Source organism: Sander vitreus, chromosome 7 (assembly GCF_031162955.1).
Source record: "Sander vitreus isolate 19-12246 chromosome 7, sanVit1, whole genome shotgun sequence".
In the NCBI taxonomy this organism is placed as follows: domain Eukaryota; kingdom Metazoa; phylum Chordata; class Actinopteri; order Perciformes; family Percidae; genus Sander; species Sander vitreus.
In genome coordinates this window covers 9496141-9568229 of record NC_135861.1, presented here as the reverse complement: position 1 = coordinate 9568229, position 72089 = coordinate 9496141, and the positions used below count along the sequence as shown (strand labels likewise).

At 40.9% G+C, this 72089-nt stretch overlaps 1 protein-coding gene across 1 annotated transcript; it reads right to left on the bottom strand.

Annotated features, from left to right (window-relative positions):
* Positions 1-15313: 15313 nt before the first annotated feature.
* Positions 15314-44432, bottom strand: ajap1 (adherens junctions associated protein 1). Its single transcript, XM_078253847.1, has 5 exons — positions 44314-44432; positions 35463-36226; positions 17301-17388; positions 16915-17157; positions 15314-15386 (listed from the first exon to the last, which is right to left on the bottom strand). Exons 1-5 carry the CDS (start codon positions 44430-44432, stop codon positions 15314-15316), a joined length of 1287 nt encoding a protein of 428 aa, XP_078109973.1.
* Between the last annotated feature and the right edge of the window lie 27657 nt (positions 44433-72089).

Genomic DNA, 72089 nt, shown 5'->3' with positions numbered 1-72089 from the left:
AGTTGATCCGGCTAGCCAAATTTTCTTCTGTCTCCCAGGTAGGTGTAATTTAGAGTCATCATTAAGTAACAAAACAATCAGGTCAGTAGGAAGTCGACATCCTATCACATCAGATATTATTGATGTTGTTTTATTCCAAAACTCATGCACCTGTTCACACTCCCAGACCATGTGCAGGAAAGTTCCAGTTTGTTCAGGTTGGCAGAACGTGCAGTAGGGAGTAGGAATGGCTTTAGAGACGTATCTCTTCTGAGGCATCCAATATGTCCTATGGCATATGTTGAAGTGGATCTGCTGGTGATTTGGGTTCTTGGAACAGTGGGAAATGTTGTCCCAAACTGTCTCCCAATTAATTACGTTCCCCTCTGGGCTTAGCTCTCGCTCCCATTTCTTTACTATTGGGAGTTCTCCTACGGATACTTGCATCAGTTTAGCATAAATCCTGGACACTAGTCCTCTCACAGAAGAATCAACAACCCATTTAATGACTGGGTGCATCTCAAGGCTGTTTCCCCATGGTACTCCATAACATTTTAGGGCTGATCTTAAGCGAAGATAAAGAAAGAAGGAGGTCCTAGGGACCTCAAAGCTAGCTCTCAGGTCTTCAAAACTTAACATACCTTCATCATTGAATAGCTGGTCTAGAGTATAAATACCTCTGTCACTCCACTGCAGGGCTGGACTGGCAATCTGGTATACGGGGCATTTTCCCGGTGGACCGACGCACTTTTGGGCTGAATCACCGATATAAATAGGCCTTGGGCTGCCATAAAGAGCTCCTAGCGGCCCATTGGTTAATTTTCTTTATTGGCACTGGCCTGACCCAATCAAATCCAAGAACCCCCTTTCCCACTCCGGCCACAAATTTACGAATCCCACTAGGGCCACGCCTCCCGGCCCTGAGACACGAGCTGTAATAGTTATGCTGGAAGTTTAGCATCCACGTTAAAATGGACGAACGACCACCAAAGCGCAAGGGAGGTACAGAGAAATTAGGGGAGAAAAAGATTAAGAATCTACAGGCGGACTCCTCAAAATGTGCCAAAATTTCGGACATGTTTGGGGCTGTAGTAGCTGCTTCAACGTCAGCATTAAGCCGAGGAGGGGGAGAGGTGGCTGGCTATACAGAGAAGCAGAAACAACATCATGACAGGGAAGAAGCCGAGGAGGAGAGTGACCATGACAGGGCCATGGGAGCGAGTGAGGAAAAGATGGAAGAGAGAGTAGATGACTATGTGGTAAGGAGTAGGCAAATTAACTCTCAGGGAGGGACTCTCAGAAAGGGAGGGAGGCTGTGTGTGTGTGTGTGTGTGTGTGTGTGTGTGTGTGTGTGTGTGTGTGTGCGCCTCATGTCATAACGACAACAAGCAGTTTGGCTGTAACATTAAAGTTAGTGGCTGTCAGGAACTGCCCCTCCTGTCTAAAGTTACAGGTTAACTGAAACAGGTCTAATGCTTTCCTATGTTAAACATGAAAAATGTTAAAAAAAAATCTTAAAACTAAGTCCCAACCATCTATTAAGTTCTGAAATAAACAGCATGAAAAACAAATCAGCCATGTAGGAGTAGTAGACATAGATTATAAAATGCAGTCTAATCAAATGCTCCTTATAAGCTCCCAAGCTCATACATATAGTTTCGACCAGCTATTATGCTCTGAAATAGACTGTGTGGGAAACAAACCATTTCACAGTAGTAAATATAGATTACAAGATAAGTGTTTATCATGTTCTTACAGTCCAATCAAATATTTCTTCCCAGCTTGACTCCCAAACTCACCCACCAGGTTCCAACTAGCTACCAGTTTCTGGAATAGGCCGTGTAAATTGAGCAGTCTGTGTCCGTCATGTTTTCAGCCTCATCAAACATTCCTTTAAAGTCAGGTCGCCAAACTTACATGCAATGTCCTCGGTTAAGCTTGCACAGTGTTCCAGATACGCCAATCCACAGTCGTCGGATCCGCCCGCTCAGCTTCCCGCATCGGACAAGGTCCCACGCCGTCCTCCGGGCCCGATGACAGCTCCCGGTCCAGTCGGGAAGCACCGAGCGCGCGCGCCACGTCCCCCTCCTTCATATCCAAATCCCGACAGAGCCTGTCCGCTTCCTCGGGTGCAGTGAATGTGAGCGTTCTCCCTCTGTGGTTTACTCTCAGTTTTGCCGGATAAATAAGAAAGTTTGGGATGCCTTTAGCATGCAGCTTGCGTTGCACTCCTATAAATTCCTGACGCCGTTGGGCGGTGAAAGCGCTGTAGTCAGGCTTAATCACGAATCGGGCCTTCCTGCTGTGCCTGTCTCGCCCCCTGAATAATTTCCTGACGGTCCTGGTATCTCAGACACCTGAGAGTCAGCGTGCGTGTTGTTGTACCCTTGCTGTAGATTCTGTGTGCCCTGTCAATTTCGATAGTAGCCCTGTTCTGTAACCCTGTTTGGCAACTGTTTTTGCAAAAATCCAACTGGGTCGTTTTTTTCGCTGCCCTCTTTCAGCCCAATAACTCGGACATTATTTCTTCTCAGATTTCCTCTGGTCATCAATGCAGGCTTTCACCGTGTTTCTCATCTGTCTGCTGTCCTTCTGCGCCTCGTCTAGTCGCTGTAATAAATCTCTTACTGTAGTTCCCTGCCTCTCCAGCTCTGTCCTGATGTGTTGAAGCGAGGTGTCAATTTGTGCTAACGCTTCCTTCACTGCAATGCAGACCGCTGATTGAAGCCTGCTTTGTTGCTTTTCCAGGACCCTGGACATAGCCTCTACCATACATATGTCCGCGTTAGCATCCGGAACCTCGCTAGCCATCGCCATATTAGCAGAGTTGGCAGAATTCTTTGCTCGGGTAAACGGCAGCGGGGTCTGTTTTTTTGCTCCTCCAGGCATTCCACTAAATAACCGTGGTGACAAATGAGCCCGGAGCAGCCATGCGATTCTTCGGTCACGTGATCTCAACCCAATACTATAATTCTTGTTTATTACAACTTATTGAATCTTATTTTCGTAGATTTGGCTCTTCAGATCGTCTAACCCCTGGGGTTTCTTGCCCCATCTGCCTGCATTTTAGCAACATTGCAGTGCTCCCATATCTCAGCTATTACTTACAGTAGGTGAATACAATGTTATTATTAACGATAGGAATAATGCACAAAAACATAATTGAAGTTGAAAGAAACTGCAATTAACCTTTCTGACATTACCACGCTGATCAATCAAAATCAAATTTGATACTGGTTAAAGCATATATAGATAAATGGTAACCTCAAACAAATACTAGCTAACATGACTCATTAGCAATTGTGAAAAGTTGTATAAGGAGTATAAAACAGGAGACTGAGGTATAACACGCTTTAGGACAGAATACGTTAGGACATGGACAAATGGGAAATTTCATATTTAGGCTTTAGGAAAAGTCAAGGAATCACCAAAGTTGGTAGGATTCATCCTCTGGGGAACATCAATGATCTGTCTGTACAAAAAACTAATGTCAGTCCTTATAGTAGTTAGTTAAGGTTATGCTTAGGCCTATACTTAGTACTTAGTTTTTATCAAAACGTCAGCATGCTAATAAGCTTACAATTACAAGGATAATGTGCTGATGTTTAGCAGGTAATATTAGCCATGTTTCCCATCTAGGTTTGGCATGTAAGCATGCTAACATTTGCTAATTAGCCCTAAACATAAAACACAGCTCAGGTTGATGGGGATGTCATTAGTTTTGTAGATATTTTTTTCATAAACCAAAGTGTTGGACGAATTAACATTTTGACCAGATGATGGTGCTAGATAAAAAGTCAAGGAATCTCAAATGTCATTACCAGATCATCCTGTGGGGAAAATGAATCACTGTACCAAATTACTGTAATGGCAATCTATTGTCAAGACATTTCAAGCAAAACCATGAATGTCAATGTTATGATGGAGCCTGGGGAAAAGTGAAGGGTTCGCCAAAGTCAGTAGGATTTCTTTACTGGGGACCATGCATGTCTGCACATAAAATAAATTGCAATAAAACAGTAGGTCTTGAGATATTTCAGTCTGGATCAAGATGATGAACCGACAGACCAACGTTGCTATTCCTAGAGTCATGCTTTTTCATGTGTGCTGGTTGTAACTTTGAGCGAATGTAAAACAGGATTATCCACCCAGCCTGCAAAAAACATTGTGAAGCGAATACTAAACACACACAAAGCTTTTATCAATGCTATTATTAATGGTTGACTGCTCTAGATAGAAAAAGCCAGCTGAGAAGACATTTCACACCGGAATCAGGTAGAAAAATAGCTATTGCTGCTATATCATGGTTCTTCCTAGAAACATGTCACTGCTCATTTTGGAGCTTTTATCCAGACAGACCATGGAGCCAGAGTTATTTTTGTCAGTTAAGAAATAAATGGAGCTAATGACTAGATCCAATTGACCATAATAATATTGAAGGTAGCATAGCATGGTATCATATCAGATGTTTTGCGCATCAATTTCTTTTTAAACCTCAACAAAATGTTCCAGTGTCAATGACCCCAGATGTACTCCCAGTTGATCACATTTAGACCCATGAAGAGATAATCCTACATTCACAATAGCCAATTACAAATTAGCAAATGCAGTACTGTCAAACTGGGAGAATATCAACTATAGTGATATTGTTGCATTGCAACATTTGAACAATGCGGACCTTATGCAGAGAAGCACAATAGCGTATACCCTTGATATACAGTGGGGAGAACAAGTATTTGATACACTGCCGATTTTGCAGGTTTTCCTACTTACAAAGCATGTAGAAGTCTGTAATTGTTATCATAGGTACACTTCAGTTTGCCAATGACCATCTGGATGATCCAGAGGAGGAATGGGAGAAGGTCATGTGGTCTGATGAGACAAAAATAGAGCGTTTTGGTCTAAACTCCACTCGCCGTGTTTGGAGGAAGAAGAAGGATGAGTACAACCCCAAGAACACTATCCCATCCGTGAAGCATGGAGGTGGAAACATCATTCTTTGTGGATGCTTTTCTGCAAAGGGGACAGGACAACTGCACCGTATTGAGGGGAGGATGGATGGGGCCATGTATCGCGAGATCTTGGCCAACAACCTCCTTCCCTCAGTAAGAGCATTGAAGACGGGTCGTGGCTGGGTCTTCCAGCATGACAACGACCTGAAACACACAGCCAGGGCAACTAAGGAGTGGCTCCGTAAGAAGCATCTCAAGGTGGCCTAGCCAGTCTCCAGACCTGAACCCAATAGAAAATCTTTGGAGGGAGCTGAAAGTCCGTATTGCCCAGCGACAGCCCTGAAACCTGAAGGATCTGGAGAAGGTCTGTATGGAGGAGTGGGCCAAAATCCCTGCTGCAGTGTGTGCAAACCTGGTCAAGAACTACAGGAAATGTATGATCTCTGTAATTGCAAACAAAGGTTTCTGTACCAAATGTGAAGTTCTGCTTTTCTGATGTATCAAATACTTATGTCATGCAATAAAATGCAAATTAATTACTTAAAAATCATACAATGTGATTTTCTGGATTTTTGTTTTATTCACAGTTGAAGAGTACCTATGATAAAAATTACAGACTTCTACATGCTTTGTAAGTGGGAAAACCTGCAAAATCAGCAGCGTATCAAATACTTGTTCTCCCCACTGTATATGATGATTAATATCCTGGGGATAGTCTTATGTTTTATAAGACACATTCATACACAAATCTGCTTAAACAAACATATACAATTGTAAATATGCATTTTTTTAAGGTTCTGTATCAATTGAACCATGATCATCATAACCATTACTTAAAGGAAACTGCTAGTACTAGACCAAAAACAGAACGAGTCTCATGTGTAAAAGGATCCAATAAAAGCTAGCTATGGGAGTGGGAACTAGGTGAAAGAGGGATAACTCCAGTGCAGTCCATTACAACTTTGGTCTTACTTTTGTAGTTTTAGCCACTATTTCTGTTGGTTATGATAACATTATGCTCAATGAGAGCTAGGAGAGGGCAGCAGCGGTTTTTGTTGTTGTTGCATTTTTATGATATTTCGGTTTTACCTCCAAATAAACTGGCTTGTTTACAACCTTTTCGATTGTTTCTATAGTGATGTTGCCTTGTTTCAAGATCTCAGCAGTTTACTCTGTAAGTGCAATGCTATTTCTGATAGGAATGATGGCTAAAACTATCACAATAAGACCATGTTTGTATTAAACTGGAATTATCCTTAAAGCTACTATTTTAAAATTTTAAAATAAGAATTTCTCGTGAACATGACTTACTGTAATGAGCAAAGTTTTTTTTTAGATAATGATACAATTTTAAGAATTCTATGTTTATTTCTTAGGACCTTTAGACTGAGATAAATAATATATATTATAAATAAATTTACTTGCAATACCAACTTTTTTATCTGATAATATGATTGAATGATATACCATAACTGTAATATTAGGTCTGCTTGCTATTATCTGGCATTCATGCTTTGTTCTTTTCACCTCTTTTTCTCCATGCTGAGAACAATAAGATTGCATCAAAGGAGACGTAAACAATTGCTTTATACCTAGACATAACATTATAGTTAAATTATGAATAATGTTGGATGAAGTTTTATTTATTTTGCCCATGGTGTGTCTTGTTTATATTAAAAACACAATCCTCATTTATTGATTTTGCACTCCCTCGGTGTTGGAAGCACGCGTGCATATGAAGAGGTTTATTCCTCGACGCAGAGGCCCAGGGTTCGAATCTGACCTGCAGGGGTTTCCTGCACGTCTTCCCCTTCTCTCTCCCCTTTCATGTCTAAACAGTGAGTAAAGGTGGAAATGCCCAACAAATATAAAAAATAATATAATATAAAATATATATAACATCAAAAAATAAAAAAATAAAATATGGCCAATGTACGATGGTGCTTTCCTTTGTTCTGGTCTCATTTGATAGCAGTAATAATACTAGTGTATCAATTTTATCAAGATAATTATTGATTAAAACACTAAATAAGCATTGCAACTTTAAAAAAATAGCATGCCATTTGATTTGACAAACGCATACAGAACCCAGCTTGAATTGATATTGAAATTTTTATTTTGTGCTGTTTGCCCTGATCGCTGCCTTCCCTTAGGACTCACTCCAAGAAACTCCCTATAGCACAAGTCCATGTTGTTTTACATTTTATTAATAGCAACATCAGAGTACTAAATGCACAGAGGACGAATCCAATGAGAATCGCATTTACAGTGCTTGCAAATACAGAGCTTAGTAGTACAAGAGTAACCAAATCAAAGTCACCTGGAAATCGAAACGTTTACCAATAACTACAAAAGGAAGAGATGTTGTTCATAAGACACAAAATAAAAGTTATACAACATTTAGCCGTCACAGAGACAGACTGGAGTCTCTTTTGTGGAGGTGTGTTGTGTGTGTACATGTGTTTGTATATACTATAGGTCTTATACAAAAGTTAACAGAGGTACTCATTGATATATTAAACACAAATATAAAAAGTTTTAAGAGTCACAAAGTACAAACTCTTCATTTTTATGGCGACAACACAACTCGAGTCAGGTTCCTTCATGGTAGGTATGGATTGTGATTGTAAGTCAGCTTCGATGAACAGACCACTGTGTGCCCACATGTGAAAAATACCCCCCACACACACACACACACACACTTTTTTTTTTTAGAAAGTCCTATACAACTTCCTCACCCCTAAAAATTGAATCAATTTTTTTATGATAGTTATGTTTTTTTTCTTGGACACCTCCATCCACTGATTTTGATCAACTCAGGGAACAAGCCAACATCTATGCAAATCAAATGCTGCAACGGCAGATTTGGGTCACGCAGCTAGTCTCCATTTAGCAAGGGGATTATGGGAGATTTGAGATGTTGCAAACAAAGTGTTGTTTTTCTTATTTTCAAGTTTTTGACTGTATTGATACGCACTGACTGTGACAGTGACTTAGCTCTTGTGAATAGAAAAGTAAAAACATGACCCGAGAGGAGAGTCGGAGCCCTCCACTTTAGATACAGTAAGCGCACATTACGTGATTTTCTGAAACGATGACAAGAAGCGGTATTGGGAGCTACAGTTTTCTGACGGCTAAAAAATGGATTCAGTTCAGATACATATCAGTCTATAAAGATACACTTTGTCCTTTCCTCTGAGTTTAACTTTTTGTTGCTGGATCAAATATTTCCTTCTTCCTGCTGAGTCTCACCTTGCTTTTTGAGCAACCTGCTATTGACTTTTAGGCTATTTCAAATGAAAATCACGTCACCATCAATGCTGGCTGTGAATGAATGTTTCTATATGCTAAATCAGACACCCAAAGGCCAAGACTGAACAGAGTCGATACATTGATTCCTCTCCTCTCATGAATGCTTCCGACGATATGGATAAAACAAACCTCGGCCTTGGACATGTTCAGCCAACAGCTAATGCAAACACATGTGTCAGTAGCTTCCACTCTGTATGTCTGACATGCAAACAGGAATCACAGTCCCTGCAAATGAGTGTGCGGCACATCCTTCATTTTGACAGGAAAACCCTTGTTGATTGATATCTTGTTTGTGCTGTGGGGAGCATAGGTTTCGTGGGCTGCTGAAGAGACAGAACCAGAGCCGCAAAATATGCATTCGCTGTGAAAAAGGCATGTCAAGTCTTTGGTGTCTATTTAAGACTTTTCTACAAGCCCCCGATTCCCCCTGCCTTTGCCTGCACTGCACTCAGATAATGTTTCCTGAATTAAGTCTGACCAGCGGAGTGGAATCATTTTCCTCCCTCTTAGCTATAATACAGCGCGCTCATCAGCTATCTTGAAATATAAACTGAAAAGGCAAGAACGCAGTAAGGCATTTCCTTACATATCAGTTTGATTTCAGACAGAGGTAAAATGAGGAAAAATTATGTATGCTGATGTCTCCATATATCCTGTTTCAAATTTATATATCACAGCTGCAAGTTATATATCCCCTAGGAATGCAATGTGATTTTTTAGCTGGCAGCCCCTGTGGGTTTAATGAGGGATGCAACCAATGCAAACTAACTTTTCAAGGCTAACTGAAGTAAAGCCTTAGAAACCCTTTTCCACACAGTATGAAACACAGAAAGAAATTCCAAATGTCAATTTTTATCTTAGTTCAATAAAGAATGAGAAATCCGTCTCACACGATCATTATTAGCGTGGTATAAATTTCAACCTTTTTCAGTCGGGTCACATTGATATTTTACAATTATCAGGTACAGTGTTAGTAGTACAGAAACCTGGCAACCACAACTACCTTCTTTGATGAAACAGTTCGCAGCAATTCCAAGAAGCAGCATGATCACAAATGGTCAACAGCCCAAATTTATAAAAGTTCCGGGTGTAATAGGGAACTACTTCATGATAATTAAGCCCAGATCTCTCACAATCTTCAGTATTTAAGATGAAATGATAATTCAGGTTTAGTACAACTTGGGTCTTCTGTTCTTACCTCTCTTTAGACACCATTGCCGTCAGTAATAATGACACTGTACTCAACAAAGTTGAATGTTAAGATCTTGGAACAAAGCGACATAAAAAACAGTCCAACATGGCACAATCAGGTCAGGTTGTAAACAAACCTCCAGGTTAGCCAAACTTATTTGCAAGATAAAATAAAGGCGAACTGTAAAATGATTACACAAATACCATTTTAAACATCCACCACACCTTAGTTTACAGATTTCAAGGATTAACTTTCACTAACTGTACTTGCCATAGTTGTACAGTTTTACTCCGTTGGACTTAATTTTAGAGACGTCGCCGTGTTCCCAGATCCCTGCAATTTACTTGGTGTTTAAAATGTCATCCTAACTGATAGTCTGGTTGTCACTTTGGCTTAAATTCCTAAGTGTCGAAAGCTATGGTGCCGTGAGCAGAGTAGTTAGCTAAATGCTAACGTCAGCATGCTCACAATGACAATGCTAACATGCTGATGTTTAGCAGGTATACTGTTTACCTTGTAAATCATTTGCGTTGCTACTGTAGTCAAGAGATCGCCAAAGTCATTAGGATTTATCCTGTGGGCACTTTAGATATCTTTACCAAATTTTATAGCAATTCATCAGATAGATAAGTCCTATATTACAGTCTGCGCCACAGTGGTGGACTGACTGACCAACAGGTATCATGGCTAGAAATAAGGCCCAAGTTAAAGTAAACCAGAATCATCCTTTAAAAACTTTAATAAATTAAAAAAGTGAATGGCTTCCCACATCATTGTGCCTAACTCTGATCTTTTTTTAACTAGGTCAATTTAGTAGTTGCAGCAAAAACCATCTTTCTTTCTCAATTCTTTCTTGAGACGTCTCCCTGATTGTTTCATATGCTCATAAATGCTAATATTAGTTATAGTTATTTTTTTTGCAGTCAATACAATAAGTATGTAACAAATCATACATTTTCTGGGGCAGTTGTAACAATATGTATATACAAATACAAAATATGACAAATGAATGCAACTTAGTCTAGATCAAGTTTAGTTGGTTTCTTGGCAGCTACTGTTGGATTTACACTGTTTTTTTTTGTATTCATGTGATGAAACACTCAATATAATAATTCATGTAGAAATGATGTTTGAGAACAGAAATTCCTTGGTTTCCCAGCCAACCATGAACACAGCAGAACCCAACATAAGATTGTACCACCTCTTCGAACCACTCAGTACTTTCAGACATTCCACCTGGAAATCTCTCCTCAGTTTCTCAACTATTGCAGCGTCTACTGAAGTATTATACTGGTTAGCTAAAGATATAATACAAGTACTGCTTGAAAGTGCAGGTAGGAAGCTTGGCACAAGGTTAGTTTTGTGTTTTAAAAGAAATACCATAGTTACACATGTAAACAAAGACACTATCCCCGACCTAGCTGAAACCTTCCCAAAAATGGGAGAGGTCCTGAAAAATAGAACACACCTGTACACAAATAGAAGCAAATATATAGAAAATACATTTACACGTGTATAATATACAGTAAGTTTTCGTAACCCTCTGACTATTAAGATAGCACTCTTCATTCAAAAAATATGTTATGTCAAAGAAGCAACTCCGCAGCCTGACACACACACACGTGAGGCTGAATTGGTATGGGTCATTCATGAGAGTGGTTTTCATGTTGTGAATGGGCAAAAGCAGGAGTTTTGCACCACAGTGTTTAACCCAGGCTGTCTTGGCACCTCCTGAATGGCTCACTTTTACAGATACTGATCTCACTGGGACAACCTGTTTCCTTGATTCCTTTAAGGAAGTGAGTACAAGCCTGAAAACAACCTAAGCGGATGACTGGAGATCCACTGTCGACACGCAATAAAACCCACCTTTTAAATCTGTACATATTGCTGTCTGCAACCCAAAAATGTTTACAATTACAGAGTTGTATTTGTGCTTTGTACAAACCCACAGCACATTAAAAGGTAGATTCATAGGCGGCTTTGGAGCACAAAGGTAATCTGTCTTTCTGAGCTGGAGGTTGATAATACAATTTTTGGGGCTAGAATGCTCTCAAGAGAGCCTAAATGTCCTTCCTGACTATGGGAGGTGAGTTCTCTCACTTTGACATAGGAGATAGTTTAAAGCAATTTGGCGGCGGCTGATTGGCTTGTCATAATCCCCTTCCTTCAACAATACACTGACTGAGTGTTTTTGGGTCTTTGAAAGAACAAAATTAAACTCTTCTTTCTCATAAGTCTGTTTCGTATGTTTTCCCTCTGCTTCCTTTGACACAAATTAAAACAATCTATTTGTGCACAACCCCCAACTTCCTGGCTGCGATATCTTAAATTCTGATATGCTAGAAATATTGTATAGAAGTATTGAGTGGATCTGGCTCTGAAGAGAGCTAACTAACCCCTACCACACATTCGGCGAGGGAATTCCTCCCTGCTTGCATTTTAAACACATGGTGCAGATCGTCCTTATCCTAAAGGACAATTCGTTCACTGCGTCTTCTTCATTCTTAGTTGAAAAACTGTGGATCATTTTTATATTCCAGCTTCAACAAATTGGTTTATGTTCTTCTTGACTTTTTGACTATTATAGATGCACCGATACCACTTTTTTTAAGATCAAGTACAAGTACTTACATTTGAGTACTTGCCGATACCGAGTACCGAATTGAGTACTTAATAATCGCTCTGGGGTCCAAGGGTGTTTTCAGACACACAGATGATTTTGGCCTTCTCTGATATTGTTGTCAATTAGAGCAAAGCAGTATTTTCAAAGTACCATGCCTTTTTTTTCTAGTCAAAGCTCAGTGCCTGGGCCTGCACACTTTACTGGGCTAGTGTCAATACAATAAATCATATAATTCCTAATATCAAAATACTGAGTGAAGTTTAGAAAGAATGAAGAACACAAAGTCCGATGACGTCATTCACGTGCATATTAAGTACCCACGTGGATTTACCGATCTAGCGGAGAGGATGGTTTGTTTACGCCAGCAGCTAAGTTCACAAGATTTTGTCCAAATTTAAAGACTTGTGGCAAACTACAACAGTTAAAACATTTAGACTACACACCGAGAGCTTTCGTTTCAGCCTGTTTGTGAAAAAAAAAAAATCGCTATTTACAGAGTAGCACTGTGGTTGTTAAAACAGCGCTGTGTAGAAACTGCATGCAGACAGAGCATATTGAAACATCGCTTTCTTCATGTTTATGCCCGTTAAGCTGATGAGAGACATTGGGCTAACACCGCTACTCCAAATATCAGTGGTGAAGTTTACGGGCAACATGCTGCTGATGTGCTTATTCACAGAGCAGCTTTGGAAATACGGTTTCTGTGATGTGGTGACGGCTGGGAATCTCTCGGCTCCAGTACACTGAGAAGACGTCGAAACCCAGTATTATTAACGACTAACAATGGCTGGTCGTCAAGTGCAATCATGCATTGGGCAAAAGCCTAGTTATTTTTTGACAGTCAATATTCTCCAAACGGCCGGCACTGCTCCTCTTCCGTTGCGTATACCTGCTTGGCAGAGAAGTTATTGTCACATTGCTATGAGGTGGTATCAGGTGTGGTAGTATCGGAGTAATTTTATGACAACAAGTACGAGTACATCGGACACGGCATCGGACCGATACGCCTATACTGGCAACGGTATCGGTGCATCCCTACTGACTATAACTCAGACTTTTTAGGTTTCAGAAATAATTTATTAAAAGTGAATCTTGGGACTTGCGTGGAGATAATAATTTACTATCTCTGGAGGGGTTTTACTTTTGCAAATGACCACATGAATTATTTTGAATTTGAAGCTCAAATTGAATCTACTCCAACCTTTTAGTGCTGTGGCTCAGATCAAAATCATAACCAGTCATTAGAATTTATCCCAAACAGCTGCTGAAACTGAGACCAACATGGCACAAGTGTGCAAGCGAGCTAGACAGACCTGAGGCAGTATGAATGTCCTGTCCATCTCCATGCAGTCTGTTGTGGCTATCCATACCCAATCTAGTCATGATTTTGCTGCTATGGAATTTGTTTTTCCATGAAGCCAAATCAGGTACAAATCTTACACAATAAGCATTTGGCGCAGGCGGTGGTTTGGCTTACACCAGGTGTATTTCAGACGGTTTTCTTTGTTATAATCTCGGCTCGGGTGGGAGTATTTAATTAACAGTGCTGAATCACAAGAGCTTCGGACCTCCACTGTTCGGGCTGTGGCAGACTATACTGTGTAAAAAAATAGACATAATTATTCTGTTTAAAATGGGACCTATAGAAACAATGTTTTAAAATCAACTGTTCACTAAAGCATATACCGTTTCTTTTTTTCCATCTTCTCTCTTCCCAAACTAATACAATAGTGCTTCATATAAATATCTTTTAGACTCTTTTGCAACACATTTCTTAAAACTATTTCAAAACATATTCAAATACATTTGTAGCATTTTTTTATCTTTCACATTTCTTTAAAAAAACAAAAAGAAACAATGTAGTTGAAGTCGATACAGGGTTAATATAGCGCTCTTTGTTTAGTCCATCAGTTGTTGAAACTTCCTTTAATCCAGGTTGTGGCACATAGTGGCATTATTGGCACATTGTTCAGAAATACAGTTCATCCTTCACCCACAGCAGCTCCTTGGGTTCATTTCTTTTCAAATGTCAAATGTTTTCCTTGAGACATCTGTGACGTCCACAGTCTTGTCCCACACATCCTGTAAATATACCTATATATAATCTATATCTAAATGACTGTACGTTTCTGGAACTATGGAGTGTCAGCGTTGTGGCTGCTCTGCTTGTGATCTCTAGAAAAATAAATATCTTCACCAGTGTCCAAAGAGTGATCACACTATTTTACAAAAAAGCTGTTTTGTGTGTTTCTTGTTTCCAACTGGATCCTGTGGAAAATAAAATCACCATTATCCCTCAGTAAGAGCCCAGCACAAAAACAAAACAATCACTGTTACACAGATAGATTTTTACTTCCTAATGTATTATATGTTAGGGCGAATTGGTATCCAACGCTGGCCTGAAAAACATGCAACCCAATGCCTTTCTCAAACCAGATGAAATGGCAATGCTGTATTAAAAAGCTGTACTGTAACATACACTTAACCCTGAGATAAGTGATACATTAGGTTTGCAGTATAATAATAAGGGATCGTTTAAGGCTGCAGCATAGGGGAAATGCTGTGTAGAGCTGAGCTGACTGAGACTGTGTCCAGACAACGGCGAGGCGCTGTCCTCTCACTACGCTACCTGCAGGCAATCTATTCCTTTTAAAATCTGGGTCAATAGCAGACGTTACACCTCCCCCCGGGCTTCCAGCAACACTGTGGGGCCAGAGCATGTGTTTAACTTTCACACATTGAATTTCAAATGCAGGCCATTCTGGCATATATTATCCATGCATAAAAATATGTCACAAGTCACACAAAAGTGTTCCTTCACTGCTGTTCAGAATGTTCCAAATAATATGCATTTCGGTGTTTGGATGAAAGTGGCAACATAAATATTAATGAAAGTATTTCAGATATGAGAAGTGAAATAATTAATTGTGAGCATATAGCTTATTAATACTGATATATACATAATTAGTTTCTTATCTCGACGAAATACGTCTGATACGGCACCAAACTGGATTTCTCCACCCTTTTTTTAATTACTGCGTAGAAGATGGAACGGAGCATAAACATGTCACAAATAACAAACATATGCCAAGTTTCCCTCTATTCCCAAAGTGGAGCAGCATCACCACGGGGATCGAGGTGGCTTTGGCTCAGATGATGATTTGCAAGAGGACAAAATGGCACAGTACCCACCAGAGCTTGAATTTGGGAAGTCTCTTTCACTGACAGGAAGTGAACAAGGCCTTCAGCTCGTCAACAAGAGATCTCAAACCATTTCTCTGACACAAAGGCCACAGGAATCAGTTGTCGTTCAGTGGGGGAAGGCCTGTAGGACAAAGATGACAATGTTATTACTGGATGGAAGGCAGTCTGATTTGTTACATATTTATATTACATCCAATCAGTACTATATTTATCGTCAATAGCTTTTAACTTAAATTATTTCTAAAGTGGCATTATTGCTGAGCAGGTGCGTTGATAGGTTTCCTCAGAACACAAACATTGTTTTCCAAAGACTTCATACGTTCTCTAAGACCTACTGTGCTAATCGATAAACCTTCAGTGCTGCTGTCAACGCTGTACTATTGGTCACAGACAAACACAACAGAGATAATCACGTACTGAGACCTCCACTTCTTGGTGGAGGTAAACATTCAAGATTAATCAGCACTGTTGTTGCTAAAAATGTCCTTAAAAAAATCCTTCCATGACTTTAAATAAACAAATCCAGACACTTTGTGGACTATTTACACCAGATGAATGATCCTCCCCTCACTGCCAGCATAATGAATCTGTCACAGACTTTGCTGGCCACTGCAGCAGATGAGTGTTACTGTTATCCACTCAGACGGTACACACTGTCAAAACTCAACCAAGCTTATTGTCGCACTACATATCAATGAAAGTTTAAGGTATAATGTGCCTAATTTCTATGTAAAACACACTTGCCTTGTCAGTTTATATCACAAAGAGTGACACATCTTCACCCACAGAGAGAAGCAATTTAAACTCAGAGTGAAATGCAAACATAATGACTTACCAGTGTTACACCTTTTGCCACCCTTTTGGTATAAAGCAGCACATTTTAGCTGGGTTGGTAAACATGTGCAGTTTACTGATTTCACATTACATGACTTCTGGGTATTGAAGTTCAGTTTTCAAAGTATATATTTATATACCTGTCTGCCATTTGAAATGCTGTCAGAAGGATCAGTTAGACTGTAACGACTTCACATCACGTTGCCCTACAGCTATAAATTGACTCATTACACAACAATGAAAACCACTGGTAGGTGCATATTTTTGTGTGCAGCTTGAGCGTGCAGAGGCACACCGCTCTGCCAGGTGTCGGGCATTTGGACGAGGAATTAAGCGATGGAAGACAGCATTAAAGGCAACCAATTTATGTGTGGCTTTGCTGAGAAACAAACCTCAGACTGAAGCTAATTGTGGTTGAGGGTGACAGCACAGAAACCCGAGCACTTCATGAAGAAAAAGTAAATTCACTACGATTGTTATTTCGATGTACTCTCTCTTGTCTGTGTGTCATCTTCTTCTTAATGCTATATAATTTCATGTGCAAGTTATTAGAACATTTATCCCCTCGTAAAACCATTATCATTCAGAAATAGACATTGATTTCTTAACCCAATTTGAATTGATTTGGCTTTGCCATTCAGCATGGGGTTTCATAATATTTTAGACTCTAATAACAGTAATGATAATAACTGTGGTGGACAGAGACATCGCTTTAGAAAAGCATAAAAGGGCTGTGGATTTCCATTGCTGGCTGACTGAACAAATGTTCCAGTGTGCATTCACCCTGTGCTATAAACAGCCCTGGGCCGGCGTACCTGTTTCCGTTGTAAGCAGTCTTGTAGACAGGCGTCTGCTGGATCATCTCATCAGTGTAGATGGGCACGGCAGTCCGAACGCACTCATGTGAGCACTGCAGGCTGTCATTGTAGGCAGTGAATATGTCCACCTTGCTGGGCACCCGGGCTGGGGTGAAGTCTGTCAGGTTTTGGCAGCTTTCTTCCTGCTGGTGGATCTTGCGCTGATGGCTATTGTGGCGGCCATTTCCCGACTGCGCACAGCTACAAAAACACGCACCAAAGACAAGAAACAAACATAAAATCATACCTTGTACCCTTCACATCATCTGCAAGGATTTCTGACTAAATGTGAGCTTCTACAGTTGGTGTCTTTATGAGTAAAAAAATAAAGGAATCTTTCCTACCAGTTTTTAAGGACGAGTGTTGTAATCAAGGCTGCGATAACCATAATGAGAGACACAGTGATTGTGATTATCTGGTGGACTGCCAAACCTGCAAAAAGAAAATAAATACAAGAGAATTTGACATCTATGGAGGAAATGGTTTCACTCCCATTGCCCACAGCAAAGAGCCATGCACTTCACTTCTCTTTTGTTTTCTGTACTGTACAAACCCGCTGCACCCTACAGAGTATCAAGGGCAGCTCACTTGAAAAGCAGAGGATGACAACCCAGAACAATTTTGCTCTTCAGTAAGTATTGATGACTCTGTCATCCACTGTTATTCATAATTAAAGAGTAACATACATTATTCCATCACAGTACAGCAAACTGTAATGGATAACCAAGTTGAAGTTTTCTCTAAGTATTTATAAAACATATAATTCTTATTCTTATTTTTCAAACCAAATGAACCCTTCAACAGAAGACCCACATTCAAAGAGCTGGAATGCTTTTTTCTAACCTTTTTACCACCATATCTCCGTAGATTTTGCCCTCAGGCTTTTTATTTAAACATTATGTGAGAGCAAATTGTTTGATATGCTATATCAAATAAAATATTTGATCAAAAGGTTGTCCTGACAGGTAGTCTGAGTGCTTTGAAAAGGGAGAATGCAGGGTAGAGGAATGAGAAAACACACATAATGTACATAAGCATTAAAGCTGGTTTAGAGTAATAGAGGAGGTGTTCATGCTATTCTCAAGAGCTTCAGCCGCAAATGTAGGACACTGTTAGTGTTTATTATAAATTGAATTTAAAATGGTTTTAATACCAAAAAAAAGAAAAACAAATTTGCCCAAAACCAGAATATGGACAATTACACAATCAGAAATATTTTTTTTGTGAATCAAACTTAATATGTGACCAACTTGAAGTGCAAAATTGTTAATAAGAACATAAATGCAACAGCACTGCTTTCACAACTCACATCTTGTCAAACTACACAATTCACAGAATTTATATATTGTTTTACAATTTTGGGTTGGGTAAGGATTACAATTTTCCAATGTGTCAACTTAATTTTAAAGAAAATCAAACTAATACTTCACACTTCAGAAACAGTGTTTTGAAAGTTCTTAAGACATTACATGAAAAATGATATATATTCTTTTCCTTTTCAGGCTACTTAAAGCTGGATTATTCTTTTTTTTCCCGATTTGGGCAAACAGAAAAAACAAAAAAAATAATATGTGACAAGTATTATCACTTTAATGTCAAATGTCATGCTAAATGTGTTAGATTGGAGTTGCCTCACATGTTCAGCAACAGAGAGATATTTTATTTGGAGTATTATCTCTAGGTCTCTGGTTTTGGACTGAACCTAATATTCACTCTCTTTTTGGCTCTGTTGAAAAATATCTGACTTTTTAGCTGCTAAATGCTCCCCTATATGTTCACCCCCTCTAGATATTAACTTTGTCTGTCTGTTGTTTGGTGCTGGGCAGGTAGCACACAGGAGTTTGAAAACCAAAACAATGAGCTAAAAGAGGCTAAAATGCTAGGTAGAACTGTTTCCGACTGATAGAGTGGAGATAATTCTCTGAGTTTCTCACTACCAGAAACCCTTTTAAAATTACACATTGTCATTTGATCCATTATGAATATAAAAATATTGACTAGTGCTGCTTTAAAGAACTACAGATGCCCTGCTACATCCTAGGAAAGCTAATTGATTTCAATATTTCTGTGGTAATGTTATGCTCTGTGCTAAGAGATAATATTTGACAGAGGGAACTCCAGCCAGAACTTATCCACAGGTCACAAGCTTTCTTCTCTTCGAAAGCATACTGACCAACTGTTCATATTTATAATGCACGGGCTGTTTAAGATCTGCACTTGTCTGACCCATTATAGAAAATCATTATTGGACACATTAAAACCCAATTACAGTGCCATCACATGGACAGCGGAGACACTGGTTGAGAAAAGTACAACTTGTGTAAGTATTGGTGACTTCCACTGATTTGAGAAGGATTATAAACCCAGCAACCTCTGCATAATAGTCAAACTAAAGCAATGAACACCACTTCATCATAATTCGTAACACATTTGTGACAGGTACCTGGTTTACAGCCTTGATTCGCTAAGCTGTTCGGACACTGCCAAGCCATAAAATTATGACTATTCTTTAAATGAGCAACTATGCAGCCTTTTGTGTCTTAACCAGCTTGCAGATACATATACCAAAGGTTCTCTGCTTGCTCCCTTTGTTCTGTATGACTAAAGTACAAATGCATTGTTCTTATTTAAATTCTTAAGACTCCTGTGTGTTCTGATCTCTCCCTTTTGCCAGAGGACAGTAATCCACAAACAAAACTGTGCGGTACATGTCTGAAGTGAGGATTAGTGTGAGCCTATTCAACTCTACTGTATGGTTTGTGTGCTGTGTACTTGTGTGGGTGAGTGATAGAGCATAAGAGCGACTAGGACACAATGACACACTGCAGCAGGTGACATGTGGCGGGTGGGGGGGGGGAAGAAAAAAAAAAGAAAAGCCGTCATGATGAAAATGCCCATGTGGGCCTTATACATCTCACCTCTCCATCAGCCAGCTGCCTAACTGCTGATCCAAGCCAATTTGTCTTCGGGAAGGCTCAAAAGGAAGTGCTGCTCGGTCATTTTGGAAAAGCACACAGTCCGTCCTCTGCCTGCCTACTGCCGGACAGCCTCCTCTTGGATAATAAACTTCTGCGGGCAGGGCCGTGCAAAAGGCGGGCCAGGTCAACCTTGGATTAATGATATCTCCGGCTGGCTTAGGAAAGCCTTACTTTCCCAGCGCAATCAGAGTCCTTGCCATGGCAAAGGCACATTATCTGTCAAGTCGTTTGCATTTCCCTCATCTCACCTCTCTATCCTCCCTCGTCTCCCTCTCTGCCTGTCTCCGGCTGACGTCAAAGCTCTTAAGTTGAAAGTGTTTGGTTATAAATTAACATCTGTCCAAGTTCAGGCATTATACAGCTTGCCCCTGACCTTGATCAATAACTGGGGCCTCTACCGAGAATTGTTTCATTTTACATTGATGTCAGAGTGAAAGGGAGCACTTCCAAGTCAGGAAATTCAAATTAAATACTGCACTTGGTGAATTTGTCCCGAAAACCACAACTGATTAAATCACATTATGGCATTGCATTAGGCTGTGCTCTCTCCCTACCTCTAATGGACACTCCTCTGTCCATGCAAGGGAAACTTCTCAGTATAATACAAACAGTCAAAAAGTGCATGCAACCATCGATTGGTAAATGGGTTGTCAGTGAACACAACACACGCATGTTTAGCAGCCCCAGCCAGTCTGTGATGTTATAGCAGAGGAATCCAATTGGCTCAGTTGGTGAGCACGAGCATGATGCGTGTAGTTTGCTGATGGTATGTTACATGTTTTCAGGGTATTTGAGTCCAAATAGTTCATTAAGAGTAACTTCAGGCTGCCATTTGAAGACTAAAATATGTATACTTTCCTAGTACAGCTCTTTAATGAAACAAATGAACCCAAGAACGTGAGGTCCAGCATCCCAAACACCAACATTAACACCATTATACCCTAATTTTCAGGACAGTGCATTTAACGGCGCAGGGGAAATATAGCAGATAATGACATGGGTGACAAATCTGAGTGCATAGGCCAGTTCTATTTTCATCCAGGACTGCCAGTTAGAGAGATGGAAATTTGGCCTTGCTATCTAAAAGCTATCAGTGTGTCCTGGCTGTCCGGTTTAAATGTCACCTTTGGCAGTCACCTTGCTTTAGAGAGACCCGGTTAGGTTTTGTTTGGTCAAATCACTGCCAAACAATGGCCGTGTTCTGACCTGGTTTTATCATCCATCGTGAGTAATCTCATCACAAGTGGACAGCTCTAGGTACGGGTGTTTCCACCTGGCAGTAGAATGTGTCTCCAAATGCGTCCTGAGTGACCACTTGTGATTGGATCTCACTTCCCTGCTCTATATGCTAATAAACACGTAAATTTTTTCCGCTTGCATAGGCCGGTTGTGTGTGTTTATAAATGTCAGTTGTTAATCTCACAAAAATCAAGTGAAAAAAGGAAAAAGCACTGCCCACAGTCTGTCTGTGTGCCGACCATAGACTGTAGCCTATACAAAAGGGTGCCGAAATAAGGAGGTCTACCAACGGCGCCGGGACCTGTGCAAGAGAGAAAGACATTTTTAAAAGTCTCTGTGTTCAGCTCTTAGAATGTTTGTAGCTTCTATCTGCATCTCTGTGGTTTGAAGTTTAGTTTATATTAGAACTGCTTTATTTTACATTTCATATTTGCTTGTGGGATTACTGACGATTAAGACCCAACATTTCCTGATTTTTCCGCTTCATAACGTAAGCATTTAAATACCAAAATAACAGGGGACTTTTATTGTGAATAACTTATAGGAAATGAAACCATTTCACAGCCGCTACATTGACCACTCATGCACCGTCTTACTTTAGACAGCGCTGTGTAGCTCTGGCAATACAAAACTAATAATTAACCGAAGGAGACAACATAGGATCAGGATTGTTTGTAGTAATAGCCTACATCACATTCTGAGATGTTTTATGAAACTAAAAATAACGTTATTGCATACTGGCAGCTGCCTTTTCGAAGCAATCGCACTGCACAGAGCTCCGACAACCAAGACCAGGCAGCAAAGGAACAAGAAGACCGACACATTACCGACAGTATGATAATAACATCCAAAACACACGATTAACTCAGTGGTTTCTGTGACACGAGAAATAACTTTGATTGAGTAGCCTATGTAGTTCCGCTCACAGCTGAGTGGGCGGTCTTTAATGTGGACACAGGACATATTCCCGTTCTCACTGCTATTAGAATGTGGACACATGCGGCTCAAACCACCTCCAAATGTAGTTTTTGAGAGTGAATCTCAGGTGGAAACAGAGTGAGTGAGAGGCTGAAAGGGAGATCGATAGAGAGAGAAAGGGACAGAAAAAAGGGGGGGACAAAGAGGACAGCTAGCTTGTGACCTCTCTGGAGGCAGGAGTTGAGCCCCCATCGATGTTCCCAGCAAGAAATAAATGAGATTTTGTTTGCCTTCATGGCCATGACACTTTGATGAACATATCAAAGAAAAGCATGGTGTTAAAATGAAATCTCTCCTTGCTACCTACTTTTAATAAAAGAACCCCATCTTAGACACAAATACTCAGTGTGGGGTCAGTAGGATTGGTCATCGAGAACCGATTCCAGTAGAATCGTTTCTTTATTGGAATCGCTTGGAATCGTTTAGAGGATTTGGTTTCAAATTCGATCATCGCTTCCCAATTTAGCAAGTTTTGGTTTCCGTAGCGGCCAGGTGCTTGTTGTGTTGCAGCCTTAGAGCACAGTAAGCAGCGCTCTAGTGTGGCTTTATTTTAAATTGAAAAAGCCCTGTAAAACTGCAAACCACCATTGACTCAAAATAAAACTTTCCTCTTATTTGTGAAAATAAGCATGTGACCTGTTTCAACTCCACCCCTCAAAGAATCGGAATCGAGAATCGATAAGAACTGGAATCGAAAGGAAGAATCGGAATTGGAATCAGAATTGTTAAAATCCAAATGATGCCCAACCCTAGGGGTCAGTAATGGAGCCAAGCAGATAATGTCTGGTTTGTAGCACCTTTCAAAACTCCTCATATATGTTTTGCTTTTACCATTGTCACATCACATTCTCTCGGTATGTTTAGCCTGAGTGCATTAAAGCTGTGGTAGGCCCTTTATTGTTGGTTTTGGTTGGCAATAATTCCATAACAATCTTTCAGCATATTCAAGTGGTCTTTTAGAAAACTAGACTTCTGCACAGCCTCTCGCCTCTGTTTTCAGGCTTCAGAAAATCTAGACGTCACGGGAGACAGGTCATTAGAGAGAGAAAGCGTTTCTATTGGCTGTTCTGCGCATGCCACAATGAGGGAAGAGGGAGAACTGCAGGAAGAGGTTTCACTCTACTTCACATTCTAGCATTTATTTTGCATTTTACCCACTGCAGCTTGAAAGTGCATTAATCATAGGTGATACAATGCTTGCCTCAGTACAGTTTAAAATAGTCGCTCATAGTAAAAACCCAAGAGAATCCAAACCAGACTCTGCAGCTCTACAGAGCTTTTCAGCTAATCATTTTGGTTTTAAGACCCTCAACCTTAATGTACGTATGGTTCAGTTTCACTCTCATCAACCATGTTTCCAGACACACTGGGCAGCTGTTTTTAGTGAAACAGCTCAGATAAACCCACTGTGTGCTACCTGGCGACGAGCGTCAAACAGTAGACGAAGTTAGCGACTAGCAACTAAAGAGCCATATATTTCCCTCAGGAACTTGGTGGACACCAAAACAGAGCTAAAATGAGAGTGAATATTGGACTTAGAGTCTGCTAGATGTGTAAAACCATTTTGAACACTTTTGCCATAACAACGTCTTAAGGTGATAAAAGGTGATAAAATGCCATTGTTGTGTTTAAAGCTTGTTCTGCTGCCCCCAAGTGCCAACAAATGTATTAATGCTGCTTTAAGCTCTTATAGCTCTCATCAGAGAAATGTAAACACATAAAGCTGTGTTTATTTAAAGCTTAACACATTTCTTGAGTTGTGAAGTGGTAAATAGTGTTTATGAAATACCTTACACTGTTGCTGTATTTATCTTGAAGCCTGGTCCTAAACAAAGGTGTAATTAGCTATATGGAAGCATCAACATCAAACTGAAAAAAGTATTAGTAGCTGCTTTACTGAAACAAGATGAGGAACACATATTCCTGAAACCTGAAAGGTCAGCAATGGCTGTAGCTCTTATTTCTACACAGAATACTTGAAGGGCCCTGTAAAATCAGTTTGCAATTTTTTTTTTTTTTTAAATGACTAAGAGATGGACAGAGTGATTATCAATATAATGTACTTGTAGACATACTGCATGTTCCATGTTAAAATAATAAATGAGTACATGTTGTTACAGCTAGTCATGCCTCAGTGTGCAACCATCTTTATGGCGGTTTTCGACCTTGCTGAACTCCTGACTTGTCTCTCTGCAATTTACATGGTGGATTAAGTGACAACATCTAAACCACAGGCAGTTTGTCCTCTGAGTAACAATGCCATAACAAGGCGCTACTGGACAAACGATGCGGAAAAGAGAATTTAATCACTATGCATGTATGTATGAGTTATTGTGAGTCTTTAGTTGTGTGTGTGTGTGTGTGTGTGTGTGTGTGTGTGTGTGTGTGCGTGTGTGTGTGTGTACGCTGGACCGTCTGTATGTAGCAGTAAGCCCTATCAGGCATCCATTGCAAAGAGCCATTTAGGGCTAATGGTGCCTACACCCACACAGTGTTGGCTTAAAAGCTCCTGAAAAATGTGGGAAAGACCCCTTATTTGCTCACAGAGCAGCAGCTTACAGAGGTTGAGCCATCTCACTCCTACACACCACAAAGCACATTTGTACAGGCATATTCAATACACGCTGATAAGCTACACGACCCTTCTGAGATCTCTCTTACAACCAGGCACCTGAGCAGAACAGGTTGGGGGAAGACTCCCGTCAAAGGCAGCATGCTGATAGTTAGAAATTGCCAATTAATGTTGGTGTCAAAGTGTCAATCTAGGCTGATTTCCACTGAGTCACCAAGCAATCTAAAACACTTATTGAAGAAGACGGTGCTGAGAGAGGGAGAGAGAAGAGAAGGACAGAGAGAAAGAAGAGGGGAAAGTTGAACAGGGCGAGATCAGAAACAATTACGCCTACATGCCTTTCCTCTCAGTGTCAAAGGCATCACTGCATAAGGCCGGTTACACACTGGAAGCCCGGTGTCCGTTTATATTTTGGCTCCTATGTTAACAGGTTAGAGCGCGTAGAGGTTAGAAAATGCATGCATGCTAGAAATAGGACCGACGCCATTTTTCACGCGACACGCAAGCGTGTTCCAGGATAAATAGAATAGGAAAAGATGTTTATATGTCATTTTGACACTAATACATATTAATAAATGATATGTTGATGTTTGAAAGTATCTAGGTTTTGATATAAATGCAGATATAAATGTAATTAAAAAAAAAAAGATTTTCTAATATTGCACCTGTCAATACAGAACTAAATATTCTGTAGCCTATTTTGCCGTCAATACTGCTGACGTTGTCTTTGTTGTAATCAAATCAGTCTATATTTATGTTTAACATGGTATTTCATTTTATCAATGGGAAACATACATGTGTACAGACAAGGCTAGCAGCAGCAGCGCCGTGTCAGACACGTTTCTGGTGTGTAAAGACATAGAAAACCGCAGGCAGTGTGTAGCCGGCCTAATTCAGTCAGGCTGGATGGCAAATGCTAGAATGGCCAAAAAAACGGGTTGCCGAGTATATTGATAGCATCCCTTACAGGAGGATACACTTGTCTTGTGTGGCCAAATGTATTTTGAACAGTGGATAACATACAGTAGCTCATCCTGTTGAGAACAGAATAAATTAAAATGAGTGCAATTTCCAGGTGGGTGTAATATGAAATTGATACTAAGGCAGCTTCAATCAACCATCCTGAAATCTGTGTACTGTCAGTTCAAAGACAGGAGGTATTTTTCTACCAACAAAGCTTAACTGAATTGTTTCGCAGGTGATTGGAGAGGAAAACATACCATGCACCTGCACTGTTTTGGCTTTGAGTCCAATTCTATCATCCTCTCTCTCTTTCCAGTAAAACAACACCATGTCAGTTTTCAACAAAGCTGAAAATCTCTCAAAAGCTAAAATAAATAAACTCAAATAGGTTTAAAAAAAAAACGGTCATATTAAAATTCTGCCCCATCCCTACTGATTGACGGAAACAATTTCCTCCATCCAAAAAAGTGTCTCAGTCAACATCTGCACTCCTCTTCCTTCAGGCAGATGTGTCAAGCCATGAAGAAAGAGCTGAGCAGCGGGGAAACCGAAAGTGAAACAGCATCTGCTCAGTCTGGCCCCTTCATCTCCTCTTGGCTCAGTTTTCTGTAAATCAGTCAAAGGGGGGTTTGACTCTGCACGCCTGTCACCAGGCATGAGCATTTAAGCCCAGATTTAACGCTCGAGAAAAGGAGATTCATTTTTACCCACTTTATTGAGAGTCAATACAGAAAGTAATGGCAAATTTATTGGATTGCCATGGTAACCGTTGGGAGAAGAGGATTTTCTCTGTCTCTCTGTGTGTCTCTCACTGTTGAGGAGGATGTATTGTACACCTCCACAGATCTACCACAGGTCAAAATCATGTATTTAAATGTTCACTGAGCTTGCTTCTTTAAAAATAGATTCCTGGGACACTTTACATACATTTTACATCTGCTCACTTTGCTCTACAGTGGATGTAAACTTACTTATTTACTCCATTTAACCCTTCATCACCTCACAAACTTGATAATGTGATGTGAATTGTTACCAGATGGATATATTCATTTTAAATACATGCTGGCTTTTTTTTTATTACTTTAAACATCCACTGAATGTGTCTGTTTTACGTGCACAGGACCAAACTGTAAGGGACACGTTGTTTACGCCACACAAGCCTGTAACATTTAACCTTGCGACTACCAGACCTCTAACAAGAGCTATGTTATCAGTTGTGGCTTTACTGACTGCAGTTTTAATCATCTCATATTCATAATGGAGCTGACAGCTCCATCTGTGCAGAGTAGAGGGGGGGTCACAGTTACTAGCAGCACAATCACCGGGAACAATCAGTGAGCATCTGGAGGCACCACAGCTATACCCACCACCACCTCCTCCTCCTTCTCCTCCCACCTCCTGTATGATGGCCAGATAGCTGTGAGAGCAGGATCAACAGGAGGCATCCACTAAGCGCTACAGCATCCAGACAAACTCCTATCCAAAGTGACTGAGATATGCACTAGATTTATTCTGATGCTGAGAATGCACACTGGTGACACATTGTCTCAACACAGGACATTACACATAACATTTAAGTTATTAACCACCAAGGCTGGATTGTCAATTGCTACTTACTACTATGACCAGGGCCTGCTGTGTTATTACCTCCGCCAAGAAGATTGTTTTTCAGTTCAGTTTGATTGTTTGTCAGCAGCATTATGGAAACTACTGGCCAAATTTTAATGGAACTTGGTGGAGTTTCCCCAAAATTTCCACTCCTTGGACAATAAACTGTACTGCATTTTTGCCCACTTTTGTTCCTCTATGTACAGTTGATGGATGGCGCACATCTGCACTTGCTAAACAGCCAATAGGAACGCACTCTCTCTGAAATGACCTGTGATTGGCCAAAGTCCTCCATCACGACTCGATTTTCTAAAGACTGAAAACAAAGCCAAGGAGGAGTTGCAGAAGTGTATTTCTTTTTTCAGACAACATGAATTTCAATATACTGGGAGATTATTTTTGAATTTTTGCCCAATGACATGGCATGGCCTTGGCGGAGGTCTGCGGCCTCCGAGTGCCCTTCTCGTTTAAACATGGTACAGTGCCTGATTACAAAATTACAGCCACCTACAGTAGCTTCAACTAAGAACTTTGTGCTGACAGCTGTATGAAAATAATGGAAAGGGAAATCAAACTAGTTAAATTAGAAAGAAAGTGAGCAAAACGTAGCCTTTAAACTGATTAGAAGCAACATTAACGTCTTTGTCTTGGATAAAGGGTGTGACGTAAACTTGTTGGATTTTCCGCAATAACAAAGAGTTGTCCCTTTTGTTGTCCTGCACTCTCAACGCCAAACAGTGAGTGGGAGTAAGACACATAGTCAATAAGTGCAACACAGACAAGCTGTGGCGAGCTGTCATGTACTCTGTGTCATTGCATAGTTAGTTTCCAACCAAACCAAACTAACTGCCAAAATGTCGCACAAGAAAAACTAATGAAACAAGCAAAGAGCTGATCCATTTGGATATAAAGTCCATGGCTCATTTCTACTCTACACTGAATGATCATTTGCACACATTAGTTTAAATAGACAATGTTTTGATCCATGCTGGACCTTCATCAGGCAATATACGTAGGTAAATAAAATATTTTAAAATTTAAAAATGTATTTGTTCAAAAAACACATTATTTTTCTCATACTGTCTGTCTGAATATACCTGTATTCACCCTCTGTCTGAAACGCTCCATTTTAGCGCCTGTCTCTTTAAGACCCCGAAAAAGCCCAGTCAGCTCTGATTGGTTAGGGTTTCCGGCTCTTCAGCATCTGCGCTCTTGGCGTCCCTGCACCGTCATTGCAGCCAGGGAATGACTGTAACGGAATTGTAACAGAACTTTCTACCTATATATAGGATAGTTGTGACATCACAACCATACGGAAGTCCTGACAGCTCGTTTAAAGGCACAGTTTCTGAATACGGGCTGTCTGCATTTCTCTATGGATTTAGTGTTTTAATACTTCCACAGCTTTTATACAGCATATTTACCTGCTATAATCATACAGAGACATGATATTCCTGAAAGAACAATAATTATAATTTTATAACACTTACTCATACTTATCAGAATGCTTCACAGTCAAGTCACATGGCAGACTTTACTTACTGTCATTATGTTACCAGACAAAATTTATATTTATTTGCACTGGAAAAGCAAATACATGTCCAAATCTAAGGGCATAAAAAGCATCAAATCCCAGCAGTATTGATAAAAATGCCTGACTACAGGTACCAACAAAATTACAACACACGTACTGTATTTGCTATCCTGGCCCTAATTGGCATCACAAACATGGTCCATCCATCCATACATCTTTGTCCGCTTATCTGGGGTCGGGTCGCGGGGGCAGCAGCTCCAGCAGGGGACCCCAAAAGTCCCTTTCCCGAGCCACATTAACCAGCTCCGACTGGGGGATCCCGAGGCGTTCCCAGGCCAGGGTGGAGATATAATCCCTCCACCAAGTCCTGGGTCTTCCCCCGAGGCCTCCTCCCAGCTGGAGAACCCGGACGCAGCTCTCGCTTTGGTCATACAGCGAGGTGTATTATGGTGATATAATAATAAGAATAAAATGAGTGAATGGTGAAATTCCTCTGCACAGTGTTAAAAACAAGTAATCTAATGAGGAGACTCAGAATGATCAGATTCTGTCTGTTAGTCCAAAGTATGTGTGTTTACTGTGGAACATCGGACCTAATGTGAGGAGACATTTCATTTAAGAAGGCAGGAAACGTTGGCATCTTTTCCAGTGGGCTCTAAAGCTTGCCATGTTTCTGCATGTCTTCATGGTGAAACAGATGCAACAGGCTGTCAAAGATGCATCATCACTTGATGTATTAATGCTTACATTGGACCGCAGTAGAGCTAGAAACTGGATAATTCAGAAGACTGATCACTATGTACAACACGTCTATGTGAGAAAGGCATTTTGAAATCATTTCCTCCCCTGCTCTCTACCTCGTTCCACAGAGAACCACTTGCATCCATGTTTGACAGTGATGTGCACACACCCACCCACACACAAACAGCATGAGATGATAACGGTCATCATGATACACACATCCCCTACGTGGCTGAGACAAAGTACTCTAATGGCTTGAATTTGTGCTGGTTGCCTACAGTATTCATGAGTCATAGTGAATTAGTTCATGCAGACCATTTATTGCATTGGTGAATGTGCATGTTGTAATGTCACAGTTCCTGAGAACCTGACAATTATGAGCTGCAGTGGCTCAAGCATTTTTCAAATTATAAAAAAAAATCTCCAAAACTTATATCCTAATTAAGTTGTTTAAGGAGACATATATAGATCATATGCAGTTAATGTAGCTGGTAATACAAAAACCACATCCCAAATATACAGTAGGGTAAGCTCCATCTATTTCTGTGCAATATACATAGTCAAAATCTTCTATCCTGATATAGGTAATTTCATATCTCAATAGCGATATATCGCGATATTCAATATATGTCTATATGAAATAGCCAAATCGTAAAGCCTATTTTTCTTGACTAATGATTCTGAGTATTTTCTCATTTTATTTAGAATTTTAGTGAAAAATGAACATAACGTAAAGCATCGTGGAAATGACGTAAATATTGCAGTAATGCAGTTTGGCCGCTGTTTTTTCGACATTGTAATAGAAATGGTATAGAAAAATATAGACAGTTTTATATGGTTTTGACAATCTTAGAATTGCCCAGCCCTAGCTCCGACGTCACTATTCTGAACAGGACAAGTAAATACAAAACAAAGTAACCACTGGTCCAACTGAGTAAGCAATTTTAACTCTTTTTTTTCTGATAACTTTTGCATTTTCATTATTTTTTTCACATTTTATAGAACAAATATTTTACCGATCAAATGAAAACAAGATCTATAGTATATAAACATAGTAATTCTTGGTCAAAATTCTGCAAGTGATACAGACATGTCGTGAGACAGCTGTCATTTCTACATCAGCGCTTTTAGATTACAATTAGCTGTGATGCAGAATGGCTGGTTGTGTTCCTCCCAGAAGTTTACTCTGAGCTGAGGTGTTGCTGTTTGAGAAGTTGGATGAGAAAGACAGAGAGAAAAAGGGAGCGAGACACAGAGCAGCTTACATGTAGACTGATACTCTGATTACTTGGACTAATCAAATAGTGAGGAATTACAAACAGTATTTAAAGAGCATGATTTTGATGATTTCACTCTCACACTGGACACAGATCAGCTGGGGTTCATGGAGATGCAATGTTTGCACCGTGCCCCACTTGTATTTGAACACTCATTTTGGAATGTATAAGCATTGCCATTAACAGAAGTAGATCTTACATCATTCACCTGAGATGGTTGTCACGGTTAAGTTGGCACAGTGAGTGTAAGCCTGGAGGACGACAAGACAAAACAATGGAAAGAAAGCCACATACAGTAGCCACACAACAACAGCAGGGTGCCAAATGCACACAATTTATATCTCAACATACTGTATATTCAGGACTAAAGTCTGCATGCACGAAAGCAAACATACATAATGCATACACTTTCATTGAACCGGTTATGCATTTTTCAGTGTAATACATCTCAATTATCATGAAATTGTGTGCATGTGCACCAGCATAACTCCTACTCTTAAAATAAGCCTTACAGTAAATGGAAGTTCACACACCAATCTTTGAATCTGTTTGAGAACAGAACCAGAAAACCTCATTCAGCACTGCCGAAGCAGCACTGTGTCTTAAGCACTGACATATGACATGCTGTAAGGCCATAGTATTGCTGAGCGAGAGGCAGCTATTTTATGTTATGAATTTACTGGATAATGTGGATAACTATGTCAACTCATTTACCCACTAAGAATTTGTGATAAATTAATGATATTTACATCACAATTGTATTATGCAGCTAACATGCTACGATGATAGCCTGAGGTTTAAAACAACATTTCACTTGCTATCTAATATCAAAAAAGCGTGTGAAAATGTGTGAAAAGTGTAAATGAAAAAACCGAGAAGCATTGGAGACAGATTGAAATCCCACTAATCAAACCACAATGTAGCCGTGTTATAACGCTGGTGAGTACAATGTTATCTTAACCCATAGAAGTGCTAAATACAAATCTGCAAAAAATTAGACCTGAGTTGTAATAAACCAGAATCATCCTTTAAACAATTTAGGACAGAAAATGTAATAACTCTCTTTCCTTGTACCTTGTGTCTCTATAATAAATAATGTGTGTGTCGTCTTCCCTCAGCTGTTTGCGGAACCACGTCGCTTAAATTATTCCATAAGGGAGATAGGTATTTTTGAATTGAACTGAATACATGACGTAATAAATCACGACACACAGAGCAGAAATCTAGGTGAGTTAAATTGTTAGGTGAGCTCTGATTATCACCTTGCTCTGATTAAGATCTAATGTTTGAGTTTTTCCTATCTAAGTCTGCATGAATCAGACTTTGAATGTAATGCATAAACATCTTCAAAGACAAAGCAGGAAGGATAAGCGCAAGAGACAGAGACAAAGTGAAGCACCTCACCTTCGCTAATAGTTTAATTTCATCAGCAATCCAATGCTGTGCTGTCGGTGTGGTAATTATGTCTTGCCTTGGGGCCAATATGAGGCAGACACGGGTTAATGTGTTGTGAAGGCAAACGGAAAGTTTTCCGCAGCATTTAAGCACCCGGGCTTTGCTTTGAAAAGTGATTCAATTCACCTGCTCTGATGAGACACAGTCTGCTTATTAATAAAATAATGTGCACCCAGTCGGAGAAGACAAACCTTTTTTTTCCTCATCAGCTTTTAGTTAACAGTGGTGACTGATTTCCTCCAGGATACAATATCAAGCCATCATCTGGAATCACTGGTGGTCTCACACTCACCTCCCAATCAAGAGAAAATTAAGAGCTCACCACATCACTGACAAGACAATTACACACTGCCAATTCATTTTTACATTCACTATAAACACCTCAGTCACCATAGTACAACATATATTTATACCACTAACATTAAAAACTACTGTTGCGGTCATTTTTGTTCCTGCATAAGACAGTTTCTCTTTTTTTTTTTTTTTTTTACATGAATAGTACTGAGAAGCTACAGTAATATCAGCTATGAAATCTGAAATCCAGGTTTGCTTGTGGTCCCAGTTCTGGACCTAGTGCTGTTATTATCTGAATACTGGTATAAAATAACACAGTTTAAAGTTTAATTGTATGCACGTAGGACCACCAAAAGCACAGCTTGGCAGGCCCTATGGATGCAACTTAGCTTCCATCAAAAATATAACGTTTGATAAGGTCATCTCAGTACAGCTCCAAAAAAACCTAAACATATTCACCATATTTCTCCAAACAGCATAACTCAAATGTTCGAAGTGACATAACTGAAATAGAGAATAGTTCTTAAACAGCACAGATGCCTTGTGAATTTATTTTGACTTTATAATTGAGCTGAAATACATATTTTGTTATTTTTCACAGTGAAGGCTATTTTCTATCAGCAGGACTTCTGTTGTACACACATTTCCACATTCCTCTGTGTTTTAAGACATTTTTCACTGTAATTGAGTAGGAAGTGGCCAAGGACTTTTGATCACCCTTCCTGTTAGCTGTCTAATTTCATGATGTGTATATTAATGCACCAAATGAGAAAGCTTCAATTAGCATAGTGCTTGCTTCATAAGTTGTTAAACATGACTTATGTTTTATGACTACCTATATGGACCATTTAAAAGCCATGTTCCTCATGGACTTAATGACATGGTAAATCTAATATGCCTGGCTGGGAGGTTTGTGTGTTCACAGTACAGAGGGACTGTCCATAAAACTCACATATGCTCAGGTTCAGTATTTCAGGCACGAGGGCCACAGTTTGGTCAAGGACATAGTCTGTGAATCAGGTGCTATTTTCCCAAGCTGCAAATATTATATTAATGAAAAGTAGATTATTACTCTGGATAATTAGTCATGCTCTACAGTGAAAAGGTAAAAAGACACTGCAATACCGTTAGAGAAAACAGGTAGGAGAAAACTTCACATTAATGTTTTTTTTTTATGTTTGATTTATTCTTAACAACGTACCCCCATTTTTTCCCATTTCATAATGTTGCCAGATGCTTTTTTTCACCTGCCAGCAATTGATGTTTCACATGAAGGCACCCCCAACAATCAAGCAGAAGTTTATAGTGCAATGGTAAGAAAGTTATCCCACACCAGGTCCCATATGTGAACACATGGCAACTGTTTTTGTTGAAATATATAACCAAGCTAGAGGTACCAGTACAGACAATCAAACCCTGGGTCTCTGTGGGGGTGAGACGTGTGACCAGTGTGCCCTTTAAACTGATATTAGTTTGATTAAGTTTCCTCTTACATATCGACTTTTCTGAAGTGCTCTGAACTTTTCTGTTTCAATTGTTTTGATTTGAGCTTGTCATAGTGTTTGTACATTGGTGTACATATATAAAAGGTCACTTTGCTGAATTTTTTAGGTATATTTATGTAGATGTGAAGATTAGTGTCAACGTAGCTTTATATACCTCATCACATGACAATACAATGTGTATTTATTTTATGTGTTTTATCGTGATGTCTGGTCTTGATGCAGCAATTAACTCCAAGACAATTTTCTCCCGTGGGAGACAATAAAGTAACCTTAACCTAGGGCTGGGCGATTAATCGATTTTATCGATTAACTCGAATGTGTAGTTAACATTGATTTGTTTAAATGAAAATCAATTTTCTCCTTAACATCCGTTAATAATTAATTATTTTCTTAACTAGTCGTTTAATTACATACTTATCTGTAATCTCCGCCGAAATGACCAGCAGCTCACGGTGCTCTGTCCCCGGCTGAGAGTCACCTATTCTCGGATAACTGAACCACCAGCTACCGCTGACCTGAAGGAGCACCATGCGGGGCACCAGAGGCGGTGTTGAGGAACTCTTTTGCGGCTCATCACATCTACTAAATGCCGCTGATACGACCAAGCTGTGACGGACGTCCGTAGTGGCTTAAACAACTAGCAATTGCCGCTCTGTAGCACGTAGCTCCTCTTCGACGTTGTTTTTACCGCTAGTTACTACGAAGGAGCTTGCTACTACGAAGGAGCTTGCTACATGTATGCTACATTCAAGAGACCATGGGATGTTAATGTATGTTACTCAGCAACAGGTGAAAATAGGGGCAAGGTTGCGCAATGCGCAACGTTAAAATGATTTGAACTTTTAGCGAGGAACGAGAAGTGAATTACCTGTATGTGTGAAAACAGCTTTATCTCACACATCCGTTTTGTTGTTGAATATAATTTTAGGCCATATCACCCAGCCCTACCTTAACCTTAAAAAACTGAAGTCACATGAACTTTGCAGTGCAGAAGCCGATTTATCTGGATACCGTACACTGACACTGCCCTAAATCCATGGTGTTCATTTCTGTGGCATGCAGGTTTCATATTTGTTTTCAGTACTGATTTCATGACTTTGTTAATTGTCTCCAGTTAAGGGTGAACTGAGCTATTGTTTTGTTAAAATGACAACATGCAAAGCAAAACCAAAAGCACAGGTATGGACACTGCTGGCTTTGAGGGAACATCTTCACAGCACTGTATCTGTTTTGTGTTAAAGACATGGGGTGTGTCTGTAAAGTGATGCAACAAAGGCAACTCAAGCAATGTTTTCTTAAGCTAACTCACTCCTACTAACCATGAAATTCACACTAGATGATTAGCTGTTTTATGCATATTACCTGGTGTTTCCCCATATGGCTTTGGTGGTTTGACAGTCTCCCCGAAACCGCCAGTGGCCTTGGTGGTGCTTAGCCTCTTGGGCTCTGGTGTGGTCACCACAGTGAACGTCCTTTGGGAGAGCCTGGTAGTAGTGCTAGTAGTTGTGGCCACTGTGGTAGTTGAGACCTTGGTGGACAGCGTTATGTTGGGCTCCGGTTTGCCGTCGTCGTCTATGCTATCTGTCCCTGTGGGTCCCCAGTCGATAAATCCGGCCACTGTGGTAGTCCGGCCCTCCTGAGACTTGTCATAACTGTCCCATTTCAGCTGCCTTCTGGCTCTAAGTAACAACCTCACTGAGTCTCCTCTGCTCCCTCTGGATAAAGCTGCTGGAGCTTTCGCTATTACAGCCAAAGGACCACCTGTCTCCATTTGAGAGTATCTCAACCGGCACTCCTTACACGCTGCTTGTCCCTTATGTGCTGGCTTCCGATGCTTTTGACCCTTGACTTTTGGCCATATCCCTGCCCTGTTGTCTTGTGGTGGAGGGATAGGGTTGAGGAGGCGGCGGGCCAACGGGCTTACTGTTCTCCAGTGAAGCTTGTTGGGCATGTCCCAGAGCGGCTGCCAGCGAGGTCGAGAGCGAGGCACCGATTTAGGCGTGAGTTTGACCCCCATACCCTGACTGAGGGGGCTGCACACAGAGAAGTCCAGGGTGAGGTGGGTCATGGCCAGCAGGAGCCACACCCGGTGCCCCACACAGCTGCCTGGCCTCAAAGCAGACGGACTGCAGAGAAGGGAGAAAGTAAATGAGAGAAAACATTTTAGATTCAAACACAGTTCACTATATGTTCAATAATATGAATCAGGTACCCTCCGTCTCCCACCTTCAAGCTAATGACCTGTTGTTAAGATTCACATCTGTATTCACCCTCCAACTGCACTCCTGGCAAAGTTCTACTCCACAATTTCTTAAATTCCTACTCAATTAAGCTTCGGTAATAATTAGCTTTGCAGAGCGCCTCTTGAATTGCAGTCTAAAGGTCAGACACCAAGTAAATGTTGTAAAATGTGAAAGATTATGGATTCAAACTCTGCACTCAGCTGTCAAAAGCAGTGAGGACTTATCCTTGATGTTACAGATTCATATCCATCCAGGGATGATTACACCGACACACAAGGTCAGGCCTGGTTTAGCTGATCTTCATATTCTGCATTATCTCCCTCATACACAAAGTCATCTGATTCCCAAAGGGCAATTTGATTATGCAGTGCAATGATGGGGAATGTAACACACAATGCCGGCAGAAGAAACAGCATAACAAGTATATTGCAGAAATCAATGTATTCAAAACCAATGTATGTCCAAAGATGTCCTTTTTTACTGTATAAACCTCCCTTCTGCTCATCAACAAGATGGCAAGGTGATGGAAAGGGTGGCTGTTTAGGCCAGGACCCTGCAGTGGACTGATTTTACAGACAACCTTCAGTGGCCCCTCGGACAAAGCTACACAATGATTCCTAAGGGAGAAACCTCATTATGGGATATCTTTCATCTCTGCTGTCCTTGGCCAAGTTAAGCCCACACGGACAACTCATTTTGAAAGCATCAAAGAGGTGATGATAGATGGAAAAGTGTGAATGGGTTCATCGACTGTCTGAGGCAACACAAAGATGTCCGTCGTTCATGTTATCACCAAGTTATGTTTTTACAAGTCTCTAAGTGTTGTATAGCTATACTGTAGTGACATTTGACAAGACAAACTGGGCTTCTGTTGGTAAAGTGGGTAAATTACTTGTCACACAAATCTACATTAGTGTGTTCAAATGTAAATGTAAATGTTCAGCAAATGGGACAAAGACAGTAGAGTTTGCACTAAACCCAGTGAAAGTTCACACCAAGTGATTTGATGGATTTGAACTGCTCTTCTATAGATTTAAAATGTTGTTGGATGTCAATTTTTATCAGAAATTCAATCTGTCAGACTCCTTGCATACCCTGTTGTCCTGTCAGTAAACTAGACGCGTTCTTGTTCTCTTTACTTGCACGAAATGGTAAAAAAAGATTCTGGATTTGATGTATGAACAAGGATACAGGTAAGGCTGTGTTTGTAAAATGCAACAGCCTGACAGTGACGTTAGTTTTTCACTTAGGTAAAGCGGCAAATTCTAGTTCAACAACCGAGTTTAGGATTACGATTTGTGGGTTGCATTTGAATTAATTTGAACAAATGTGCGGGTGATGGCTGGGTTCCTAGTTATAAACTAGTCAAACAAAGGTTTATTAACTATTTATTCAAAAACTATTACAAAATAACATTAACAAATAACAAATTATCCTTAAAACCATATGATCAATATAGAAAGATACATGTTATTATAAATATCAACACTGTGCATGTCTCCTCCTAACTCCGGTTAAATCATATTAGACTAAGGCTATCCAAAGTTAATTTTTGTTTATTTTGTTTGTTAGATCATTGTTCGTTTTTGAAAGTGTTAGGATCTTAATAAACACGCAGTTTTGTACTTATTTTGTGTTCTTGTTGCACTCATTACATCTCATCTAAACAGATTTCTGTCATTCAAACAACTCTGGATTGTAGTTTAAAACTTTTATAATAACCAACTTAATAAAATGTAGGGTTTTATTCAGACTCGGATCCATGAATACAGTTAATGGGTATGGGCATGGAGACAGAGACCAGAAACGGTCTTGGTTAGCACCGGTTAGCGGTGAGCATGTTGAATGAATGGTGCTCTCATCCATCATTAGCATGTAGCTAACTTTAAATTCAGGCATAATTAAGTATACTAGTATAAAATAACATTAGTACTTCAGACTAAAAATGTAAGTGATGTATTTAAGTATTTAAGTGTTTTATAGACACACTGACTACAAGTATGAGTCATTCTGAACAATGTTTTTATTACTCACCCCACCTTCCATTTGACTTGTGAAGGCCAAGCAAATCACTAACTGATAAATAATTTAGAATGGCATTTTAATTGAGCCATAAATGGTGACGGATCTGGTCATTAAAGAGCAGTGACAAGGTCAGTGTATTATTGACAGTTAGAAATATGGATAATAATAATAATAATGTCGTGCCAGTGTTTTGGCTGTGACCTCAGACTGAGATCCTGGCACTTCCCAAATCAACACACTCGAGGTGACTCAACTTTAACTCTCCAGGCCACATTCATACTATATATCTGATAAGGAAAGTGTTAATGATAATAAATATGAATATATGATATGGAACAGGGTGAAAAGAAGAGCTGTAAAATGTATAATGGTCATGTTTGTTAAGCACCTTACTTTTGACCGTGCTGGGCTCAAACACGGCCACAACAATGAGAAGAGTAAAGAGTAGCCTGGAAGAGCAGCCATGGCAAGAGAAGTTATCGGACCAAAAATAAAACCCATAATAATACAGAATTGAGGTGAATCCTGTGGTTTAAGATAGTTGAGTTGATTATATAGTTTGTACAAGATGGCCGAGTCTGTTCTGTTGAGGTATCAACAGAAGTGGAGCTGCTTTAGTAGCAAACCACTGAATGAAGACCACAGATCACTGAAAGGGAAATCAAGCTGGGTACTGATTTTCTAGAAAATGGGTACATTTTCTTATAAGAAATATTTAACATTACTACTGAATACATTAGCTGTAACACTGTAATGATCTAACTCATCAGAGAAATGAGCTTTGATGCTAAAGAATTCATAAATAAAAAAGGTAAGCAGTAATATAAAATGTTAGTTATGGTAGTTTTTACGGCTGCACCAACATCATCTTTAGGATCACAATCAATCAAGGCCAACTTTCGTAAGACAGTATTTTGTAATAACTATTATTAAGTGACTGAAGCACATAAAATCGTCAGTTTTTATCTGTCAGCCTATTTTGTTGCCTGTCTGATCAATATTAAATATTAAAATTGGTACTTACATGTTCAAAGTTATAAATGCAATTGATAATAATTCCAGCAAGAACACATGCTACAGATAAAATGGACATTTTTTGTAAGACCAGTAGTTGCATCATTTAAGAGCGAGACTTATATTCTTTGACATCCCACATAATGAAATTATAATTTCGAAATATACTGCACAGATGGCAGATAAAGTGCAGTATTCACAGCGCAAACATACCAGATTGCTTTCTGGTGGGAATGTCTGTCTGGTGTCCTATTTTATAAGCACATGCTTCATCATGCCATCATTACTAACTTCAGTATATAGTTAAGCCTCAACAATATGGCAGGAAATCCCTTTAGTGAAGATTGTGACATCTCCAGATTCTGAGCATGTACTGTCCCCGCCTCCCATTTCTATCCTCACAAAGCATTGTGATTGTACATGGAGTAGCAGTGGGGCACACAGGCAGATGAATTTTCATTGAAAAATCACATTTAGCTAAAAAATGGAAAAACTGGTACATTGGTAGAGGAGGGCACATTCCTATGCAAGTTTATTGATGGAATGGGGGAAAGTTAAAGTTGACTGTAAGCTACTTTATATGCATTATTCGGGCAGTATTCATTGACCCAACAGGCTACTCAAGTCATGGATTTCAGCATGCCAGGTCCATTCTAGAGCCAGACATACAGGGAATGAAATTACTTTGTGAAGTTATGGAGCAAACAGTTAATTAGTGTGTCTGTTGGCCTGGAGGACTCAGGTTTGAAGGTCAGTAGAAGACTTGCTGGAATGATGATTTTAACCAAGACTTGACATACCGCGGATGAAAGAGGCAACCTGGGCTTCTGCTCACAGACACACCAGGCAAAACAAAATCACTGTGCATCACACGTATACACTCCTGGAGCCTCTACCATCAAAATATACACAGACAATATTGTTTGTATAAGCCATGTTTGTTGTTATCTCTCATTGTTTTCCGTGGATCTATTTATCCAGGGGCCATGATGCCTACCATATGTTAAATTATACATTTGGAAATTATAGCCAGAGCTGAGAGAAACACTGTGTGTGTGTGTGTGTGTGTGCATGTGTGTGTGTGTGTGTGTGTGTGTGTGTGTGTGTGTGTGTGTGTGTGTGTGTGTGTGTGTGTGTGCACCCTGAACCTCTGCTGTCCTTCATTAACCTCAAGAAGTGTAGGATTTCAACAGAAAGCAAGTGATGTAACAGTGTGTGTGAGATGTGATATTTCGGAGCAATATATTTGGATTATGCTTCTCAGCCCAAATAGGAAAAAGCGCTGGAGGAGGGTTCACCAAGCTTCACTTCTCACTCTCTCCTTTTTGGCAGTTTAAGCTGTACTATATTGAGTAAATCTACTTCGAACTTATTCTGCAGCTTCCTAAATTCCACTGTCACGGGGGTTAGGATTAGGTCCTGACAGGAACTCCAAATTAAACACATGATCTTCATGCTTCACAACCACAGTCTGCAGCGCATAATTAGGGCCTGTTTTATTAAATCATAATTGGCATATGACTCAAGCTCTGATTTCTACAACTAAATTGCATTTGAGAGTTAGTCATGGATAAAAAACATTCTGCAACTATGTTTACAACATGCCTTTGGCCAAAAGGCTGTCCAAAAAGTGCAGAGTTTGCACATAAAAAAAAAAAAATTAAAATAAGGTTTACAAAGTAGAAAACTTTGCCAGCAGAGTTAAAGCACACGCTAATGCCAGAACCAAAGTGAACATCTGTATGATTATCCGTCACTTTCCTCCACTTTGGTTTAAAACCCACACTGCACTGCTGTACGAACAGGGCAAACAGACTGAGTAATCCATTGCACACAATACTTAATACAATTTACCTGCTCTTGAAACTAGAAAGCTCCCATAACCAACATAATGCCATCAAAAGACCAAATTGAATGAAGAGTAGCCTTTGAAGTCTGTGAAAGATTCACAGCATAATCCTGACTCAAATGCTTGAGCAAAGGGTGAGAGCGGTGAATAAAAAAGGCCATTCACACAGACGGTTGCCTTGAAAATACAGGTTGCTTTGCATAGCAGGGCGTTGTCTAGTCCTATATGTCAGATTGTTGACATATGAAGTGCTTTACTGTGGTTTGCACTGTTTCATGATTTCCAGCCTATTGTTTTTCATCTTTCATGATCTGTGAATTGAGCTATAGTACATTTGAGGGTTCTCGTTCTCAGCAGCACAATGACTAAGGCACTCGAGATGAAGTAATTGCATTTCCTTCTCTCTGCTCCATACAGTATGTAGCATCAGCTGAAGGGTTTCATATAGAGATGTTGAAACTGATTTAAATGTACCTAAGTGGCAGCAACATGCTGTTTATACTCTGTAGTTGGAGGATGGCTGGGTCAAGGCAAAGTGAAGTTATAGATCATTGAGATACAACACAGATACTCTGCATCACCAACATGGAAAATGCCAAGATGAGCATGGATTTCTTCAGGGTATAAAATCAGGTCAAGAGTTACAAACTGCTATGAAAATCCCATGATGACCCAAGCCTTATACATCATCTTACTCATAGTTCACTTATAGTTCACAGTCAGCACTGTTTTCTGTATATCACTTAATACTAATACAACTGTACCATCTGTGTTTTAACTCCATAGCATTACTCGTATCATGTGTATGTATGAAGTCAGCAGCACTGATATGATGCAATGTAACCTTTACGTGTGCAAGTGCTAATTTAAGCAGAGTCATGCATGTAGAGGCATACACTTTATAGACTTTTATCCAGGACAGTTGCACAAAAACACACAACCTGAATGTTAAACACCAATTTAGATATGCAACAACAACCTTTTTCAGGGATGACATACGGTTAGCTTGTCGTATAGATCGTAACCCCTGTCTCCATTCTAAAATGGTCTTCGGCGTCGGACAGTGTTGTAGTACTCGAGATTGCCTTTGGTCTCAAGACCACTTTTAGAAGGTCTCAGTCTCGCCTCGGAATCAATCACATCTTTACTCGGCCTTGTCTAGGACTCAGGATTTTGTGTCTAGGTCTGTCTTTCACTGGTTGAAGCCTGAAAATATTGTAAACAAATTAACAACATAACTAATTACACTGGTCGGACTGTTCAGCTCTGTTTCAGACTGATACCTTCGATTCACATGTGCCTTTTTTTAGTCACGGAAAATACTTTTCAATACTCATCTAGATTGAAGCAGCAAACATTCAGTGTAAGAGTAAAAAATGACATAACATTATTTATAATACGTTTATTTGATTCAAAGCTGCTACATATAGTGTTTTGACCTCGACAACCCAATTGCATTTTACCGCAAACTTGCGACTAGTTAACTTTCTAAAGCAGGCGCAATCGCTTGTTTGCTAAGAGTCGGGTCGGTTATTGTGAATGTGTGATTGTGTAAAAGTGTTCACGAGATAGATACCACCCTTTCGTGAACTTGTGAATTTCGCCAGCCGTCTTCTCTCCTTTACGGAGACGGACGCTGTGTGCACGGTGGGCTCGATGGTGTTTTAAGCCTCCAACGTCGCCTTACAGGCAGCTAACCCTCACCTTAACACATAACATAACAACTTCTTTCACATAACCATTGCCGCGCTGCCTGAAAGGTGACGTTGTGGGCTAAAAACACCAAACACCGCACGGTGGGAGGAGCTGTGTGTGTGTGTGTGTGTGTGTGTGTGTGTGTGTGTGTGTGTGTGAGCGAGACACAAGTGACAGAGAGACAGAGGAGAGGAGGGAAAGGAAATGCAGAACGTGTTTTAAATAACGTTGAAAAAGAAATTAATAACGAAACGCAATGTGCGGCGGCCGATGCTGATAGTGCGACGCACCGCCACACATTAGTCTATGTGTGGGAAACTCTGTCATGGTAATGACTTGGTCTCGGTTTAGGTGGTCTTGAATACAACACTGGCGTCGGATGTTAATAGCTTATTCTATTCCAGCTGTCCACTGACTCCCAGTCAATTTTGAGACTAGGTTTGTGATGGTGTTCACAGAGCATTGCTCCACAAAAAACCTACTGAGGGGAACTCAGGGGATTATTTTGTCACACATATTTTCCAGCTTTTGTTATCATTAATGTACTTAATGTATTTTGGTTAAAACATTGTTAGTGAATAGCGGAACCTGAGTAGAATATTGATTTGCAGTAGTAACTACGGATTAAATCAGCAGTATTTAAATGGATGGTCTAATCAGAAAGTATGTGACACGTTGTATCCAGTGACAGTCACCATTTTATCTCAATGAAGAGGAAGCACATCACATACTTAAGGCTTGCAACATGTCAGGCACCTTGAAAATGGCAAGCAATGCCCAATGCTTGATGATTATGCTCTTCCCCCAGAAAAGATCAAAGCAGTTGAGTGCTGTGTAGGCTATTATGCGCAGGAATTCTGCAAACCAAGTGCCAGTGGGGCATAGATAAGCAAAGAAACAAAGGGCAGGATATACAGTAGTCTCTGTGAATGAGGCCAACTTTAAAGGCTCTTCTGAAGCCTTTTTAAAATGCTTCACAGAGCCTCGATGTTTTAGTAATCATAAGAAGTCAAGCTTAACAAAAAGTGGCAAAACAGTACAGAATACATTAAAGTAGCACTACACAAAGGGCTTATTAAAACAGTCTAAATTTAGAGCCAAATTCCTTCCTTACAGTGTATATAAATTATTGTCCTAAGATTACAAGGGGCTAATGAAGGATTCTCTGACTCTTTGAACTCATCCGTTGCGTCATGTTAGACCCTGTCAAACACAACTATTATCTCTGCAGCTAATCAAATATTGCACCTAATTATTGTGTTCTGCACTGTATCTCTGGCCCACTTCCTGTGTCATCATCATACTGTGATCCCTTGTGCAAGGTAGGTCTTAATTAGAACTTCTTGGGAGTTTGCAGAAGTGAGGCCTCAGCAGATAGGCTTCCCACCTGAGGGAGGTGAAAAAGGCAATGGCTTCTTCAATCCCCTCGCCCTGCGCCCCCAGTCTGCCATCAATAGAAATTTTATCAGCACGGTCTCGACAGACCTGCCACTGAGCACACTTCATTTTCTAGCCAACACAGCCATTGAAAGGTGACCTGTTGAAGGTGACTCCACCTCTGATGAAAAGCTGGGTGTGATGTCAGATGCTACCTTCTAGGAAGGATTTAAACTGAATCAGTGGGTTGTTGTTTTTTAACCTCTCAGTGGGGGTTTTCCTGCCTCGGAAAAGGTGCTGCTATCAGCCTTGTGTTAACAATTTCAGAGTTTTTTATTCAGGGTAGCACTAGCAATTGATAGAGCATTTATACACTGAACTATGGTATCCGTGTCTTTCCCAAACACTTCTAAAAATGGCACTTGGAAGAAGAAAAAAAAGATTCACTGGGGAAAAGGTTCACCAGCTACAGTTCATGAAGTTCCAAGCTGCAGTGGGTTTTCTCTGGTGGGTCCAAACAGACACAGCAAGAGTTTAAAATAAGAAGGTCTGCATCTCAAAAAATAATGTTTTCACTAAATTGACTTTTTTGGTTTTGTGTGCAAGACTAGTAAATGCATCAGCTTTCTTGAATTATTGTAATAAAGGATATTCAGTAAATATAAATGATGATAATCTCTTGAACTTGAAACTTAGATTTTGCCGATGTTCGTTAGCGCCGCAGAGTCATGTAATCACGACTTCATTACGTTTCATAAAATTCTGAAGCAGCCGTGGCAAAATGTATATAACGGAAACACTGACGCTGTCCTAGTTGAGGTACTCTTTAGCTGTATGAATACAATCTTATATTTCAATTAATATGAAGACGTTAACAGTAACATTCACTAAATACTAATTTGTTACATTTTATCCCAACAGGGGTGTTTTAAAGTCGAGTAATATATTTGGGAACAGAGAACCATTGTCATTATGTTAGGATGAATCCTTTGATTCCCCCAAAACTTTCTGTACCTCATTCAGGGATAATTTATGCAAAATATTTTTTTAATTCTGTCTGGTTTCAGGAAGAAAATATAAAGGAACTTCTCCACCTGTGATTCATGCTTTTGTACTGACTGTATCATAACCACTTTCAGATGCGGCAGCCTCTGGGCTTAACCAAACACTTGAACTGAACAAAACAGATTATACTGCTGGTTTCAACACAATAAGGATTACCTAGTTAAAATCAGTCACTATGTTGACATTGGTAATAGTCTTATTCTGCTTTCCTTTTTATATGAAATATACCAATTAAAATAAGATTCCTGCTCTCTCACTGAACAGTTGTAGTTTATTTTATTAGAGCAAAACATGAGGGAAATCTGAAACCAGTAACATGTCTCCATGCGATTTTAAACACATTTTATAAAAGCTGAAAAAGACTTCCTGGTCATGATCTAAGTAGGTTATCCATAACATATTATGATTATAATAATCTTACAATTTCACATCTGGTTAGTATCAGTCAGCGGATACATGTTTCATATTTACCAAGCGGCTACACCATATACTGTATATGCACTATGGGGGAACACCTTTTGGCATTCAGTACCTGTGTGGATTTTGTATTAGAAGTTATTCATAGCCAGGTTGTCTGAAAAACATGACACTGGCATGGCTTTCCTCAAAAGCCTCCAGGGGATGTGTGGGTTGGTTAAGTCTTTCTTTAATATCATACCTTTTGATGCATACTATTTAGTAAGTCCAGCAGCTGTGTTGCTACATTAAACAATTTCAAAGGATTATGGATTGAGAATACACTAAAGACAGTGGGATGCTGGTTGTGAGCTTATACAATGTGTTTCCATTCATTCCACCTTCCCTGATTCTGCCAGCCCCGAGCACAGCCCGTTCACACTGGGGAGAAGACTCTTAAAATAGAGATTGGGTGGGGGGGGAGATATGCAGTATGCATTTGCATTACCCTAAGAGAGCGACAGAGATGGAGAAAGAAAAGAGAGAACAGGGAAGGATTTGTGTGGCAGTTATAGCCCTCTGGGAGGGTGGAGGGGGGGGGGTCTCTGATAACATCCAGGCCATAGAACAAGGATACTTCTCCTTTCAGATGACTCACTGTGAGGGCACGCACACAGGAGTGCAGATTGGACCCCACTGGCAAAGCAAACTGCATTTGACTGCTTCATCAAACTACAACAATGCCACCTCAAATGTGTGTGTGTGTGTGTGTGCGCGAGAGTGAGAGAGAGAGGGGGGGGGAGTATATACAGTATATATATCAGAGACCTGAAAGAAATTACTGGAATGAATTTCTGATGTCACATGTATGCAAAATCACATATAATAGAGAACTGGGGTGCGGACATCACCTCGGGGCCAGCCAGAGATCCAGTTCCAATGCCATCTCATATTGGATCTATAACATATGTGTTATAAACCATTGTTGAAATGTTTTTTACTGCTTATTAATGCAAAATAAGGGGACTTAAAGCAAAGTGTCACCCATTTGTTTTTTCAGGCTTTCTGAAAAAGTCATGTACTTTCCACATTCTAACATAAAAGTATACAGTGTTTCCACAGAATGTAATTCTTTTTGTGGTGCTAGCTGAATGGGGGGTGCTAATAACTTCTTTGAACAGTTGGGTCCTCATGATTCACAGCGTTGTGTTAAGAACATAGATAGATTAAGTTATTAAAGTTAACTCGAATGTATCAATTTTGGACAAATTGGAAATATGTGCAGAGGTGTTCATGATACTAGCCGTTCGTAAACTCTGGACTGATTCCATTCAGGAATTCGACCAGCTATCTTCTCTGCAAGGAAAAGCTAACAACAACCCTTTCTCCCGCGCATTACCATGTTTTAATTCAGAGTGTGTACGGAGGGGAGGGGTTATTCAGAGAGGGGTCAATTGTCAATGTGTTTGTGAGAAAAGAAAGCGAGAGTGGGGCAAGGAGGGGCTGAACGAATCCATACACTGCATGCAGCTCTACAATGACATAATATTTAACACCCCAAAAAAATCAAGATGTAGCGGGGCCACCACAAATAAATCAATGTATGGAAAACACAGAGCGAGGGGAGATTGTTCATTAGCTAATCGATTGCGGATGGCAGTGGTGGTGGCAGTGGTGGTGACAGTGTTGGTGGCAGTGGTGGTGGCAGTGTTGGTGGCAGTGGTGGTGACAGTGTTGGTGGTGGTGGCAGTGTTGGTGGCAGTGGTGGTGACAGTGTTGGTGGTGGTGGCAGTGTTGGTGGCAGTGGTGGTGACAGTGTTGGTGGCAGTGGTGGTGGCAGTGTTGGTGGCAGTGGTGGTGACAGTGTTGGTGGCAGTGGTGGTGGCAGTGTTGGTGGCAGTGGTGGTGGCAGTGTTGGTGGCAGTGGTGGTGGCAGTGGTGGTGACAGTGTTGGTGGCAGTGTTGGTGGCAGTGGTGGTGGCAGTGGCGGCAGCGTTTGCTATTACAAGTTGAAACCTTTGTGAGCGTCTCAGGTGTTACAGGAGTTAAAGGTAGAGTCAGCGATTCTGGAGAAAGATTGATATTTAAACACAACACCCGAACAAATACATATTTTTATACCAAGTTGGCAAGGTAATATCTTTATGTTTCATTACTATCGTGGTGTAGCTCCGTTCCTCGTGGACCAGAATGTGGAAGAGTGAGAGTATCCAGACGAGAACAGAACCAAAAGTCATTCATTGGGTGGTTTGCTAGTCGGGGTGAATACAACCAACCCACCGCTAAAAATTACCAAATCATCTACTGTATATAATCAACCAATAATGACTTTTGGCATTTAATTAAATGAAACATGAAGTTATCCTATCATCATCACAGTATGGTTGCACCAAAAGTGATAAACATTGAATTATTTCAAGCCCTATAGTTACACTTGTGTGTGTCACCATGACATTGTATTCTATTCACCCAAACACTCTACACAATGGGATGGTGCTATCGTTTTTGTGCATCAGCAGCTCAGACAGGTTTTACACAATCTGACATTATATTATTGCTGAGCCCAGAAAATAAGTGAACTCTCCATGTGTACAGTAAGTGTACCTCTCCGCTGTCCAGGGAACACATCAATCTCCTGCTCCACAGATCATGGATTGGTCAGCTGAGACTGATGAATGTACCGTACATAAATGACATCACGCACTGTCACACTATGATAACAGATCCAAGCTTTCAACAATAGAGGAGGGTTTATGCCATTTTAGCATCACTGTAAAATCCCAAGTGCATGAAGCTTTAGGGAGCTGAAAAAATACCACTTAATCTCCCCAAAGACTAAACTGACCTCTAAAAAACCTGAACGACAACACTGACGCACAGTAAATAATGCATCACTCTCAGTTATTGGAATGCCTCTAATATAGTGGTAATTGCCTTGCTATCTTATAGAAAACATACATTCACATCTTATGGAAATGACTCAGACCCCTTTGCGATTAGTGAAGGAAGAGTTTCCTTTTTTTGCTGCAGCATATTGACAAAAAGAGGGCATGATAATAGTCCTGCTCTGCCCTTCCCAGTTCTATTAATTTCAGCATGTAGCTTTAAGAGAGTCTGACCCAGAATAATCACTGTTTTCAAGAGGAGGTCAGCAGAGATGTACTGTAAAGCTGAGACAGCCTCAAGTAGGGAAGCTCTAAACAATTCACCTAACTACTGCTCTCTTTGTAAAAGAGAAGCAGTACAAGCAGAGATACTACACAAAATCAAAATACTAAGGTTATTTGTGATCTATTACACAGGTTCAAAGTGATACACTAGTTTACAAACAGACAGATATAAGGGGTTGTAATTCCTTGGTGAAGAGCAAGAGTGTGAACATGTTGCATACATGCTTTGTCTGAGACAGGTTTCTCTTTCAAACCGCTTGTTTCTTATGCATTTTGAGAGAGCAACTGACAAACTGACAACTGACAAAGGACTGAGTTATACCGAAGGTCACAATGGTGCCATGTTACACTTCTGGTGTATCTGCTTCCACAGAAAGAGGTATGGCTACTACAGGAGGCAGAAGGGTGCTGAGTTGGACTACCTACCCCAGTCCTTAAGCGTGATTTATGGTCCTGCGGAGGCTCCATTCAGAGCTTTCGCCGTAGCTTATGTAAGTGGCCTGAAGTACTTGTGCGTTGGTGTGCACATCGATCTCTTTAAGAGAATAGCAGGGCCAGCGTGTGTGGGGAGTGTGTGGTACAGCGAGTGAAAGAGTGACGTGTTTAGCTTCTGAGCGAGTACTGACTCTAAGATAAGATAAGATAGACTTTATTAATTCCACACTGGGGAAATTCATGTGCTACAGCAGCTCAAAAGAAAAAAGAGTTGTAGTGAGAGAAACAAAGTGTCTCCCCTGTGCTTGCTGACCAGGGTGGGAAATCTGTAGCAGGAAAAGTTTACCCTCTCCTTGATATCATGTTGTTTATGGAGAAGGAGAACCAGGAAATGAGTTGGGGGGAATGCAACACTACCAGCCACGGCCAAGCGACGTGTAGTTAAATTCTTCGAGAGGTGCATGTCAGGCTACGGCATCGGGTCCGGCGTAGGTTTGTTTCTCCACGTACCTACGTACGTAGCCATGGCGTAGATTTTACGCAGAAGTATAAATCAAGCTTCTGTCCTATCCCAAATGTTGGGGAGGGCAGTGGTGGCCTAAAGGTTAAAGAAGCGAGCTTGGGTTCAATCCCTCCCTCATTACCACCACTGAGGTGCCCATGAGCAAGGCCCTTAACCCCAACCACTCCAGTGGAGCTGCTCAGTGGCCAGCAGATCAGACTGTGGTTGTACTGGGAAGCTTCCAGGTATGAATGTGTAACTGTGTGAATGTGACAGGTCGTCGTTGCAAATGAGAAATTGTTCTTACCTGGATAAATAAAGGTTAAAAAAAAAATAATAATAATAATCTTAACCCCAACCTTCTAATACAGTCTGTAAGGTGGGTGCGACATGAATGGGTAACCTGTAAACAACATACACCAATTTTGTTGCCATAGGCATGCCATGTTTACTAAGCATGGTTTGAACAGTCAGTGAATAACAAACTGTTTTAGAACATTGTGACTGATTTTAAGAATAATAGGTCTGTAGTGCCATTGACTGAGATTGATGGGGGACTTTGTAAAAGAGTTTCAACCTTAAAATATCTTGGGATTGAGACTGACAACAGTCTTACATTTACTGAAGCTTCTAAAGCCAAACTGCAACAGACAATTAATTTCTTGCAACAGTTACACAAGATTAATATGGTTCGTTGTTAGGGGTGGGACTTAGGTCTCACAATACGATATCATCACGATACTTATGTCACGATAGAATATTATTGCGATTTTAAAGATATTGCAATATTCTGCGATATATTGCAATGTATTACCTTTTATCCAACTTTAAGGTTTTCCAATTTCAAATCATGTCCGCAAAAGGAAACTTTGTCAACATCTGTTTTATCTAAAAAGTTAATTTTCTCTGTTTGTTCATCTCACTTCAATTTTATTGCTGCAAAATGGGATTGTCAGGCAGACAAACTGACCAACACATATACAGTATAATAAAAGATCGATACTTGGCGTCTGTGTATCGATACAGTATTGCCACGGAAAATATCGTGATACTATGCTGTATTGATTTTTTCCCCCACCCCTATTCGTTGTCCTTTTTTATAAGTGAGTATGACTTCATCACATCATAAAGACACTGAGTAAGACCACTGGAATTGAATGCGACACGCACACACACAAACACTAGCGCACACACCAGGTGCCAGCCACCACATCACTTCTGTTTACTGATAGCTAGCATTTAACTCAGGCTAATTAATTAGCTAGTAAGTGGCGATTTTTGGTAGCCAGCCTTCCAAAAGAAAGGACAATGAAATTAAATGTTAACCGATCATTAACCATTGACCGTCAGCAGGAAATGGAGCCTCAGTTCACCGTGTCCGTGGACAGCTGTAGGCTTGTACCGGTGTTGATGTTCTGTGCATTGTCGGACACATGCAGCCACTTTCCTGAAACCGCTTGCGGGGCTGACACAAGTCCACAGCGGCCCGCTGCATGTATGTCCGAGTCTGTCTCCAGCGCCTCCACCTGCAGGATGTCAGCTGTGTGTCTGCCTGGTATACTCTCGGACGGCCGATTTAACTTGCCGGTCCTCATCAATATAGTTTCATGTGTCACGTAGCCCTACTAGAGGCCTTTTAATGCATTTGACAATAAATTCCTCTCTTCCTTGACACAAACTGAAGCTGTTCATATATCACGGTTGTAATTTTGTACTGCTGCTTTATCTTATGTGTGTGCAAGGCTCTTATGTTGCGAGAACGTATGGGGGAGCTTCAATTCTACAAGCTCCAGAAACACACTTACTCAACACACTCCCTGACCATTCTGCTCGCCTTAATACACCTGCCTCTCAGGTGCTCCTCCTCCTTTTACACTGTTCTCTAAACACGCTGGGGACAACAGACAAATGAAACCATAGTTGGAGACAAAAAAAAAACTGCATTATTTAAAGAATCAAACTTGAAGGCCTTGATGGATTTTTATAGCATAAAACAATATTGATATGACTTCTTTTTTTACCAGCTATTTACAAGTTACATAACCTGTAATCCTCTTATCCGTTCACCTGGGAACTGACTTCTGCCAAGACCTCCAGTATTTGTAGTAAACCTGATCACTGCATCTGAATCTGCATCTGTGATATTTCACCAAGCAAAGCTTTTTGGCCACACTAGCATCTGTTGGCAAGATCAGTTCACCACATTGGTTCAGACTGAAGTGTCTGGACAGCTACTGGATGGATTGACATGAGATTTGGTACAGACATTAAAGGTTCCCAGAGGATACTGTAAATCCTGTAAGCTTTGGTGATTGCACACCCACTACACACTACATAAAAATGATGCATGGCAAAAGCTGTTTTTCTGCAATGTGGCGAACAGAACTTTAGGGTTCGACATTTGAAATGCATCTTTGTATGACATAAAACAAATGCAGAATGAAAAAGCATCTATGTTACAACTCTGCGAGTAATTCTTATTCATAGTGGACCAAGGTATTTACTGATGCTACGATGTCATAGAAAGTTATGATGATCTCACCTCATTACCCTTCCACACTGTAATGCATTGATCACTGAAACCCGACAGGGAGATCAGAGCTACAGTATAATGTAATCTGACTGTCTCTTGAGAGGCAACGCCTAAATTGACTGGAATCATCTCCACTTGCAGAAGGAAATAAAATCCACACAATAGTGTGTGATCATGCGTACAGTTTGAAAGAAACACCCAACTGCCATTTAGGGAAATATACGACCATTATAAAGGACCAAACTTCTCAGAGAAATGTGTTATTCATATGAACAATATGGCAGGGCTGCCTTTCCAGTCCAATAAACTCAATACAACTGTTAATGATAAAGCAAATTGAAAGTGTCAGAAGGTATACAAAATGCTAAAACGAATGTTCTACAACCTTGATGAATTGTGCTGCATATTGGGTATTTATGAATTATGAGGCTACATGTTTTTTTCCCATTATTCCATTTAAAGCTCATTTTAACTGGCACCTGGCCCACTGTCTTGGACACAATAGAAACTGTTATGACACTGAAGGCAACCTTTATCACACTGTTGAAGTAGTGCTTCACATATTGTCAGACTCAAAGGTGGATTCTTCGCTGAAGGAAAGCACTAAGCCTAATTCATCATAATTGTCTGCAGGCCTTAACATGTGTTAATAAGATAACGTGTTCGAGAGAGAGACAGTCAGAAGACTTCTGCTATCAAATAACATTCTCACGCAGTACGGCATGTAAAGCATTAGGACTTCTCTAGAGACATCAGCACCTTTCTTATCCACCAAAATAACAATAGACCATTAGCAAAATGCTCTATTGTTATTTTAATCCAGTTCTGCTCATTTTGTCCTGTAAAACACAACTACTAAACAATAGGTGGAACCAAATGCATGGTTATTAAACTGCCATTACACTCATAGTTAGTTAAAGCTGCTATAATTGATATTTTTATGATCATGTGCAACTATTTTGTATTAATGAATGTATCCGTGGAGAAGGACCTGCTCCTTATGTAGATATGAAGGGCTCATTCTAAACGAAAACACAACAATTTCTAGTTTCAGTTGCAATAATGAAACCATAGTTATCAATATTATATTCCATTTATGCCAATTAAACCCCCTAAATCCTACACACTGCTCCTTTAAATGTCATATGAGCATGGTCTGCAAGAATAAATACCAAACACCACAACAGTGTCAAAAATAAAGATCAGGACAATTTCTGATATAATTATATCATTATCCTGTGATTATATTGTCTTATGGTGATTTATGGCACCATGACCCACATTTAAATACTACATGTTTTCTGATCATTTCACACTCACAAGCATGCACCAGATACTCAAGCAAACAAGTATTTGCCCCTGCTGAGGGGGTTCATCCCCCGTCCACTAAACGTTGGAGCTGTGATACCTCTGAGTCTCTATTTGCATCCTGTTGCATATGCAATGCCTTTGTCAGAGCTCAAGAGGGCTGTGTGCACAAGCTAACAGACTAAGCGAGAGGGCAAATACAACCCAGCATGTATACACACACACACACACACACACACACACACACACACACAAATGGCTCTGTGGTGGCAAACTCTATTGCCAAAATACACAGGAGCCAAATCTCTTATTCCCACTATGTCGTGTATCTAATTTGTTGATTATGGTACCTAAATCCTCCTAGATCCTGCTCCTTAAGGAGATGCCGCTGAGGGTGATAAGCATTGAGACTGGCCAGGTGTTAAAAAACGTTGCTGTCATTTCCCACCAATCAACAATAAAACACAGGAGAAACTGGCACTACACACACGTATTCCACTTTAAATTGGCTCATATAAACAATATCTCAATAACACATTTAAACTCTTATTTTGTTTTAGGAAATCAGAATTCAACATTTAAGATTTAGAGTGCCTTACTTATCAATAAGCAACATATAAAACCTTCATTAGGACATGAGTTGCATGTACTACAGAATACTTTGAACATTCTCCAGAGGTCAAAACATTAATGGGGGGGAGGGGAGCTGAGTATCATCTTTGTAGATAGATAATCTTCTGTTTTGACCTTTGCTTTTGGACAATGCCAGTGTGCTGGAATACAGTACCTGTCTTCCATTGGACTTCTATACTACATTTCATCTTATCACATCTTATGAATAAAAATTCATTGTTTGGAATTATCTTCATGCATTGGGTGTGTTTTTTAGAATGTCAGCTGCATGAGGTTGTGTAGCTTTGAAAAATTCAGGCTCTGAGGTGTAAGAGTTAAGCTCTCCTCAGTAGATATCCTGTATTAGGAAGATAAATATCACAGTTGGCTCTCCATAGAGTCGAGAGATTTATGGATTGCTTCTGTGCAGCAGGCCTCTGGGAGGCAAATATTGACTATAAAATCTTTCAAATGTTTTGGTACTGGGCAACACACAGACACACACACACTCCAACCATGAGCTGCGGCAGCTGTTACTATGGTTGCCGTGTATAAGAAACGTTGTTGCATTGCTTAGTTTGGAACGTAACTCATAGAGGAAAACAAACAAAACATAAAAAGGTTGGGGTGGCTGGTATGTGTCTGGTTTGAGGGGGTCTAAGATGCAACAGCCAAAGGTGTTGCATCATCCCATTAATTATTCCCACTGCACAATGTCCTCCACTAGAGTGTACATGACCCACATGCTCAGAAAGATAAGCAGGGCTGTAAAGAGCATGGGAATAAGGTGAAAAAAAAGGCAAAAAGGATTAGGCTCCAATCAACTCAGCCCCTCTCTGTCAAAGTTTTTATTTCGGCCTATGTCTCAATCCACATTAATTACCCAAGTCGCTGGGAACAAAATAAAGAGGGTGGAGGGTGGGCTTTCTTCTGTTCATTTATGAAGTATTTCTGTAGAAAGTGGCCTGCTGGGAGGCGCTCGCCCGCGCCTGGAGAAGGCCAGTTAGTTGTAAGGGCCATGACGGATAAATCTGATCCTTTGTAGAGGCAGTATTGATCCAGCAAAAGCTCACTACATGAATCAAGTATGAGCGCTGTGCTGTTAGTTCCTTCACTCTGTGGAATGGATGTGCTGTAGTGCAACAGAAACACACACTTTCTCATGTAGCCAAAACTGGACAAGTTGGTCATTAAGCCCAATCAAGCTTAGGGCTGCTGGCACTTTGGTGGGAATCTGAATGTTGGGATTTTAGTTTAGGAAGAATGCAGTGTCATTGCTAACCTAAATAGCTATTAGAAGTAATATGTGAGTTTAAAAGTAAACACATACATGCACTTTCCAATTCTCAAATGACGTTGGTTAAGGTTAGAGCAATTCCTTAAGTTGTTATCCAGTTAAACCTGCATGAAAACCTGCCTTAAGAAGCTGTTAGCCCACTATTGTACAACAATTAGTTTTGAATGATTCTTATTTGCGAGGTTTAATGTCCCAGGGGTTTTCAAGTCCAAATAGAAAAGTAATATACTTGTAATCCTTCTTAATTAATATTTACAAAAACAACTTTGGCCAACAATGCATTAATTCAAGTATTTTAATAGTTTTCCAAAAGCTATACGAGCTGAACTCCAGTCCTCTCATTTTAAGCATCCACTATGCAGTTATGGGTCATGGTGGGAAAATGAACCGGCCGTTATGGTCTAATTCTGCCATAATGTTTCTTCTCTGCTAATTGCTATGCCAGTCAATGACGAGACGTTTATGGTTCACCCCCCGTCCTTAGCAACAGAAAAGCAGGTTTCTCTCTTCTTCTCCATGTCTGTTTTGTCTCTTACACTACTTCACAGGGACAACCTGTTCTGGTGCTTCTAGATTTAACAGACTGCTGGGCACAGGGTGTTTACGACATGCACACTCACACACACACACACACACACACACACACACACACACACACACACACACGCGCACACACACACACACACACACACACACACACACACACACACACGCACACACACACACACATCTCCAGAGGATAGGATCTCAGAGAGGCAACACAGCCAATTTCACTGCAAATTAGGTTAATCACGCTCCAGAGAGGCCCAGTTAATAATCCTCATAGAGGCTATTAAGATGGCACCTAAATCACAGGAATATTTGAATATGTGATGGACCCTTCCACAGTAATGGCAAGCTTAGCCCTGGAGTTCTTAGTAGAGCTAGTGAGGATGACGACTGGTCATACACCCTACACGGCTTTAGACTGATGATGTTGTGCAGGAGCAATTGTTTCTCACTAGAGAAAACACCTTAGTGTAGAGTAAAATATATTAGGAACTAGGGTTGGGCGGTAATACGGTAATACGGTATACCGCTGGGTCTAAAAATAGCAACGGTATCAGTTTCAATACCGTCATTAAAAAAAATGCAATGCACTTATATAGGAGACAAGGATTAAATATTAAATTGTGGTGACCCACAAGTAAGACTGAAAGAGACATTCACCAAGGTACTGTACCTTTAAGGGAGAGGTGTTATGATACACGAGTTCCGGGTTAACGGCTGAATTATGTCAAACAACGACGGTGGTGAAAATGCTGTTGCTGCGGCGGCGGCGGCCGCTGCTAGCGGCGCGGCTAATGTCGGTGCTATCTACGCGGCCACCATCACGTTACCGGACTTTTGGCAGCACAACCCACGGCCGTGGTTTCAGCCGTGGTTTCAGCACATCGAGGCCAAGACAGCAAGCCGTCCGAGTTAATGGAGAGGATGCTGGCTGTGCTGGGCGCGGCGGATCCCTCATTCCTCTTCACCCACATTTTCCTGCGGCAGCTTCCAGCACCTGTGTGCACCGCACTGGCCTGCTCCCCCCTCTCTTCCTCCAGAGACTGGCTGTGGAGGCAAACAGGATTTTCCTCGCCGACCGGCAGCAGTTTGTCCACGCGCTGCTGATATTTTGTGGAGTGCAGCCACGCTTGCACGCCACAAAATATAATTTATGTAATTATGTGTGGTTGTCATCACGTGACAGTGTGGAGGAGAAAGTAGTTTTTTGTAAGTTGTTGTTATGTTATTATTGTTTCAGTATTAGTGTTTGGTATTCAGTTTCTGAACGGTGCACAAGCCAACAGTTTGGTGACGCCGTCTGAGCCTTACGTCATCATTTTTAATTAGTCATGGTAATACCGTATACTGCGGTAAAATAGGGAGGAGGTTTGACGGTATCAAAACTTGGATACCGCCCAACCCTATTAGGAACCCTATTTCATTAAGCCAGCGATATTTTTTTTAATCACAATTAAGACTATTACTCACATACAAAACAGTTTTCTTTTTAAGCTGGGATAGGACACAGAATACTAAATAAATTATATGATCACCAGGAATATCAATACACATCATTTCTGAGCTCTTGTAGCTCAAGACTTTCTTTTTCCTACTGTATATTCCATATTAAGAGACCTATCGAACTAACGCTCCAATCACTTGACATATCGCAGTTACCCTATCCCCATTAATTGCAATAATTTATCCAGCCCAGAAAAACCTACACATCCAGGAACTGTCACGTGTACTTAACAATCCTGTTGTAGGCAAGTGGAAACTGACAAATGAAGCCCTCCTGAAAGGTAACTGATGTCTCTGGCAGTAATATTTTGCAGCTGCACTGTGCCTCAGCGGTATCAGAGCTCACCGTGGGGAACCTAAAACTGTGTGACGTTCATGAAAGGTTGAGCCCGGAGATGCCGAGCCTGGGAGAGATGAATCCCTGCTGGTTAACCCTCAAGTGAGACACTATCTCGTGGGAGCTTGTTTTAATTCTGTACCATTACAGCAACTAAAATGTTCTTCTTTGAGATGAATGTATGAAGCCTGAGTAACCCATTACTATGACTATGTGCTTTTATTCAAGCTAACAAGATGGCACCATGTTGGTGTACTGCATCCTTCTACTGACACTTTTTTTCCCCCTTTCCATCAGCATCCTAAATAACAGTTATATGCTGGTTATTGCTATAGGGAGAATTTATTTATGCACACGATTCAAGCTAATGAACAAACCTCTTGCCATTGCCAAGTTTAATGTTCTGTGTTTCAATTAGGATAAAGCATCTTTCCAATGTTACTAGATTTTCACTTAGTTTTTGGTGCTCCAAACGTATTTTTTTATTACAATTAGCTTGGAGTGATTAGTTTAAATTACATAATTTTGTGAAATGATAGCATGATACCATTTGCATACCATTACACTGAAAGTCCAACACTGATACTGAATTATCACCTAGCCCAAGTCCACAAAGTGTCTTAATGAGAAAGTTTGCGAGGAATCTATCCATCCATCCATCTCTCTAGGTTTGCTAAAGTCAGTGCTGTTGCATTTACGCCCACATATCAAGCTCCTGTAGGTGGTCTGTTCTTTGTCTGTTCCAACAGGTACACAAGCTTTATCTGCACATGCTCACTGCCCATTTCTTCTTGTGGTTATTCGGAGCAACAACAAAAAAGCAAGGCTTTTTCCCACATACTAAATGTTTAGAAAACCAAATATTGCCATCACTGTCTGATAATAAATGACAGCTTTTAGCCTGTGATGACAAACAATCCCATCCCACATCCCATTTTTACATTCCACATCATGTCACAGCAAGCGACAGGGACATTTCTGAGGATGGAAATTGGTTTCTCTGTGCCTCTGAACGATCCATCTAGAGCTATAGGACATAGATGCATTTCATTTCATCATCTTATACAACTGCTCTGTCTACGGCGTGTATTGCCATTACCCCGCGGGGTCAGCCCTACGAAGTACAGTGTGTGTCATGCATAATAAATGAACGGCTGTATTGGGCAGGAATTAGAGCTACCGGTGGGGTGAGATCCAGCAGGTGGCAAGAGAATCCCACCGCTGGCAGGTTTGGTCTCATTTCTTAACGCGTCATTACCTCTAAACCTATTTTACGGCAAATGAGCTCAATTTTAGCTTTTGTTTGTGGACTCCCTAACTGAGTCAAAGCCAGGGGTGGACTAGTCTCCACAATGCTTCAGTTTAGGGATATAAAAATCTATCATAAAAACAAAGAGAATATCCGTTTATTATTATGTTCTATGACGATAAAATCTTACACTGTAATAAAAGAACATAAGGAGACAGGAAGCAAAGTGTGAGTGGATGTTGTTGGGGTGAATGAGGTAAAGCTTACCTCTCCATCCAGGCAGTCTACATGTCATCCTTTTCTTTACCTTGGCTAAGCACTACTCAATACATACACCTGCTACTTCCATATTAATTAGGCTTTCAAAGCCAACTAATTACCAATTTTTTCTATGAGAGCGCGTGCAAGTGTTTGTTCTTACAAGCGAGGAGGAGCTGACAACCCCAACCTTGAGGGTAGTGTATGCTCGTGCGTCTGTACGCGTGTGTTTTGAGCGAGCGCGCGTGTGTGTGTCTGTGAGTGTATGTGTGTGTGTTGCTTGCGCCGCCGAACTGTTGGCGACCCCCAGCGTACGGGATGGGAAATGTTCGATCATGTTCTTCCTTTAAACATCACAAAACATATCCATATAAAGCCTTCGCCTTAACATACGTAAGTGTCAACACTACAGCGGAAAATATTCGGTATGTTTGAAGAACTTTGGTACAAGAGAATCTACATTTGCATGCTTTTTACAGACACTGATACATATGCTATAATCCACTCATCAATTCCAGCAGACTGTCATAACTTGCAGTGGCGTAGATTAAAAAACTAAGACAACATGTTGTCGAACAGCGGCGTCAAATGTGAAACATCACACATCGATATGTTTCGTACCCCCAAGCATTTGCAAATTTCAATGTAATTAGGCTGCTATAACATGAAATACAAATGTCCATGTCTTACCTGCGCGCAACACTCCGTTTTAGCCACATTTTTTCGACTGCCGAATCCGACTCAGTCCTCCAGGTATCCTCCCATTTAGATGGGTTTCCTCCAAAGTCGACAATAGCTGATAAAAACACTCAAGTGACGGACCTTACTCCCGCTGTCAGTAACGCAACCATTATTTAAGCCATATCCTTCAACGTTGCGCACATCAAATTCCTCCAACAACGCTGCCAAATCCCACTCAAATTACCAGAACAATAGTCAGGTCTCTTTGAAGTTGCTTGTCAATTGTTCTTTTGGCGATAATCTTCCTCGTTATCAGTTAAACGGAGAGGGGATCGCGCGTGCAGGACAGGTGAGCGGGAAACCGACAGAGGTACCCTCAAACTTTGCCTTCACGGAAATCTTTCATATCCCCACCGGCTGTAAAGACAAAGATGTAAGGTGCGGATAGCAAAAACAAGGCATGTAGTTGGCATCCTCGTCGCTGAAATGACAGTGCACCATCTCCTACATTACCGAAAGGCAGATGAACGTCCAAAAAATTGGGGGTGGAAGATGAGGCTGTTCGGTTCTCTGAAGCACGGAGGAGACAAGTCACCGCTGGCAGGGGGTCCTCATAATCTAGTCACATCTCTGGGGGTGTTGAGCGGTGCGCAGGGGTTAGACAAAGTAGAAAGAAAGAAAAAAAAATAGGTGGAACTGAAAAAAGGAAGAGGGGGTATGACGAAGGAGACTGGGAGGTTGAGACTTGTTTCAGAGGAGTTGGAGAGAGGGGGGATGAGAGTTTGTCATTTGAGACGTGAGGAGGCTGCTCTGTCTCCTGCTGCTGCTTCTCTTCTCTCAGACTGACGACTGATCTGCCTGCTGGAGCACCACGCTGCTGTGACGTCATTTTAAAGCCAAATATGTCATGTACTGGAGTGTCACACGTCATATGGGTGGAATGTCACGTGTCACGTCAATCTTAAACTGACATGAGTGTCAGACTGGGGCAGCACTGTTCAGTACAGTAGTACAGATGTTATGTAGGCTATGCTATGCATGGATGGCCATGCGTGAAGAGTGAAAAATGCATAGAAATCGCTGGAAATAAATTTGGAAAAGATACAGCATTATGTCAAATACATATAGTCACATCAGCTGGTAATCAGGACCAGCTGATAGACCCTTTGTCTAATAATGTATAATGTGACCTTTTGTTTTTGCCAAGGCTCCTGACACTTTGGGCATGATCTGTGCTCTCCCTTAAGGTTAAGTTTTGAGTTGGTTAATTTATGATAACCATGATATGTAGAGTATGACTCCCCCACTCCTAAAAACATCTTAATCTCTGCAGGTCAGACACGTTGATAAGAATGTTGCACCTTTGCTAACTTTCGTTCAGCATCGGCTTGCACACAAACCTTTTACGTGATTCAAGTCATGTGAGACATTACAGGCCTATAGTGCATTTAAGTCATTTAGTTAATTACTGTTTCGCACCTAGCACAAAGTACAGCTGAGGCTGATGGGAATGCCATTATAGTTCAGACAGAGACCTGCCAAGGGTTGTGAATATAACATTTGCTGTAGGATGGAAAAAGAGAATACTGTATATAGTGTATATACAATGTATGTGTCTCAGATGTCAGGATCCATCGCATCACCCTGAGCTTCGGAGTAGTAGCTGAGGTTAACTGTGTTTTCTCGAAATACTTACCAGCTTAATGCTGACGTGAAAGGCACTTTCTAGTAGGGCGGGCTTATATCTATCCATTTCCCATATGACATGAATACAGCATTAAACTGTTATCCTGGAGGCTTTTTGCACACCTGTACTACAAGATGTCAGTGGTAGGCAAAATCACATAACATTAGAATCAATTTGCTGATGTGACCGAACAGCGAGGTGAAAATATTACCTATGACAAGATCAAGTCTTGCATGAGAAAAATAGAGAATGTGGCGGCCTTTCATGTACACCTCGGGGTCAAAGTGTCAAACCAATGAACACATCACACCTGTTTTAGCCTTTGCAACTGCTCTAGCCTTTCCTGGGAAAAAAAATACAAGGCTGAATTGTTTATGCTCGCTGTATTTGGACTTGTTTTGTTCCCAAATTCTCAATGTGGAGAGATCCACAGAACTAAGGAGATTCATATTTTGAACCTACAAAAAATAGCTTCCCTTTGCCTAAGGTGTGGTTCTGTCGCTCTGTTCTGCTTTCTCTCACACTCTTCAGGATTGCCTTGATCATCATATACTGTCGTAATGAACACAGAGGCTCTCCTCCCAATTAGATAAATTGCAAGCTGTGTATAAAAATGTACTGCTATAAACATGATGAGGCAACTTTCCTCTCCTAAAGCACACTTTTGTCAAATACTGCATTAGTGTGTATACATACATACTGATCCAAGTGGATACCTCTGTCTGAGGGAACCATCAGTAGCTCCCCAGCAGATGGAAACTGTCATCGCTCTCTTTCACTCTGTCACTTCCTCCATCTCTTCCCTTGGTATCCATACTCTCTCTCCCACACTCACTGTTTTGCATGATGTCTTCCCGTGTTGCATGTTTGTGCGTGTACTCGTCTCTTTTTCTCTTGGTTCATGCGAGCAACATAAGGTGTGATACAGTGTGAACAGGCTTATTTTGCCTTAGAGACAGAGTCACAGGTTGTCATGCATGTCTAAGACTGTGGGTGGCTTTTGCTCACATGGACCCAAACGCAGAATACTAAACATCTGTTGTGTAAGCCATTAACACCCCGCCACGAGAGTGCAAATTAAAAGGAAGAGGGATTTGAGTATTGCTGTGTATCTGCTAAGCTGGATTGAGTCATTCTGAACGGCAGTTGTGGGTACATTTTAAGTGTGCAGGGTGAATTGGATGCTGCAGACAGGGTTTATTACGGTGGCCAAGACGATTCAACACAAATACAAAAGCCACAACACAAACATATATTTGATATGTGTCAGGTCTGCCCTTATACAACAGACAATAGTATATTGTATTGATCATAGATTGTGTTTTGCACTGCAGTTTCTCTTGAAGCCTCTCTACATTTTTGTTTTGTTGTTTTTTTTTAAGATTATTTTTTGGGCTTTTCTGCCTTTATTTGACAGGACAGCTAGTTGAGAAAAGGGAGAGAGAGAGGGGGAAGACATGCAGGAAATTGTCACAAGTCGGATTTGAACGCTGGACCTCTGCGTCGAGGCATAAACCTCCAAGTATATGCGTGCCTTCTCCACCCACTGAGCCAACACGGCCACTGTTTTGTTTCTTTTGCTGCAGAGATTCAATGCAAAAAATGAATGACCCATCCAGAGTAGCTTTATAGAATGTACAGTTTATGAAAAAAGGAGACAGGGACAGAATTGTCCTGGTACTCCTCTTCCTCTCCCTCGTGAAGGCATTTTTTTTATTTTCGGTGTTCATCTACAGTATATTGTTCAAATAGGTCCTCTTTTACTGTACTACCATATGGTCATGCAATTGAAAGAACCTCAACACCTGAGTGTGTTTCCTAGAAGGGAATCAGCTGTGATTGATCTATTTGCATAACTTCAATCAGCTGTTTCTGTCTAAAATCCAGGGGATATTTTTGTGTTTCAATTTACAATATGAGCAGATGTTCACTTTGACTTTAGTCTATAAGTTAGGTTTAGAACATGATGTTATCTGTTCTGACATACAGTGTGAAAGCATTTGCAAATTGGTCAGTAAAAATCCATTGTTTTGGTCTTGGTGGAGCTTGTGTGTAAAATAAGTTCCAGCATTTTAAATTTGTGTTAACTGTATGCATTTTGTGTCAAAGCAACAAGAAATGTGTTAATTGTATAGCCTACACAGACGGATGTTGTGCTGTGTTAAGAGTTTAGGAAAGTTGTTAAAAGTACTGAAAAAGGTGTCATAGCAATCGTAAAAAACTGTAAAAGACACTGGTCACCATTTAGATAACGTTATATATGTAGCTTTGTAGCCTAAATGGCAGAGTATACATATGAAAATGAAAAAGATATTGAACACCATTGCTTATTTGTGACAATCACGTAGCGACAGTAATCATAATTAGCCAGGAACCATGTTTCACTTACTTGTCAACAACACAGTTACTTCCATTGTCGCTTATGTATTTGTATTGTAGCTTTTGTGTTTGTGTTGTGGCTTTTGCGTTTGTGTTGTGGCTTTTGTGTTTCCGGTTTGTGTTGTAGCTTTTGTGTTTGTGTTGAACCATCTTGGCCACCGTAGTTCATGGCTATAGTCTTGCTGGGGTTACAAACAGCAAATATAGTGACTTTACTATATTCAGTCTGTTATTTCCAGTGGAGAGGTTGTCATGAAACTATCCTTCTGGCTTTTAAAAAACAAAAAAACATTTGTCTTACCTTAGGAAACAGTTGAAGATGCAAGCAGCAGCTGTCTGAGGCTTTAGTCTGAACTGAAATGCCCACAGGCTTTGATGTTACAGGGAACATTTGGATATAATATTATATGATAATATTAATAGATACATTCATACCTATGATAACTTTTATTTATTTATTTATACAGGTAGCACACATGAAATACCATCAATATGATGTGCATGTGTCAGATAAGCTAAATGTTAATTATCATGTTCATCCACTGTCAGGTTGATAATATTTTTTAGCAATGTTATTTTATTTTATTTCTAAATGTATTTTAGTGTGTTTATTTTAGTTTTGGAGCGTGTTATTGCTTGGGGTTTTACTGTCTTAAAGGTGCTTTAAAGCTGCATCTTTTTTTTCTGCACCTTTTTTTTGGCTAGCTATACTGTATGGCCCTTTAGCTGCTGAATGCTCTATGCTCACCTACTAGTTGCTAACGTTTGGTGCTGGGCAGATAGTGTAGTGTAGTGTGGGTTTATCAGCTGGTAACCAGGGGTCTGTTTCAGGAAGGAGGTTTAACAAACTCTGAGTCTAACCCTGATCTCTGAGTTGATTTACCCTGAGATGGGAAACTCTGAGTTTTTGGTTCCTGAACAGCTGATTTGAGTTGGTTCAATCAACTCGGAGTAGGCGACTAGGTTGACTCAGAGCTAAGCGCGTGCACCACCACAATAAAAAGGCAGCATGAATGGAGCCATGATACTATGATTCACCATAGTAACAACCACAAACAAACTGGTCGGCGGAAAAACTCATGTGCACATACAACGAGTTTGAACATGTATTTCGTTAAAAAAAGCAACATAGCGGCTGCTGCAAAAGACAGAGAATTGGTGTGGGAGAAAATTGCTGCTCGAGTCAATACATAAGCATTGACAGTGTATTAATTTCATATTTAATCACAGGTAACCTATAATATTACTGGTGAAAACTGGAATGGTATTACACCTATAATTTCATTTAGGTGCAATCCTGCGGGCGAAAAAGTAAGATACTACTAATCCCATTCTGAGCCTGCAGCACCGATCATTAACAGAAATATAATTTATAATCATTTAATTCTTTTTAATGGCGCTTACTGGTTTGTGTCCAGGGAACACTACTAAAACATTTAAAAAAAACCGTTTCAGAGCAAGTCTCACGCTTCTGACGGCTCTGCATACAGTGGCTTTACTAATATGATCCGCATCACCAATGTTGAAAAGAAAACTACTGTTTTCAAAAAACATAATGCAACACAAATAATCTGCTGCGATGTAAAAGCATGTCCACGATGGTGGATGTTAGTAATACGAGGATGGATAAGGTATCTACATATCTGATCGACTGTGAAGAAAACACCTCAAATTGGTTATCTGGAAATGAAAATACATCTCAACTCAACTCATCTACGACTCAATATCATATCCCGAGAAAACTCTCTGTGAAGTAATACAGCTTTTTCATCAACGGGATCATCGACAAAAGGACATGCAATGTTTGAGGAAAAAAACGTTTTATAATCTGCCTAATATAAACCAATAAGTTTTTTAAACTGCGCTAAAATGCGCCTGATACAGACTAAATGAATGAATGAGGAAATGAAAGTGCGCTGTGTCATAGGGAGGAGACTGAGAGAAATTGAGAGAATGTTTCTTGAAGAAAACCTGCTCCCGACCAGGATAGGTTCACAGACTCAGTTACCACAGTAACTGACTCTGAGGTTAAGTTACCTCTCTTTCTGAAACGGGCTGGAGTAACCCCTCTCTCTCAGGTTTGATTAACCTCCCGTTCTGAAACAGAAAACCTAGAGTTCCCCTCATCTCAGGGTTAACAAACTCAGAGTTTTCACTAAACCTGTTTTCGGAAACGGACCCAAGGTTGATGACAGCGGAGTTTGAGGGCCTTAAAATCAAAACAACCATCAAAAAGAGGCTACAAAGCTCTATAGAACTGAGTCAGGTGATACTTGCCTTTGGGTTTGCCACTATGACTGACATATATCACATTACACATTCTGTAGTCATTTAATCCATTGCAAATTTAAAAATATTGATCAGTGCGTCTTTAAGGATCAGGGACTGTCCTTCCAGTTATACAGTAGAATAGTATTCATAAGCACAGCCAGGGGGAAGAAAACAAGACAATATTTAAATTATTTTAATAATTATTAATATTATTAGAATTTAATTACAATGCTCAATTTTACTATTAATATAATATTACCTCTCCGGGAACCATCACCTTATCGTGGTGGAGAGGTTTATGTGTCCCTATGAACCTGAGGGCTGTGTTGTCTGGAGCTTTGTGCTCCTAGTAGAGTCTCCCAAGGCAAAGTGGTCTCAGGTGAGGGACCAGACAAAGAATGGTTCAAAAACCCTATGAGTGACCGCGGAAGAGATGGAGTGACCCTGCCCGGAGGAAGCTCGGGGCCCCCGTCTGGAGCCAGGCCCAGATAGAGGGCTCGTCAGCGAGCGTCTGGTGGCCGGGTTTGCCATGGAGCCCGGCCGGGCACAGCCCGAAAAAGCTACGTGGCATCCATCTCTCCATCCCATGGGCCCACCACCTGTGGGAGGAACCGCTGGGGTCGGGTGCGCTGCTACACGGGTGGCAGTGAAGGTCAGGGGCCTCGACGGACCAGACCCGGACAGCAGACGCTGGCTCTGGGGACGTGGAATGTCACCTCTCTGTGGGGGAAGGAGCCGGAACTTGTGCGGGAGGTGGAGCGCTACCGGTTAGATCTGGTGGGGCTTACCTCTACGCTACCTCTCTGGAACCATACTCCTGGATAGGGGTTGGACTCTTTTCTTCTCCGGAATTGCCCAGGGTGTGAGGCGCCGGGCGGGTGTGGGGATACTCACAAGCCCCCGGCTGAGCGCCGCTACGTTGGAGTTTAACCCGGTGGACGAGAAGGTCGCCTCCCTACGCCTGCGGGTTGTGGGGGGGAAAAACTCTGACTGTTGTTTGTGCATATGCACCAAACAAGAGTTCGGAGTATTCGGCCTTCTTGGAGACCTTGAGTGGAGTCCTGTATGGGGCTCTAGTGGGGGACTCCATAGTTCTGCTGGGGGACTTCAACGCGCACGTGGGCAATGATGGAGACACATGGAGAGGTGTGATTGGGAGGAACAGCCTCCCTGATCTAAACCAGAGTGGTTGTTTGTTGTTGGACTTCTGTGCTGGTCATGGTTTGTCTATAACGAACACCATGTTCGAACATAGGGATGCTCATAAGTGTACTTGGTACCAGAGCACCCTAGGCCAAAGGTCAATGATCGATTTTATAATCGTTTCATCTGATCTGAGGCCGTATGTTTTGGACACTCGGGTGAAGAGAGGGGCGGAGCTGTCAACCGATCACCATCTGGTGGTGAGTTGGGTCAAGGGGTGGGGCAAGACTCTGGACAGACCTGGTAAGCCCAAACGGGTAGTGCGGGTAAATTGGGAACATCTGGAGGAGGCCCCTGTCCGACAGACTTTCAACTCACACCTCCGGCGGAGCTTTTCGTGCATCCCTGTGGAGGCTGGGGGCATTGAACCCGAGTGGACAATGTTCAAAGTTTCCATTGCTGAAGCTGCGGCAAGGAGCTGTGGTCTTAGGGTCTTAGGTGCCTCAAGGGGCGGTAACCCACGAAAACCGTGGTGGACACCGGTGGTCAGGGAAGCCGTCCGACTGAAGAAGGAGTCTTTCCGGGATATGTTATCCCAGAGGACTCTGGAGGCAGTTGCAAGGTACTGAAGGGCCCGAAGGGCTGCAGCCTCTGCCGTGAAAGAGGCAAAGCAGCGGGTGTGGGAGAAGTTCGGAGAAGACATGGAGAAGGACTTTCGGTCGGCACCAAGGTGCTTCTGGAAAACCGTTCGCCACCTCAGGAGGGGGAAGCGGAAAAACCATCCAAGCTGTGTACAGTAAGGATGGGACGCTGTTGACCTCAACTGAGGAGGTAATAGGGCGGTGGAAGGAGCACTTTGAGGAACTCCTAAATCCAACTAATACGCCCTCTATGGTAGAGGCAGAGCTGGAGGATGATGGGGGATTGTCGTCAATTTCCCTGGTGTAAGTTGCTGAGGTAGTTAAACAACTCCACAGTGGAAAAGCCCCAGGAATTGATGAGATCCGTCCAGAAATGCTTAAAGCTCTGGGTGTGAAAGGGTTGTCTTGGTTGACATGCCTCTTCAACATTGCGTGGAAGTCTGGGACGGTGCCTAAGGAGTGGCAGACCGGGTGGTCGTTCCCCTTTTTAAAAAGGGGGAACAGAGGGTGTGTGCCAATTACAGGGGTATCACAGTTCTCAGCCTCCCCGGTAAAGTCTACTCCAAGGTGCTGGAAAGGAGGGTTCGGTCGATAGTCGAACCTCAGGTTGAAGAGGAACAATGCGGATTCCGTCCTGGTCGTGGAACAACGGACCAGATCTTTACTCTCGCAAGGATCCTGGAGGGAGCCTGGGAGTAGTCTACATGTGTTTTGTGGATCTGGAGAAGGCGTATGACCGGGTGCCCCGGGAGATACTGTGGGAGGTGCTGTGGGAGTACGGGGTGAGGGGGTCCCTTCTCAGGGCCATCCAATCTCTGTACGACCAAAGCGAGAGCTGTGTCCGGGTTCTCGGCAGTAAGTCGGACTTGTTTCAGGTGAGAGTTGGCCTCCGCCAGGGCTGCGCTTTGTCACCAATCCTGTTTGTAGTATTTATGGACAGGATATCGAGGCATAGTCGGGGTTGCAGTTCGGTGGGCTGGGGATCTCATCGCTGCTTTTTGCAGATGATGTGGTCCTGATGGCATCATCGACTTGTGACCTTCAGCACTCACTGGATCCAGGGTACAAGCGGCCAAAATGGGTTTCCTCAAGAGGGTAGCTGGCGTCTCCCTTAGAGATAGGGTGAGAAGCTCAGTTATCCATGAGGAGCTTGGAGTAGAGCCACTGCTCCTTCGCGTCGAAAGGAGCCAGTTGAGGTGGTTCGGTCATCTGGTAAGGATGCCCTCTGGGCGCCTCCCTAGGGAGGTGTTCCAGGCACGTCCAGCTGGGAGGAGGCCTCGGGGAAGACCCAGGACTAGGTGGAGGGATTATATCTCCAACCTGGCCTGGGACCGCCTCAGGATCCCCCAGTCGGAGCTGGTTAATGTGGCTCGGGAAAGGGAAGTTTGGGGTCCCCTGTTGGAGCTGCTAGCCCCGCGACCCGATACCGGATAAGTGGACGAAGATGGATGGATGGATATAATATTATCAAGTCTATGACAATATGCAGGAAAAGAAGAAACACTGCAGGGAACAGTGAGCTACAGTAGGTATTCTCTTGCTGACTACCAAACAAATAAAAAATGTAATATCCTAAATGGAGATAGGGTTTACCATTATCTATAGACATACATTAACACACAGCAGTGCATCTGGACAATGTTATTGAAACTTTACTAAATGGCTCCATGATTAACAGATACAATAGTAGATGTTGAAATGTTTAAAATGAAATTACACTCACAGAGCAATGCTCATTTTTCTTATGTCCTGCAGCACTATTATACTGCTTAATGTTATTATAATTTAAACATATATGGCTTTGGTCTAAGTGACTACATTGCATTGATGTGACTAAAATAACAACAATCTCCCCACCCGAACGGGTGGTACCAAGACCTGGGTCTTGGGTGCAGCTGTCGCTAGGGACCTGCTACACCCTGCTACGCTCTGCGATTCCCTGCAGTGTCCGGCTGCATCCTGCTGCGTCCTGTCGCATCCACCCATGCTGTGCTGTGCCACATTACACCCCGTAACGCCCTGCTGTGCCCTACTATGACATGAACTACTACGACTACCATTGTAGTCACTGTTCCATTATTGTTATTGTGACTATTACTGCCACTGTTCATCACACCCCCAACCGGCACCGTCAGACACAGCCTACCAAGAGTCTGGGTCTGCCGAGGTTTCTTCCCGAAAGGGTGTTTTTCCTCGCCACTGTCGCAATAGCTACCGCTAATGCTTGCTCTTGAGGGAATTATTGTAATTGTTGGGGCTTTGTAAATTATAGTGTGGTCTAGTCCTACTCTATCTGTAAATTGTCTCAAGATAACTCTTGTTATGATTTGATACTATAAATAAAACTGAATTGAAATTGAATTAAAATATGAGTGGATGTTTTAACCTAAAAGCAAAGATTGTGACTCACTGTAACACTATGATTTTGAATGTGTTGACACTGGGTACATTTTCACAGATGTATTAGGTTTTTATATTTTTTGGAAAGTACTTTAAGAATATTTTCTTTTTAATTTTGTACTGCGAATGAATGGGAATAAGCGGAAAGCTTGTCAAATTTCATGCTAGACTATGCAGTCTGAATTTGCATTACTGGGTTAATTGAGCATATTCAGAATATAAAATGTTATGGTAATTGAGTTAATTATTGTCAAGTGATAGCAGGATAACAGGTCTGCCCATATGCTTATACACGCAACTTATTTTGGCAGCTTTTTAGTTTTGCCTTTGGTTAGACATTTTTTTATTTACATACTTTTTCTCTTGTTATTATCAAACTGTTTGCATAGAATAATATTACTAATAGTACTCACAAGATAACATAGGAGCCACTGTTTTGTCCTTGTCTAAGCATGGTGTGTTCCTGAGGGCTTACATGCCCTCCCAGACCAGATAGATGAGACGACATTGTCTCTTACCAGATAACAACTGACGACATCAACTCTGTATCATGATTGTATTACATTTCACTTGGTATTATAAAAAGCGGCTGTAGAGAGCTTTTCGTTAGGTCACTTCTGTACATAGGCTGTGAGTACTCTAACTGCCTCCTTGTGTTCACAAGTAAAAAGGAACTTTGATATAACTTCAGTGGTTCTGTCTATCCTTTGATAATGTAATTATTCTAACACCTTTGCTTTACACAGGAGCTATCTACATTGTTTGTGTATGCACATGGTTTAGCTACACATTTATAATAGCACTCTATACAGAGCTCATGCTTTGAAGGAGGAATGCACATATTATTATGAACAGGTCAACCTGTGTTGTAGAACATTTTACTCTTCTCAAAGCTAGGGTGACCAGATTTCCCGGAACTAAAACCGGGACACTTTGCGTGTGACGGTAGTGCTCGTGCACGCGCACACTTTTTAACGTGAACATGTGCCAGCCCAGGTCAGACAGACACAGACAGATTAGACACAATTTTGCCAACCATGTAAATTGATATTTTAGGATAATTTGAACTGTAGTAAGTAGCAGTGAGTGATTGGGAAGTACTACGGCTATCAGAATGAGAAAAGGCCCTTTTATTGAATTGTGGTGAATATTTTCAAAGAAAATTGAGTCCTACTTCCATATAAACTGTCTTTTCAGGAAACCGTGACCTGTAGTAAGTAGCAGTGAGTGATTGGGAAGTAGCCTACTACAGCAATCAGAATGAGAGAATGAGATTTTTATTTCATATTTTCCAGAAATAATAATAACTGAACTGCACGTATTGGGAAGTAATGCAATCATCATGAAACAAATTATTAGTGAATATTTTT

Coding starts and splice junctions, on each gene's coding strand:
- ajap1 (XM_078253847.1), bottom strand. CDS start 44,432: ATGAAGTGTGCTCAGTGGCAGGTCTGTCGAGACCGTGCTGATAAAATT. Junction 36,227..44,313: donor GCCTTTTTCACCTCCCTCAG/GTGGGAAGCCTA, acceptor CCTTCTCTGCAG/TCCGTCTGCTTTGAGGCCAG. Junction 17,389..35,462: donor GCCATATGGGGAAACACCAG/GTAATATGCATA, acceptor TTCTTTTTGCAG/GTTTGGCAGTCCACCAGATA.